Here is a 61690-nt window from a genome sequence, read left to right on the forward strand (position 1 = left end):
ATTAAAGAGGTAGCTAAGGCAGACAAGTAACATATAAAAATACCAACAGTTTGTGTAGTGCAGAAGTTCAATACCGTTAGATTGGGTGCAGCTTATATACCCAATCTTGGGGGACATTTTTTCACATTGCATTGCTTATTTATTTTAATGTGAACTTCTTTTTTTTTTTGCATGTTTATTATATTGATGATTTTCTTGTTCCAGTTTCTATTGTTCGTGACAAGGCATGCTACACGGGACATTTGTTTCACGGGGGTGCACTGTGGTACGACCCATCGGCAGCGGGTTGAGTTCTTACAGCCTGCACTGTATTTTCTTTATTTATTCTATAATAAACTCGGTGAATGTTTTCAAGGAAGTATTGCTCATTTTATATTACAGTTTTATTTGTATTTGTTTCTCATTTATGTTTTTTGATATATTCTACCTGCGTTGGATTATAACGGTTGCTGGGAAGACCTGTCCCAGTGTACCAAATATCCCCTATTTATGTACATTTCCATTGCTACCACTGTATTACCCTGAAGACGAACCCCGGACAGGGTTCGAAACGTCGGAATAAATTGACGAACGTCGAGTCCAGCGTATACTTTCTCCTACATATATATGTATGTATATATATATATACATATATATATGTATATATACATATATATATGTATATATACATATATATATATACTAGGGAGAAATATTACACGAAATATTCAGACATTATAATTTAATTTGAACAAAAGATATGGATTCCGTTTTCAGAAAATTAAAGTTATCCCTATCATACTTTAACCTTACTCTGAACAAAATGCCAATATTTCAATAAAACATACAAGTTTACAAAGATCATACAAAAAAAATTATGCAAAAAATAAACGTATAGCATAAGTAATTTTATCATGTGACAGAACGATTCATTCAAATATGTAATGCATATAAAAATATACCATTTTCTAATAATAAAAAATAGAAATAACAAAATTTCTTCTGTAACGTTATGGGTTGACAAAGAATTAACGTATACTGATCATTTTGGACTCACGCCTGTGAGACATCTAAAGTAACACTTGAAGAATTTCATTCCGATGTGCCTAAACGTACACTCTACACAATATAATAAGACATTAAAATTTTCTAGAGTTTCAAGAAAATTAGTCACCACCTTCTCATATTGCGCATTACTCTGAACAAAATGCCAGTATATCAATAAAGTAAGTTTACAGGGCAGGATAGATAAGATGGGGGTTTAGTGTAAGGAAAGAATAAAATGGAAGGAAATTAGAGTTATGATGGATGTGGGGGGTCTCGGGTGATTTCGGCCCAGGGTTTTTCTGGGCCGAAATCACCAGAACTCTGCAGGTTAGGACGTTTCGGCTAGTCTTCCAAATGTTGCTATTATTGTTTACTTATTACCCCGTCTGGGGTATTGGCTGCTTGTTATTGTGGCAAAGTAGCATGCAGTCGATACTTTAGGGTCTATATGGGGCGCCCCTACGGACCAGAGCCACACATCATTTTGTCTATGATAGAAGAAATTCTGTCATAGAGAAATGATGACACTTTTATACTACGACTGTCCCTCCGTTATGCTGTCCCCCAACCCCTTGTTGCTGTCCTGTACCATTTCTCTGAGTATTCTCTTTCTGTGATGGGGGAATTCCCTGTGGTGGGGGAAAAGAATACTGCCACCAAGTATCCCACTTGGATCGTAAGAGGCGAGAAGAAAGGGACGGGGAGAGGGACTAGGCATCCTTCTCCCTGTAGCCCCACGGGGCATATATCCTAGAAAGAAAAGTGAAGGCATAAGGGGTGCTGGAGGGCCTCGGGCCAGCACCCTAAGGTTTGGGTCTTTTAATGTGCGTGGATGTGGTACAGATGAGAGTAAAAGGGAAGAGATAGGTAGTATGTTTGTGAGAAGAAAGATGGATGTGTTGGCTTTGAGTGAAACTAAGTTGAAAGGGAAGGGTGAGTGTAAGTTTGGGAGTGTAAGTGGGAGGTTTTCAGGAGTGAAGAGAGGGCGAGGGAGGGAAGGGGTGGCTATTCTAATAAGTGAGGAGATAGGTAAACAGGTAGTGGAGTGGAAGGAGGTTTCCTCAAGGATAATGTGGATGAAGGTGAAACTGGGAAAGGAGATGTGGGTCTTTGTAAGTGCATATGGGCCTGGCAGTGAAAAGAGCGTGGAAGAAAGGGAGGCCTTTTGGATAGATTTAAATGAGTGCATAGAGGGTTTAGGAAGAAATGTCAATGTAATAGTACTGGGAGACCTTAATGCTAGGGTGGGAAATGGTCCAATCGATGGAGTGGTTGGGAAGTGTGGAGTTCCAGGAAAGAATCGTAGTGGAGAGTTGATGGTGGAAATGTGTCTAGAAAGAGAGTTGACGATAGCAAATACAGTGTTTCGGAAGAAAGTCAAGCATAAGTACACATGGGAGAGGGTGGTGGAGGGAAGGGTGGTAGATAGAGCGCTAATGGATTATGTAGTGGTAAATAGGATTATGATAGGAAGAGTTAAGGATGTACATGTGCTAAGGGGAGAGGGTGGGGGAATATCAGATCATTTTTTGGTGGAAGGTAAGCTGAGAGTGGAGGATAGATGGAGAAAGGGGAAAGGGACAAAAGGTAGGGAGGTTCTTAGAGTGAACTCCTTGAATGAAAAGGAAAAGGAGAAGGAGTACGAAAAGAAGCTGAAGGAGGAGTGGGAGGGAGTAAAGGATGGAGCAGAGATGGGGGTGGAGGAGGAATGGGGATGGTTCAAGGAGGGAGTCTTAAAGTGTGCAAGGATGGTGTGTGGAACAAGAAGGACAGGGGGAAATAGAAGAAAGGGTAGTGAATGGTGGGATGAGGAAACAAAGAAGGTTGTAGAAGAGAAGAAGCGAGCATTCACAGATTGGTTCCAAAAGAGGACAGGGGAGTCATATGAGACGTACAAAGAAAAGAAAAGAGAAGTAAAGAAAAAGGTAAAGGAGGCAAAGAGGAGAGCAGATGTGAAATGGGGTAGGAGTATAACAGAAAATTTTGAAAGTAATAAAAAGATGTTTTGGAAAGAAATTAAGAGAGGAAGAGGAGGCGAATCAAGTAGGGAAGAAAAGGTAAAAGGTACAGATGGAGAGATGATAATGGAAGAGATGGCAGTAAGGGGAAGATGGGCAGAATATTTTAGGGAGTTGCTAAATGTGAAGGAGGATAGGGAAGGAAAGATAGCTGCAGTGGGAAATGCTAAGAAAATGAGAGTGATGAGTGAGGAGAATGGAGGAGAAATAAGGAAGGATGAGGTGAAGGCAGTTGTAAAGATGATGAAAGCAGGTAAGGCACCTGGTCTGGATGGATGTCATGCAGAATGTCTGAAAAAGGGAGGTTCAGTGATGGTGGACTGGTTGGTGAGGTTATCTAATGTTTGCTGGAGAGAGGGTAGAGTACCGGAGGACTGGAGAAGTGCCTGTATAGTTCCTCTTTACAAGGGAAAAGGGGACAAGTGTGAATGTAGTAGTTTCAGAGGGATTAGCCTGTTAAGTGTAGTAGGGAAGGCTTATGGGAGGATCTTAATTGAGAGGATTAGGAGAGGAACAGAAGGAGTAACTGGTGAGGAACAGTGTGGATTTAGGACAGGTAGAGGTTGTGTAGATCAGATCTTTGTGGTAAGACAGATATGTGAGAAAGCTATAGGAAAGGGGAAGGATGTTTTTTGGGCTTTTATGGATCTGGAAAAGGCTTACGATAGGGTAGACAGAAAGGCACTGTGGGAGGTTATGCAGATTTATGGGATAGGAGGAAAGCTTTTGGGAGCTGTCAAGAGTTTTTATGAGAGTAGTAGAGCTTGTGTCAGGATTAGAAATGGAGAGAGTGAGTGGTTTGAAGTAAAGGTGGGAATTCGTCAAGGATGCGTTATGTCGCCCTGGCTGTTCAACTTATACATGGATGGGGTGGTGCGAGAGGTGAATGCTAGGGTAGTGGGTCAGGGATTGGAGATGGTTAAAGAAAATGGAGAAAAGTGGGAGGTGAGCCAGCTGTTGTTTGCGGACGACACTGCGCTTGTGGCAGGGTCAGAGGAGGGATTGAGGAAGCTGGTGGCAGAGTTTGGGAGAGTATGTGATAGAAGAAAGCTAAAGATAAATGTGGGTAAAAGTAAGGTGATGAGATGTACAAGGGGTGAAAGTGGCAGTAGACTGGAAGTGAACATTAAGGGAGAGCGACCGGAGGAAGTGGATAGTTTTAGATACTTGGGTGCAAGTGTAGCAGGAAAAGGTGGAGTGAAGGTGGAGGTAGAATGTAGATTGAGAGAAGCGAGTAAATGCCTTGGTGGATTAAAGAGTGTAATGAGGAATAGACATTTGGGAATGGATGCGAAGAGGAGACTGTATGAAGGAGTGATTGTGCCAACAGCACTGTATGAGGCAGAAACGTGGAACATAAGAGAAGAAGAGAGAAGGAGTTTGAATGTGTTTGAGATGAGGTGTCTGAGAAGTATGGTGGGGGTTACTAGGCTGGATAGAGTGAGAAATGAGGAGGTGAGGAGGAGAACAGGGGTGAAAAAGGATTTGGGAGATAGGGTTGATGAAAGAATATTAGGATGGTTTGGACACATGGAAAGAATGAGTGAAGAAAGACTAGTAAAAGAGGTATGGAAGGCAGATGTGGAGGGAGTGAACATGAGGGGACGTCCTAGGATGAGATGGATGGATGGGGTGAAGGGGGCTTTGGGGAAGAGGGGAATGTCTGTTGAGGAAGGAAGGGAGAGGACGGAAGACAGAGGTGAGTGGAGAATGGTTGTATATGGATGATGTTGTGATTGCATGAGGAGGAATGGGCGGGGTGGGGGGTGGGGGGGTAGTATGTGTGAGTAAATTTTGACGCAGCCCAAAGGGATTTCTCCCCGTCCTCTCCTTATATGCAAGGGGGGACGGAGAGGGGGGGGTCGCCGATTAAATGAAGCTGCCTTGCTGTGGATGTGCTGTGTCTTGCGACACTGCTTCTGACCCAGGGCGGTGGGCAGGGTGCAGGGATGACCCGTCATCCAGGAGGTGCTCAGATGAGAGGGAGGGTGGGAGGGGTGTGGAGTGTATTTAGGGATGAAATGGGTGGGAGTGTTTTTATGCCTTTCCCTTTTTGGCTACCTCCCTTGGAAGGGGGAAAAAGCCTTGGTATATGTATGTATTATTGAAAGAAAATATAATATATTATTAAAAGAATTATATATATATATATATATATATATATATATATATATCAAGTAACAATATTTTTTGCACATACTGTGTGAAAATGAAATGAAATCTATTAAACAAATGATCAAAATTGAAATTATACAACTTCCATGTGTGGACTAAAGTAAATGGTGTTATTGTTGCACACAAAAGTTGCCTAACATTGATAACATATAACAAGGAGTCAAGGGTTGGGCTATTCAAAAAACTAATTCTGGCGTTAGTTTATCTTGATGATAAATGTCATGATAACGCTCTGTGTTACCATGATGGTTAATGTCAAGATAGATTTAACGCCAAGATAGTGCAAAAATTTGTTTTGAACAACCCAGCCCAGAAGTTCAACATCATTAGTGAGCATGCAGGAGGGAAACGCATCGAATGTAGGATGTTTCGGACACAGGCGTTTAAACGGCCACTGACGTTTCGGCCAGAACTCTGCAGGGTAGGACGTTTCGGGCAGTCCTCCAAATGTTGCTATTATTATTTACTTATTATTGAAAGAAATATATTATTAAAAGAAATAAAAAAAATTACTTATCATTTCAAGTAACAATATTTTTAACACATACTGTGTGAGAACGAAGTGAAATTTATGAAACAAATGATCTAAATTGAAATTATAGTGCACAAAAAAAAAAGTCCACGAGACTATAAAAATAACCGAGCAAGCGGATCTGCCCCACACTTATCACATCTCTACCTTCCTTCCACTAAACCCCCCTCCCTCCCTCTCCCCCACTTGCTCGATTATGTTCATAGTCTCGTGGACTTTATATATATATATATATATATATATATATATATATATATATATATATATATATATATATATAATATAGGGGGTAATTTTGGCGATTTTTTTTTTTTTTTTTTCAAACAGACACCTCCCCCCCTCAGCCTCGAACGCCAGGATCCTTGATAGAAACTTTAGATACAAACATGATTGTCAACCCTCTGCTTCCGCCGATTTCAGGACTACTTATATGTAAAATAATTGGTTCCCAGAACTATTAATATACATACCACTGTCCAGTCGGTCGTTTCGTTTTGTTGAACAGGTGTCCCAATCACGTGAGTCCAAAACTTTATATATATGATGCATGCCTGAAAAGGCTAACCTGAGGTAGTAGTAGTACAGGGCAGGATAGATAAGATGGGGGAGAGGGAGGAAGGGTTAGTTTAGAGAAATAATGAAATGGAAGTTTGAGTTATGATAGGTGTGGGGCAGACCCACTCGCTAGGTTTACACTATTGTACAGGCCACCATGCGTACGATGGGGGATTTGAAGATTAATGTAAGGAAAAACCGATATTGAAGAATGAGGTAGGATTAGTGTGTAGTTTATCCACTTTCTTAGTTATGTGAATTAATACCATCAATCTTAGTTGGAATGCAGGACAGATAATATGGGTTATCAATCCTGAGGAAGATATAGCGTAATATGCTATATATATTTTCAATTTAAACAGAAATTGGGTTTATATACACTGCTTGTTTCAACTAATCACCTTTTGATATCGTAGAATTTTTATTGTTGTAAGTTCATTTTTTGCATAAAAACGTTTCTATGGTCTTTGTAAACTTGAATACGGTACTCTATTGAAATAATGGCATTTTGTTCAGAGTAGCGAGTAAAATATGATAGGGGGTTATTTTAATTTTCCGAAGACTGAATCCATATGTTTCGTTCAAACTAAATGAAATGGTAATGTCTGAATGTTTTGTGTAACGTTTCTCCTTTGTATTAGTATACAAAGACACATGGGAACGCCATTTGGAAAAAAAAAACTACACTAGTCAAATATGCTGTGTCGCGTCCACCATGGTGTGCGGAATTATCAATGAAATATTCACTGTGTATTAATCAAGACGAACTGCCTTGATTAATTACACCGCCTGGCCTGTCGACTCTTGCATTTATTATTGATTTACAATTTCAAATCGTGTAGTCTACTAGACTTATTATTGTAAAAACAACTAATGGCGTTACCATGTGCCTTTGTATATTATTACCAAGGAGAAATGTTACACAAAATATTCAGACATTACAATTTCATCTTGAACGAAAGGTATGGATCTTAAGAAAGTTAAAGTCACCCCCATCACATTTTACTCCTAACTCTGAATAAAATCCCAATATTTCAATAAAGCATTGAAGTTTGCCTAGAACATACAAAAATTTCTGTGCAAAAAATTAATTTATAGTATGAATAATTCTATAATGTCACAAAGTGATTCCTTCAAACAAGTAATGCATATAAACACATATCCTCTTCAAATAAAAATATGCATGTAATAAAATCTCTTCTGTACCTTGCTCAATTGACAAAGAAACTGAAAACTTTTTGAGCTCACGTACGTGAGATAATTGTGTAACATAATTAAAACTTGATTGGACGTCAATAATAAACGTAATTCATACTATATATAAGGATGAATAATACTTATACAAATATTAAACACTGGGATTCACATACACAATTGATTTACATAAAAACCATTCATGTTCAAATAAAAATATATTGGTGAAAACGTAGAAAACACCAGACTCGGGTGGGTAATTTATTCCCGACGTTTCGAAAAAAAAATTACCTACCCGAGTCTGGTGTTATCTACGTTTCCACCATTATGGTTCTCGGACTCCAGCTTTTTTCGTACATAAAAACATATACATACATATGATTAAATATCTTCTGTACAATCAATCAAATCATCCATCCTGAATCCACTACTGAACAAAGGACTCCATAGCATTCCATGGTTCGCACGACCGCGCCAATCCCTGCCACGTCACTCCTGCAAATTTCTCAATATCATCTCTCCACATGTCCGGTCGATTAAAAGCAGGAGAGACGAAATGGAAAGAGTAGAACTAAACAAGCCTATCAACAAAAGGCAGAGATAAGATAAACATAGGTGAAATAGAGGAAACTATTGGGAAAGGTAAAAGTATTAAAGGGACCGAACACAGACATGCTTTAGGCAGACAGCAAATGATATGTTTGAAAGATAGAAATGGAGAAACCATTAAATGCAGGGACAGAATGGAAAAAGAGTAGAATTTTAACCAAGAGCTTGACTAGTCGAAGACCGTAGTTGAGTCAGTAAATTCATCTGTAGACGTTAGTAGGGTATCAGAGATTACAAAGGAAGTAGAATTTGCTCTAAAATGTGAAACGAGGAAAAGCACATGGGGAAGATGGCTATCTATAGATCTCTTGAAAGACGCAGGGAAAGAAGTTCATATTAAAAGTTAGCTCAGTTGTACACCCGGTGTTTACGTTAGGAAAGCGTTCCTGAATCGTGGTACAACGCTATAGTGATTTTGATTCATAAAAGTATGTTTTCCCGCCAAAGAGAGCTTGGTCGCGTCGCTTAGCGTCAGTCTTGATTGTGCATTCGAAGCAACCGCACGCTCGTTTTTATAGTGCTTGTAACTGATACAATATTCATCATTATTGCAATACTAGACTGTTTCATTGGCCACCCCAATACACTGCCACCCACTTCTGGGCCTTTTCAAGGTCTTTCTCACTTTGACCTTTCCGTCTTTTCGTAGTTCTCCGGAACAACAAGCATGCTTTCACCTTCACAATAGAAAGAAATTTGTACCGAGAAAGCAACTTGTGGCATCTCCTTCTACGAAGCACGGAAGCGTGCGATGGAAAGACAAGTTAACGCAACTAGTCCCTCAGGAGCAACTTCCCATGCTTATGCAGTCAAGAAAACATACAAAACCATTGAAACACAGACTGTAAACTAGCACTCCGGTAAAAACAATGTTCTCTAACCACCTAGCAGACAAACCACGCACTCGAACCTTCCTTCCCCGACTATCCCAGAGCTTCCACTATGTGTGCCTACACATGTGGAAGAGGATGTTCCCATGGAGATCGCCGGCTCCTGCAAACGACTACTAGTCCGATATCCAGCCCAAACCGAGCATCGGGGGCAAAGCACACCTCTCCCACTAAGGCCAAGAAAAAGAAGAAATCGAAAAAAAAAAAAAAAAAAAAAAAAAAAAAAAAAAAAATATCACCCAGTGAAATTGCCGAGGTGTTAGAAATAAAGTAAATGACTTATCCATTTTCAATATTGCACACAAAAATAGCCATTATATTGTTAAAAGTATTTATATATAACATTTGCATACTCTGTACAATGCATTTATATATTCATTGTAAAATATTTAATTGATGGCGGACGGATTGCATCATTACTATTACGTCGAAACTGTACAAATTTAAAACAGGCTTAATGACCACCTCATGAGTCGATAGCCTTAATAAACATTCTTCCATTACCACGTCGAAACTGTACAATTCACACCAGGCTTAATGACCTCCTTCCACTAAACCCCCAAATTCCCCCTCTCTCCCCTCCCTCATCTCATCTACCCTGCCCTCTAACTAGTGTTAAAGAGATCAAAATATTCAATTTTCCTTCACTTAACAACGATGATGTGATAAGCAACCACTTCAATTGCAACAGATCTTGAAGCCTCCATCGGATCCTTCCTCCCCATCTTCGTGGGCGAGTGGATCCCTTGTAATAAAAAACGAATGTGTTTTACTACATGCGATGATGGCATGCGGAGTGAGGTAAAGTCTCTGCTGGACTTTCTTGGATTACTCAGATATGGGGCGCTCCAATCGACGCCCCCATTGCTTGGAGTATCTTTTCCGTGAGGATCTGTCCCTTCTCTCTACCGTCTTGATGTTGTTGTCCTCCATGATCCTTTTCAGCCGAACCTGGAATGTGATCGGTTCAACAGCACTTCATAAAACGGACGCGGAGGTACGCCATAAACATTATGTTCCTATTGTCTCCATCTGCCTGTGCTTCTGGTTTTGGGGTATTCAGCATCCCCCCCCCCCCCCCGAGTGTCTGGGTGCACCGTTGGAAAAGCACCCATCGCATCTTCTCTAGATTTTTGGAGCCCCTCTACTCCTTTCAGAAACTACTTCGCGCCTTTTGTCAAGAACTCTGTGTCTCCACAGTTGCAACATTTGCTTGACGGTGTTGCTGTCGTATCCTCGGAAAGTGTCCTCCCGCGACGCACTCTCTGGACACGTTGTATTTGTATGCTTCGTGTTTATAATACCCGTAACATCTCATGCACTGCATGATGGGTATCTCCCATTTTCTGATGCCCCGGTGTGTCCTCCCACGACGCACTCTCTGGACACGTTGCATTTGTATGTTTCGTGTTTATTATACCCGTAACATCTCATGCACTGCATGATTCTCCCATTTTCTGATGCCTTGGCGTTGATATTCCAAAGTCTAATAGACCCCGTTCTTGGAATTTGATGGCATCTGCCACGTCACGCTCCCTCACCTTTTCAAAATATCTTTTCTGTTGTCTTTGACTACGTCTTTGTCTAGTTTCTTGCAAAACCATGTTAGTTTTAGCACTCGGCGTCATCGATTCATCTCTCTCTCTCTCTTGTGTTGTATTTTAAGAAACGTGCTTTTGTCTTTTCCCTTTCTGTAAGGAAAATATGTCCTCTGTTTACAGCTATCATCCTTGTGTATCTCACTTTCGTTTCAATAAACATCACATTTATCCTCTGACGGGTTGCCAGAAGTCTTTATTCATATTTTATTCAGCCTCAGCCTCCAATCACACCACTCATTCTAAGGTTTATTTTTATTTATAATGGGTTACCTATCATCTTATTTGTTCATTTATTACTTATTATTTATCTGTTTGACTGTGCGTTACCGTTATTATCATTCATCTATTACTGTTTCTAATTCTGGTTTTTCTCCTCCCCTTTTATGCTTCTCTCAAAGTGATTTGTTTATTTATTTCATTTTATTTTACTTATTCATTTTATTTTATTTATCTTATTATTATTATCAATTATTATTATTGTTATTGTTGTTGTTATTATTAATTATTTATTATTATTATTTTGCGTCTGTTTCCGGTCGCTCCTTCTTGTCCCGTTTTCTTTTCCGGTGGTTGCGAGATGGTCTTTCCATCCTTTTCCTACCTACCTAGCATGCATGCAGCTGGGAGAAAGACATTCCCTTCCTGGGCCCTAACCCTATCAGTGACAATGAGAGCAAGCACTGTCTGTCTAACGTTTGAGTAGAGCCACCCTTACTGGTTAGGCTGAACGATCCTTACGAGGATCCATTGTGTGGCAATGCCTTTGAGGTTCACCAGCTACCTTCAGTAGAACCTCTTGGTGAAAGAAATGTTCGTGAAAGCGAATTTAAATAAGTCGAGTAAAATCGCTCCGAATGCTAGCTGTGGTTATGGACGCCCGTCGTTATTTTCATTGTGCGAGGCAGATGTCTTACTTGCCTGAGTCTATAATTTTAGAATAAAATAAGACAGCACAATACAACGGCAGGTCACCACGAGCAGTCACAACACTAACAATCCTGGGACAACACAATATTTTTTTCCCATGTACCTTATGGACAAAACTAGTGACTATATTGCTGGTTAACTGGGAGCCACGTCTCCTGCAAGAGATCTGGGGCAACGGGCTGATAGACTCCTTACGATACCTTGCACGAATATCTTAGTGATAGACATTTGATTCAGTATAATAGGATATATCTTTTCCTGGATTTATCTAGAAATTTAGTTCATCGATTAAGTATCCGTAGCTTTATTAGTATAAATATAATAATAATGAATAACGACAGGTGAGAGTTAATGGGGGAGTAAGAGGGGGGGAGGGGGTGATAGAGGAAGGTAATGTTGAGAAAGTGAAAGAAGAGTGAGTGTAATAGTGTGGGGCGGACCCACTTCCATAGTGTAATTATGTGTATGGTCACCCTATCCATCATAGAATGAACTATTTTTTAATAGTATAGGGGATGGAAGAGTAGTTGTATATTATTGGTACACATGAATAACGAAAAAATATATATTTCTTTATTCAAACAGCTTACGTGTTTATATGCATTACCTATTTAAATTGTTTAATTTGTCGTGTTATAGCATTACTAGTTATACATTTATTTTTTGCATTGTTATTTTTGTATATTTTGTGCAAACTTGAATGTTTCATTTAAATATTGGCATTGTGTTCAGATAAATTAGTAAAATATGAAGGGGTAACTTTAACTTTCTGAAGACGGAATTTCACACTTTTCGCCCAAGTCAAATGAAATGGTCATGTCTGAATATTTTATTTAATATTTCTCCTTCATAATAGTATGTTGCGGCATACAGGAACGCCATTTGTACCAAAAACACACCTGCACCAGTCAAACACGTTGTGCAGCGTCCACTGTAGTGTACGGAATTATCAATGAAAAAATTAAAATAAAATCAAATCAATCAAGACATCATCGCTATCTGTTTTCATCAATTAATTATACTGCCTCGTCAGTCAATTCTTAATTAAAAACAGAAGTCTCACGGGATTTAAATTTTAATTATAAAGGGTCACGATATTTTCCGCCAAGCATTAGCTTAACGGGAAGCCATATATGTATATATATATACATATATATATATAATGCAAATTTGAGTTATGTAAAAATAGCATCATATCTAAAGGGGTGGAATTTAGCAGGCTTGAATATATTCCTCTGAAACCTTTTATTGTTGTCAAGTTAAATGGTGACGTTAGTATCTTGTGTAACATTTCTCCAATTTGAGAGGCTCAACAATCATTCTTGATCATAGCACCAAGGGGGAAATGCACACTGGGGTTTTTCAAGTCTTATATTTAATATTCAGAAAACTGTGTGAACAAAATTAAGTCAAAGCATACCTGAGAACAGGAAATTAAGTCTAGATATAGTTTATTTATTAACGTAAACATAGACGTTTTGTTTCGAAACTCATCAAATTGACTGTTATATATCAGCATTATTATTTTCTTTTCTTTTGATGATTTTTTTTTCAGTATGCAGTATGGGTTCCAACCTTTCTCCAGTACTCGCTAATCTGCACATGGAATATTTTTAAAATGTCTTATTACCAGAAATAAAACCACCTGATATGTTTTGCCACAGGTATATAGGTTATATTCTTTAAGATTTGGAATGATAAATGGGGCTCTTTCGGCGATCTTCACGCCAAACTTAACAATCTACTGTTAGCATATAGCATGTAAATTAACGTAGAATGGGAAGCAGACACCAAAATACCTTTTCTGGGCACTCCGGTGATCAGATGTCAGGATCTAGCGACCTTGGTATATAGAAACTCCACCCACACAAGATACTTATACTTTTTTAATTGCCATCAAGAGAAAATAAAATACACCTTGATTTTTGTCTATAACCCTAAGTAAAGCAAAAACAAGTTTTTAAAAATCTACATCTATATTAACATAGTTGGGATGAAAAATGCATTAAATTACCATATAATGACTTGATCAACAATGTTTCCATGCTACTAATTAATGATCAGATCAAATTCACTTTTGCTTGTCCCAATTGCTCATTTAGAAAGGTAGTGAATGCCCTCCGAAGAACTACGGAAAAGAAAAACAAAAATGTTATAAATTACCTTGTCATGAATGTAAATGCGTACTGGGTTCAGACAGGACAAGATCTCAATATTAGGATTAAGGAAAACAAAAATTCAGTCAAATACGCACAAGAAAATTCCACAGTTTTCCCTATCTCTTACAAAAAATAAATAAATAAATAAACAAACAAATAAATAAAAAATAAATAAAATAAATAGAAAATAAAAATAAAATAAATAAAAACAAAATCTCATGGAACAAATGCCAATGCTTTTCCTTATATCTTCGATTTTTAGTTTATCTCTCCTCATCTCTTTCTCTGTATTCCTCTTGGCCTTCTTCCATCTAGCATCCACCTGCAATTCTTTCTTCATCCTTTCTTTCTAAACGTCCTAACCATCTTAACTGGGCAGCATCTATTTTGCATAGCATGGAAAAGACGTAATGCTTTTCCTTGTATCTTCATTTTTTAGTTGATCTCTCCTCGTCTTTCCAACTACGGCTCTTAATGGTCTCATTTCCGCTGCCTGAATCCTGCTTATGTCTACTTTTGTCATTACCCAACTTTCTGAGCCGTATGTTAGGGTAGGAGACAAGACAGTGTTGAAAATAATCCTTTTCACTTCTAAAGGTACATGTTTTTCTTTTATTATTGGCCAGAGAGCTCTAACATTTGCACTAAATTTATTCATTCTTTCTGAAATATCTCTCTTATTTCCACCTTCATTAGTGACTATTCTTCCAAGATATTTGAAGATGTTTGTATTTTTTACCATCTTATTTCCTATGGTGATGCTGACCTCATGTTCTTCTCTTCTGCTAACGGTTAGTATCTCTGTCTTTTCTACATTAATTTTCATGCCTTTCCTTATAAAGCACTCACTCCACCTTTTTTTGTCTTCTTCGATCTCTTCCCTATCTGTGCTCCATTCAGCTATATCATCTGCATAAGCCATTATTCTGTTCTTATAATTTTCTTCTTTACCTTCTTTAAAATCCTCTATTACAGTTTCCATATATGCTATAAAAAGCAGAGGGGATAACACACTTTCTTGTTTAACCCGTTTTCACAGGGAACCACTTTTCTGCCCCCTTTGATGTTCTAATACTGCATACACAGGGGTAATACAAACTTGTTATAGCTTTCTTTAGATGTCCCTTGATACCATACCTCTCCATACCTTTTCACGAGGTATTGAATCAAGAGCCTTCTGTAGATCAATAAAAGCAATATATAGGCTTTGGTTATACTCCCATGCCTTCTCTATCACCATCCTTAGTCCAAAAGTTAAGTCTGTTACTGATCTATTACTTCTATAACCATGCTGCTCCTCTCCTAATAATGGTTCTACTAGGTCTCTTACTCTTCTCTCAATTATTCTCTCATATAGCTTTGTGATGTGGGGTATGAGGTAAATCCCTCTATAGTTGTTACAATTTCCAGCATCACCCTTACTTTTGAAAATTGGGACTATTAGGGTTTTACCCCACTCCACTGGTATTGTTCCTTCTCTATAGATCTTATCTATGAGCTTCAATATATTTTGCTGTACTACATTTCCTCCTTCCTTTATTAGCTCTATTGATATTTCATCTACTGGTGTTTTGGAATTCTTCATTTCTCTCAAAGCCCATTCAATTTCTATTTCTGTGATTTCATCATGTTCTTCTCCATCTAAATCTTCCTCCGTCTCTTGCCATTGTGCCTCATTTCCTGCATTTAGGAGCTCTTGGAAGTATTCTGTCCATCTGTTGTCTATCTCATCCTGATCTGTAAGAACATTCCCCTCTAGGTCTTTAATGTTATATTGTTTTGCCTTCCTTTTTCTATATGACTTTGCTATACCATATAATAACTTTTTACCTTCCTGCAAATCCTCTGTCAATCTCTCTCCCAGATCTTTCTATGTCTCTGTCTTTGCTCAATCTTTTGCAAGGTTTGTTTCTTTCCTTACCAGTACATATTCAGCAAGCAATAATAAACAAACAGACAAATGATAACAAAACAAATAAACAATATAAAATAAATTATATGAATGTATGTTCATCAGGTTCCTCAATTTTCAAGGTTATTTTAGTAATAAATGTGGTAAGCTACAATTTATTAGCACAATATATCATGATATTATAGTAGTCTGGCGTTCAACATTTGCTTTTTTGTGTTATCCTCGGCAATTGGAATTATTATTTTGAACTATATATTCTTGTCATTATCTGCACTTCGTATATATTGATTCTTTGCCAAATAAACTTATTACTATTATTGTCAGATATCCATAGTATTAAATGACAGCAAATATATAAAAACAGCAACAGGACAGGGGGGGTGGGTATGAATGTGCTTATCACACATGTACTGCATACACGCACACATACATTCTGTGCCAATTTTAAGCCTATTTGACAGATTTGATCAAATTGGACCCGGCGAGTCCAGGCTTTGAGCAGAAAACATTGTGAAGTATTTCGTTTAACCAATTCAGTTCGAGTCCACTTCTCGTTCACAGCCATATGTACGATTCATCAAACTACTCGCATTATAGGATATAAAGTCACTACTGTATTACTCATTCTCTTTTACTTTGAGTAATACTAAACACAGAGAATGTGATCAAACCAGTTCACAGAATCAGGGGGGGAAGAGGGGTGTCTCTTCGTCTTCTCCTTCCTTTTATGCAATGGGGGGACGGAGTGGGGGCTGTGGATGTGCTGCGTCTTGCGACACTGCTTCTGACCCAGGGCAGTGGACAGGATGCAGGGATGACCCATCATCCAGGAGGTGCCAAGATAAGAGGGAGGGAGGAGGCTGGAGGGGAGTGTAATATATAGGAAATGGAATGGGTGGGAGTGGTTTCTATGCTATTTTCTTTTTGGCTACCCCCTGTGTAGGGGAGAAAAATCCTTTGGTATATGTATGTATATATATATATATATATATATATATAATATATATTAATAAGAACACGGGTATGTGTGTTCATTTATGCAAAGTAGACCACTTGGAAAATGAAACTAATGAAGCAAAGCGTTCGTATATTACATTTTCAGTGCAAAAAGTACATAGTTAATAGAAATACATAGATTATATTTACATGAAAAAGGAACAAGGACAGAGGACATTTTTGCATAAGTGAACACACATACCTGTGTTCTTATTAGCATATATATATATATATATATATATATATATACACATACATATAACAAAGGCTTTCCCCCCCTTACAAGGGAGGTAGCTAAAACACAAAGGTATAAAAACAACTCCCACACATTCCACTTCATTAAATCGGCTACTCCTCCTCTCTGTCCCCTCTTGCAGAAATGGAGAAGACGGGGAGAAATCCCTTCAGACTGCGGAAATTTATTTCTTACACATACTCATGCATCACAGCATCATCCATACACAACCATTCTCCATTCACCCCTACCTTCTGTCCTCTACTGTCCTTCCTCAACAGACATTCCCCTCTTTCCCAAAGCCCCTTCTACCCCATCCATTCATCTCATCCTTGGTCGACCCCTCATGTTCACTCCTTCCACCTCTGCCTTCCATATCTCTTTTACTAGTCTTTCTTCACTCACTCTTTCCATGTGTCCAAACCATCCCAATACTCTTTCATCAACCCTATCTCCCAACTCCTTTCCACCTCGTTTTCCTCACCTCATTTCTCACTCTATCCAGCCTAGCAACTCTTATCATACTTCTCAGGCACCTCATCTAGAGCACATTCAAACTCCTCTCTTTTGTTCCATGTTTCTGCCCTATACAGTGCTGTTGGCACAAGCACTCCTTCATACAATCTCCTCTTAGCATCAATTCCTAAATGTCTATTTCTCATTACACTTTTTATTCCACCAAGGCATCTACTCGCTTCTCTCAATCTACATTCTACCTCCACTTCTCCCTTTCCCAACACATTTGCACCCAAGTATCTAAAACTATCTACTTCCTCAAGTCTCTCTCCCTTAATAGTCACTTCAGGTCTGATACCACTTTCTTCCCTTGTACATCTCATCACCTTACTTTTACTCACATTTATCTTCAACTTCCTTGTTTCACACACCTTCTCAAACTCTGTCACTATCTTCCTCCATCCCTCCTCTGATCCTGCTACAAGCACAGTGTTATCAGCAAACAACAGCTGGTTTATCTCCCATTTTTCTCATTCTTTTTTAACCATCTCCAATCCCTGACTCATTACCCTTGCATTGAACTTTTGCACCACCCCATCCATGTATAAATTGAACAGCCAGGGCGACATAACACATCCCTGGCAAAGTCCCACCTTTACCTCAAACCACTCACTCTCTCCATTTTTAATCCTAACACACTCTACTACTCTCATAAAAACTCTTGACTGCTCTCAACAGCTTTCCTCCTATCCCATATATCTGCAATACCTCCCACAGTGCCTTCCTGTCTACCATGTCATAAGCCTTTTCTAGATCCATATAGGCCCCAAAAAATCCTTACCTTTTCCTATAGCTTTCTCATATAACCATGAGGACTTCCTAGGATTTGAAGCTACTGGTGGGCCTGGGAAAGCAATAGCAAACCTAATCATTTCCAAACTTAAGGAATATAGTTTGGATCTCAGCCTTCTGTGAGGTCAGGTGTACAATGGATGTGCAACAATGAAGGGAGATACAAATGGTGTGCAGGCACACATTAGGCAAATCTACAAAAAGGCAATTTTCACCCACAGCAGCATGTCTTCAGACTGGTAGTGTGTTGAGCTGCAAAGGTGTAAGATGTCAATAACTGTGTGGGAACAGTTAAGGAAACCATGAACTTCATGCACAATGAGAGAATTTGACAACAGAGTGAATGAACAGAAGCAAACTTATGCATGTGGGAAATCTCACAAGACGTTGTTGTCTCTCTGTGAAAGTATTATTCATTTCAAGGAATTCTATCAATTAATTGTGAACACTTTGGAAGAAATATGTGACTGGAAAGATCAGCATCATCAAAGGCTTCACAAATGCTAGCTGCCATGACAGCACATTGGTTTGTAATGGCTCTCTACGTACGTGAGGGCTCTGCTAAGATACTACTGCTAATATTGGTATGGCTTCAAAATGCCATGCTCAACATACTCAATGTGCCAAAGAAACCTCCTGGTGACACATCCATCCGAGCCTACTCAGCCAGTCTAAGGAACAACAACCCAATACCTAAAACATGATAAGATAATACTCCACCTGCTATTACCAAGTCAGTTCACAACTTCCATCAACTCACCCACTTGCAGATCAAGATCGTAATCATCCACTCCAACCAACATTTCACCCAGCTCAAGATTCAGGTCATGTTCTTCTACTTTGATTTCCTTCACTTCACTTTTTACTCGAGACTTTGTTGGGTCATACAAACTTCCAGTCACATTTATGAATTTCCCCGTCAGGTCCTTCACCTTTTCATGGGAACAAGGTATAATACTAGAAGTTACACAATGCAACTTGTCACTGCCAACACAAAGTACACCACTAGTCTCATTTTCACAGTTGTTAAGGTCAGAAACAGTTTTCAAATCATGACCCTCATAGCCATCACTCTTATCACTTTCATGGGTCTGCATGTGATAATTCAAAATACCTGGAGCAGAAAATGAGGCAGAACAGACAGCACATTTATGATGCTTCTCATGTATATGATGTCTCATGTGCGCTTTGAGGCGACTCTGATGAACATATGAAGCTTTACATATTGGACATCCATAAGATTTACTACTTTTGACAGTTATATGTGTCTTTCTATGTGCAATTAAATTACTTGAGCTGGAGAACGAATCCTCACACAGGTCACATTTGTACGGCCTTTCCCCTGAGTGAGACCTCATGTGAATGGTCAGGTGACTTGGCCTGCGGAAGGAAGACTCGCAGAGAGTGCACCTGTAGGACTTTTCCCCGGTGTGGCTCTTCATGTGAACTCTCAGGTGAGCCCTCTGGCGGAACGAAAATTGGCACTCGGGACACTTGAAGGGCCTCTCCCCCGTGTGTATCCTGACGTGGTCCCTCAGACTGCCGCTCAAAGTAAAGGTGGACGGACAAAAGGCACATCTAAAGGGCTTCTCACTTGTGTGAGTTCTCGTATGACCTTTAGAAAGACTAACTTGGTGAAATGAAGCCACACACACAGAGCGTTTACGAGGCTTTTTGCCACTGTGAGTCTTCATGTGATAATTATAATTATCAGAACGAGAAAATGAGGCTTTACAAATATTACAGATATATGGCCTCTCGCCTGTATGAGTTCTCAAATGATAATTGTAATAATCAGAACGACAAAACGAGGCTTCACACGTGTTACATCTATACGGCTTCTTGCCTGTGTGTGTCATCATGTGCACTTTCAACCTGGAAGGCTGACTATAGGAAGACTCGCATTGAGTACACTCATAACGTTTCTCTCCTGCACGTGTCTTTGTGTCCCTTCTTCTTTCGTGAGCCTTTATGTGTCTTTTCAGACTGCCAGGCTTGGGATATGAGGCCTCGCATAGGGTACATCTATATAGGTTTTCATCTTTGTGAGTCTTCATATGATCAGTTAAACTAGCATACTGTGAAAACGAAGCCTCACAAAGACAGCATTCATAAGGTTTCTCTAAGTGAGAATCCATATTAGATGATCTGAAAACAGAAATGTTAAAGTCTTTGCATTCTTCTGTTTCTCTCTTCTTTCTTGTCCTTAAATGATAAGACTTGGGGGAGGATGAAACACAGGTTCTTGCACCTTCTTCACACTTTTCCTCTGTGCTTTTTCTTCTTTGATGGGTATTCATCATTTTTCATACATCCATGTGTCTCCAAGATGATTCCAACAGTCTAATGGTATCTGCACCTCTGGGGATAAGAGTCTTTACTAGCAGGCTAATCAACAAAGGACAAACAGAAATCCTGAAAACCAAAACTTTTCATGATGAATTCTGAATTGCATAAAATCAAGGACCTCAATACCCTAGATAGTATAAAGAGGCACTAACTGTGAGGTCAGTAAAAGATGGAACTAATTCTTAATCTTATGAAGGAAAAATATCACACCCATCTTTCATTAATTACATATATAACTATAACAAAAGGTTGTCTATCTATTAACTTTTTAAATAATGATGGATATAGATTAAGCTGGAACTACAAGAATTTCAGGCTAGGTATGATAAAACTGGGGAGTAGGAAACAGTACCCAACAAAGACAGAGCATGCCGACAGGAGACCTTTTGGTCCATACCTAGGTTGGATGTGGAAAAAAATCATAATAATAATAATGAATAAAAACTATAATGTAAACAACAAATAAAATACACAAATAAATGCATAGGTATAGTTAAATAATAAACAAACAGGTAAATACCATATATACTCGTCTATAGGTCGAAATCTTAAGGAATTTTTTTAGGCCAAAACCTAGGGGTCGACCTATGCCCAAGTAATAATCTGGTTAGGTTGAAATCCAGACATGACAAGAAAGGCTAGGAAGAACTCTTACCTTTTCTTTAGGTTCAGAAATCAAAATATTTACCTACTAGTTACTACCAGTAAACAATGGGGACATAAAATACACGGTACATACCAAAACATGTGAAATTCCTTCTAGATACGGTAACCCCATACTGTGGTTTTACCTGTTTGTTAAAATTCTTAGCACAGGCGAGCTTATTATATCATGTATACTATTATAGTACCCATAGTTGTTTAAAAAATAATAAAATGCTGTGATATTCTCAAATTTAGCTTTCTCTATGTTATATATTATTGTTACCATTACCAAAACAATGCATGGATCTCACCATCACAAAAACAAACTGTTCAGTATTACCAATTTGTTACTGTTACAAGATATTTTACCACAGAGTAGCAGATAAAATGTCAGGCACATATTCTTTTTAATTTATTGACGGATACAAAAGTTTTTGTGCATTAAATGTAAACATAATTTTTTTGTAATAACTGTGATGCAAAAAAAAAGTACATATTCTCTAAGTGAAACAATATCATATCCATGAATATGGTACCCTACATACCATACCGCTATAGGGACCTGCGCGATTTCAAGTTTATTTATGGAGATGCATAAAATTTTTGTTGATAAATCTAAAATATTAACTTTGTCAATTAAAATTTAAGCAAAAGAAAAACATTCTCTGATTGAATTGACAGTGACACATGGTATAATCCTAAATATTTTAACTAAAATCCACCAAAGTAGTTTTCCTTGCTGTCGTCATCTTCACCACCAAACAGCTCCTCCCACTCACTTCTGTGTAGAGTATCGTCATATGGATCAACTTCATCAGCCATAGGAACATCAACATCATCTTCCTCCTCCACATTATCATTAGCCTGATCATCCCACAGCAAGTCATCTTCAGATCCATTGTTGGTTAAAATTGTTTCTAACGAAACACGCCTAGCCAGTTTATTCCGTATACTGTACATTACTTGGTAATCTGTTCAAGTTTTTCACTCCACTGAAATGGCAACTTCAGTGAAACTTATTAAACTTATTAAAATCAGTGAACTTGACAAAAAACATAAACCAAAATACATCTGAATTAATGAAGTGAAAAAAACAACAACATAATAATCAATTGCTATACCAGGCAAGTCATGCCACTTCAAAGCATTAAGACAGTGGAATGATCACAACACCAAAACAAAAACAAGCCACTCGACCTGTACATGAGGTATATGGAAAATTCAAGATTTTTTGGCCAAAAATGGGAGGTCGAACTTTACACGAGATTGACCTATAGACGAGTATATACGGTAGTAAATAATAATAGACATATAACTAATAATAAATGAGAATCAAACAGACAAATGATAACAAAACAAAAACAAATAATATAAAATAAATGATAATCATTACAGCATCTTGCTTAGGTGTTTATCTGAATGATTCTTAAAGTTTTAAATTGAACTACATTGCACTGCCTCTGCAGGAAGTTTATTGTATTCATCAACTACATGGTTGGCAGCAAAGTTATTTCTACCCACTTCCAAATTGAATCTATTTACGGAGTTTGAGACCATTGTTTCTTGTCTGATTCTCATTCAAGCATTGCTCCTTCCCTGTATACTACAATTAGGTAAACGCAATTAGGTCATAACTACTTCATTACAAATTGACCCCATACGGAGTATAACTGAACAATTTTTATGCATTCCCCTTCAACAGTAACCCTGTGATGCAGAAACTGACCCACAATAATACAAAAGTCCAAACTCTCTTTCTATTTACATATGGCCGAGGCCATTGCCAATCATTGTGGTGCTGCACATTTTCACTCTGTGAAACTAAAGGCAATCATCATTCAAACTCTATTCAAAACTACTCTCAGCTAAGGACATACATTAGAAACATTATTACCCTTAATCACTTTGGTACGAGTCAAATTCTCACCTGCAGTATCGGCTGCCATATGTACAATTCATCACACTATTCGCATTTTAAAATATATAGTCACTGCTGTATTACATGTTTGTTTTTCCCCCCGAGTAATAATAAACAATCAAATCAGGTCACAAGATCCAGGGATAATTCGTGTACGACTACAAAATGTATATAATCTCAAGACGACGCCGCCAGCATCTTTGTGTACCCACTCATTCCTCAAGATACCTACATAGGCGTCATCGTACTGAAGTACAGTACTACCTCTCATTAATGGACTAAAAGGGGGGTAACAGTGTCCGTTGATGTGAATAATCCGTTGATTTGGAGTGGTTTTTGGGTGGCATAATAGTGATTGCACGCACTAAACAACAGCACCAAAAACACCGAAAAGACAGCAAAAACACCGCAAACACAGCTAATTAACGTCTGTTAATGAGAGGTCTCACTGTAGTTAATATCTATGGGCAATGACAATTTCCTTTCTATATATTCATTTTTAGAAGTTTATCAATATACACATATATACCAAAGGCTTTTTCCCCTTTACAAGGGAGGTAGCCAAAAAACAAAGGCACAAAATCCACTCCTACCTATTCCATCCCCACATACTCCACTCCCATCCATCCACCTCCCTCCCTCTTATCTTGGCTTCTACTGGATGACAGGTCATCCCTGCATCTTGCCCACTGCTCTTGGTCAGATGCAGTGTCACAGGATACAGCACATCCACAGCAAGGCCACTTCATTAAATCGACGACCCCTCCTCTGTCCCCTCATGCAAAAATGGAGAAAATGAGAAGTCCCTTTAGGCTGAGTCAATTTTTTTTCACACATACTCCCTCACCCTACATCCCCACCTACTCCCCCTCATGCATCACAGCATCATCCATACCCAACCATTCTCCATTCACCCCTACCTTCTGTTCTCTCCCATCCTTCCTCAACAGACATTCCCCTCTTTCCCAATGCCCCTTTTACCCCATCCATCCATCTCATCCTTGGTTGGCCCCTCATGTTCACTCCTTCCACACCTCTTTTACTGATCTTTCTTCACTCATTCTTTCCATGTGTCCAAATCATCCCAATACTCTTTCATCAACCCTATCTCCCAACTCCCTTTCCATCCCCATTCTCCTCCTCACCTCCTCTTTTCTCACTCTATCCAGCATAGTAACCCCTATCATACTTCTCAGGCACCTCATCTCAAACACATTCAAACTCCTTCTCTCTTCCTCTCTCATGTTTCTGCCCCATACAGTTGTGTCAGCACAATCACTCCTTCATACAATCTCCTCTTAGTATCAATTCCTAAATGTCTATTTCTTATTACACTTTTTAATCCACCAAGGCAATTACATGCTTCTCTCGATCTACATTCTACCTCCACTTCCACTCCTCCCTTTCCCGCCACATTCGCACCAAAATATCTAAAACTATCCACTTCCAGTCTGCTGCCACTTTCTCCCCTTGTACATCTCATCACCTTCCTTTTACCTATATTTATCTTCAACTTCTTTGTTTTGCATACCTTCCCAAACTCTGCCACTAACTTCCTCAATCCCTTGTCTGATCCTGCTACAAGCGCAGTATCATCAGCAAACAACAACTGGCTTATTTCCCCACTTTCCTCCATATTCTTTTACCTCAAACCACTCATTCTCTCCATTTGTGATTCTAACACAAGCTCTACTACTCTCACAAAAACTCTTGACTGCTCTCAACAGCTTTCCTCCTATCCCATATATCTGCAATACCTCCCATAATGCCTTCCTGTCTACCCTATCATAAGCCTTTTCCAAATCCATAAAGGCCCCAAAAATCCTTACCTTTTCCTAAAGCTTTCTCACATATCTGTCTTACTACAAAAATCTGATCCACACAACCCCTACCTATCCTAAACCCACACTGTTCCTCACCAATTGCTCCCTCTGTTCCTCTCCTAATCCTCTCAATCAAGACCCTCCCATAAGCCTTCCCAACTACAATTAACAAGCTAATCCCTCTGAAAATACTACACTCACACTTGTCCTCCTTTCCCCTGTAAAGTGGAACTACACAGGCACTCCCCCAGTTCCCCAGCACTCTACCCTCTCTTAAACACACATTAAATAACTTCACCAGCCAGTCCATCACTGTGCCTCCTTTTTTTCAGACATTCTGCATGACACCCATCCAGACCAGGTGCCTTACCTGCTCTCACCATCTTAACAACTGCCTTCACTTCATCCTTCCTTATATTCCTCACTCATCACGGTTATTTTCTTAGCACTTCCCGCTGCAACTACCTTTCCTACCCTCTCCTCCCTCACATTTAGCAACTCCCTAAAATACCCTGCCCACCTTCCTCTTACTGCCTTCTCTTCCATTATCATCTCTCCATCTGCACCTTTTACCTTTTCTTCTCTACTTGATTCACTTCCTCTTCCTCTCTTAATTTCTTTCCAAAACATATTCTTATTACTTTCAAAATTTTCTGTCATACTCTTACCTCATTTCACATCTGCCCTCCTCTTTGCCTCCTTTATCTTATGCTTTTTTCTCTTCTCTTTTTTTTGTATCTCTCATATGATTCCCTCATCCTACTTTGTAACCAATCTGTGAAAGCTCCTTTCTTCTCTTCTACAACCTTCTTTGCTTCCTCATCCCACCACTCACTACCCTTCCTTCTATTTCCTCCCATCCTCCATATTCCACACACCATCTTTGCACACCTTGTGACTCCCTCCTTGAACCCTCCCCATACCTCCTCCACTCCTATTTCTACTCTATCCTTCATTCCCTCTCACTCCTCTCTCAGCTTCTTTTCTTTCTAATTTAAGCAGCTCACTTTAAGCACCTCCCTACCTTTTGTCCTTTTCCTCTTTCTCTATCTATCCTCCACTCTTAACTTACCTTCCACCAGAAAATGATCTGATATCAAAGGATTACAAAGGCGGAGCATGCCAACAGGAGACCTTTTGATCCATATCTAGGTCGGATGCAAAAAAAAAAAAAAAAAAAAAAAAAATCATATTAATAATAAATTAAAACTATAACAATGTAAATAACAATTAAAATACATAAATAAATGCATTGGTATAGTTGAATAACAAACAAACAGGTAAATAGTAAATGATAATAAATTGACATATAACTAATAATAAATGAAAATCAGACAGACAAATTATAACAAAACAAAAACAAATAATATAACATAAATTATAATAATTACAGCATCTTACTTAGGTATTTATCTAAATGATTCTTAAAGCTTCGAACTGAACTACATTGCACTACCTGTGCAGGAAGTTTATTCCATTCATTAACTACACGGTTGGCAAAGTTGTTTCTACCTACTTCCAAATTGAATCTATTTCCGGACAGTTTGAGACCATTGTTTCTTGTCTGATTCTCATTCAATGTGAAAATTTTGTCACTTTTGATGTTGTCAATTCCCTTTAAAATCTTAAAGACCTGTATCAAGTCACCTCTGAGTCTACGCTTTTTTAGGGAAAACAGATTCATGTGCTTAAGTCGATTTTCGTATGATTTATTTTTGATATTTGGAATCAGTTTTGTGGCTCGCCGTTGTACTTTTTCCAGTCTGTCAATGTCTTTAATGAGATTCGGTGACCATACAGAAACAGCATATTCCAAATGTGGACGAACTAACGATTTATATAGCTTGTTAATGAGTGATGGACTTTTGAAATCAAAAGATCGCGCAATCAATCCCAGAATCTTATTTGCTTTCTCAGAGGCTGAAATACACTGCTTAGATGATTTGAGGTCGTTACTGATAATTACGCCGAGATCTTTTTCACTATCCACTTTTGTTAACGAATTTCCAAATAACTTGTAATCGTACTTGCTGTTATTTTTACCTATGTGCATTACCTTGCATTTACTTGTGTTAAATTTCATTAGCCACTTTTCAGACCATTGCTGTAATTGATCTAAATCTTCTTGAATATCTAATTGGTTTGAGTGATCATTTGCCACTCCGCACAGTTTTGTATCATCAGCAAATTTGGAAATAGTAGATTTTAGTCCATGGTCTATATCATTTATATATACTATGAATAGAAGTGGCCCAAGAACGGAACCCTGAGGAACTCCACTTGCAACACTTTTCCATCCAGAAGTTTTTCCATTTAAAACAACTCTCTGTTTTCGACCTTTCAACCAATTACTAGTCCAACCTAATAGGCTACCACTTATTCCATGCAAAGCTAATTTAGTAAGTAGTCTATCTCCCCTTAGAACATGTACATCCTTAACTCTTCCTATTTTACTCCTACAAGTATCTACCACTACATAGTCCATTAACGCTCTACCATCCTTCCAGCCACCACCCTCTCCCATGTGTACTTATGCTTGACTCTTCCTAAACGCTGTATTTGCTATCATCAACTCTCTTTCTAGACACATTTCCACCATCAACTCTCCACTACGATTCTTTCCTGGAACTCCACATTTCACAACCAATCCATTTATTGGTTAATTTCCTACCCTTGCATTAAAGTCTCCCAATACAACTACATTGACATTTCTCCCTAATCCTTCTATGCAGTCACTTAAATCTATCAAAAAAGTCTCCCTTTCTTCTACACTCTTCTCACTACTAGGCCCATAGGCACTTACAAAAACCCACATCTCCTTTCCCAGTTTCACCTTTATCCAAATTAACTTTGAAGAAACCTCTTTCCACTCCACTACACATTTACTCATATCTTCACTTACTAGTATAGCCACCCCTTCCCTCCCTCGCCCTCTCTTCACTCCTGAGAACCTCACAACTACACTCCCAAACTCACACTCGCACCTCCTTTCAACTTGGTTTCACTTAGAGCCAACACATCCATCTTTCTTCTCATTACCATATTGCCTACCTCTTCCCTTTTACTCTCATTTGTACTACATTCACGTACATTAAAAGACCCAAACCTTAGGGTACTGGTTGGAAAACTCCTAGACCCTCTTATGCCTTTACTTTTTTGGGGGAATGTCCCCTGTGGGGCCGGAGGGAGAAAGATGTCTAGTCCTAATCCCCGTCCCATTTTTCTTGCCTCTTACAATTCAAGTGGGAAGACTTGGTGGCAGCATTCTATCCCCCACCACAGGTTAGGCAAAAAAAGGAAATGAATATTCAGAGAAATGGTACAGAACAGTAACAGAGGGTTGGGGTACAGTGTAACAGAGGGACAGCCACAGTATAAGTGTCATCATTTCTCTGTGAGCAGAGTCCTCCCCATATAGACCCTAAAGTATCAACTGCATGCTACTTTGCCACAATAACATGCAAGGACACAGTGGATAAAAAAAAAAGTGCATTGTAATCTATGGTATTAAAGAGAAACATGATGTTCCTAGATATCAGAGAGAAAAAGAGGAGAAAGAGATCACTACAGAAATTCTGAAAGAGATTCAAGAGCAGGGGCAGGATATGGATATAAGTAAAGAAATTGAGGAAACATACAGAATAGGAAAATACTCAAAAGAAAAACAATATAGGCCACTAAAAGTAAAACTTAGGTCTCAAATGATAGCACAGAAAGTACTATCTAGAACAACAAAACTAGCAAATAGTTAACATTACAAAAATGTATGGATGAAAAAAATAAACGTGATGAAGAAAAAGAGAAAGAAAAGGAACTTAGAAATGAAGCGAATGAAAATGTGAAAAGAGAAACGAGACTGAAAAAGAATTATATTTTTTGGAGAGTGCTGAGAAAACGATATATATATTAAAAAAAAAAAGTCAGAAAAGGACAAAAAAAGAAAGAGAAAAAAAACAGGATGACTTCAGGACTGAATGAATTAAATGACTATCTGGCATTAGAAAAACCAGACGTAATGGGAATTGTAGGAACGAAATTAACCCTTAACAGGTAAAGTGGGGTCAGACAGACCCCATACTTTTTTGTTTTTTAATTTTAATATACTAATATATTACATACAGATATGTACTCCCATATACCTTCTTGATCAGTGGAGTAGTTTAATGGGGTGATAGGGTCATTCCTGAATCTTGCTCTATATAAGCTTTATAGAGCTTTTGAGCCCGTCTGACCCCACTTTACCTGAGGTGTGAGTACCGTGGGGTCAGTCAGACCCCACTTTACCTGAGGTGTGAGTAGCGTGGGGTTTGTCAGACCCCACTTTACCTGAGGTTTGTTCATGTCATATAAATGTTTTATCATTTATACTTATGGGTAAATAATAATTTCTTCTTTTTTATCAACAGAAAAACATACATCCGAGTTTGATTTTATTTATTTATTTAATTTCTTTAATTTATTTATTTAATTTATTTAATTTATTTAATTTATTTTTTTAATTTATTCCATTTTCCCTCTTTTGATTACATTAATTTTTATCACAATGTTTAATTTCTGTTCTGGTAATGTGAGTTTCTTTTCATATCATGGTCACACTATACTCATATTATAAAGCATGACATTCCGCCACATTTTATTTGATTGATTTATCCTTCCCTCTTTTGTTCAAATTTAATTTGTATCACATATGAATGCTTAATATTTTCTGTTCTGTTGATATGTTTCTTCTCACAACAAAATCACACTATTCTCATATCATCATAAAATGTGACATCTCGCCACATTTTAGGGCACCTCAGTCACTCTATTCCCACACATACAGCTGTAATTTATTTCATCCTTCCCCTCTTTTAGTTCAAATTTAATTTGTATCACATATAAATGTTTGACATTTTCTGTTCTGTTGATAATATGTTTCTTCTCGCACTATTCTCATATCATCATAAGATGTGACATCTCGCCACATTTTAGGACACCTCAGCCACTCTATTCCCACACATGCATCTGGTTCTCATCTATCCCCCTTGTACAAGATCTTTTGAAAAATTATGGGCTCACATATGTAGGCACACTGAGGGACAAGAAGCCACAAGTACCAGCTCTGATGACATACAAGACGGTCATCAGAAAAGGGTGCACGGCTTTCCTCTTTGACACAACCATGGCACTTGTGTCACATTTACCAGACAAGAAGAAAAAAATTGTGCAGTTGATCTCCTCAATGCACCAACAACCTGTTATGGATGACTGTGGGAAGCCAGAAATCATCTTGTATTATAACAACACAAAAGGAGGGGTTGACGCGTTTGATCAAATGTGTGCCCGATATACGTGCAGCCGAATAACCAAACGGTGGCCTTTGTGCATAATGTACGGACCGGTCAACGCCGCCGGTGTCAACTCCTATATCACCTGCAATGAAATGAGGAAACGTGATGGACAGGCGGAACTTTCATCACGCCGGAAGTATCTGATTGAGCCGGCAGAAGAGATGATACGGCCATGGGCAGAGGAGAGGATGAACTTCAAGGGGATGCACAAAAGTACTTTGATGACCATCAGAACGGTCTTTGGCTTGAACATGCCCCATCAGCAAGCGGATACCTCTTCTATGAGAAAGCGATGTGCCTTGTGTGACCGGAAGTCTGACAGGAAGACCAAGAACTACTGCCTACACTGCAAAAGACCAGTGTGTCAGGACCATTCAACCCCCATCTGCGGTGACTGCAATTAGATTCTTCAGTATCACAAATTCCACTTTCAGTATATCCAATAGAATATGTTCTTTGTTATCACTAGCATTATGTATGAATTGCTCGACTCATGTCCTCTCAAGAAAACTCAAAACCCTCTGAGACCACAAACTTCCGTCAACGAAGGATGGGGTTTTGCTGAGTCAGGGTAGGAGTGCTTAGAGCCATAAAAACTTATAAATAATAAACTTAGATACCATTAAAAACTTATACATTGTTTGCTGGACCTAGTATCAACCTTCCCTGAAAATTTCATTAAAACCAGTCCATAATTTTTGCGTAAAATTGGTCAAAATCAAAATTATCACCTCGTTTTTTTCTTCAGATTTCATGGTTTATGAAACACATTTATTATTCATTTGTTGTAGCTCTGCTTTTCCTTAAAGATAGTTGGGACATTGGTCTCTTAAAAATGATGATGACCAACCGCTTCATGTTTCATGCTTTCAGTCAAGCACCCTCTGAAGTCAACAATATCAAAATTTTCATAATTTTTTTTGTAATTTTCATTAAAATATATGTCTAACAATTATAGTCACTTTAAGCATGTAAATGGAAGAATATAAGTTGAAGTACATACGTTTTGATTTCTATGTCAATAAATGCAGTAGAAGTATTTTATTTTTATTTTTTGTGTTTGGGGTCTGTCAGACCCCGCTTTACCTGAATCGTTTGTCAAAAAGACCTTTACCTGTTAAGGGTTAAGAAGTCCTCTACCACCAAATACTGTGGGAGAAGGTCTATACAACCATTGGATGAAAAATAGAAAGGAAAAACAAGGTGGGGGAGTATCATTTTTGACTAGGAAAGACTTAAATGTGACCAAGATAACAGAAGGAAAAAACAATGTGGAATCAATTATGATAAAAGTTGAAAACAGTGACATGAAAAGTAGAAAATTTGTAGTAATGTATGTGCCCCCCAAAACACAGTCTTGGACAGAAAGTGATCATTCCAAACTGTTGGAAGACACAAAATATGAACTAATTTACTGAAAAAGGAAATATAGTAATTATGGGTGATTTTAACTCAAAAGACATAAGTTGGGATGAAATGACAGTGAAGGGTAGAGAAAACCTATGGGGAAACATACTACTTGATATGACCACTGAATACACAATGACTCAGTGGGTAAAGGAAAATACCAGATACAGAAACAATGAGGAACCATAGATTTAATACTTATGTCAGAGCCTGAAATTGTGGACAGAATTGATTACAAAAATCCAATAGGGAAGAGTGACCATATACTAATAGAATTCAAACTTAAAGAGCAAATGGACTCGAGAAGAAATGAGAAACACAGAAGACGAATGTACAACAAAATGGATTTTGAGAAACTCAGAAAATTCTTTCCAAACACATATTGGGATAACTTCTTAAATGAAGAAACAAAGATGGAAGAGAAATGAAATATACTAAAAGAAATTTACAATGAGGGAGTGAACAAATATGGACCAAAACAGAAGCAAGAAAGGGTATGCATAAAAAGCTGGTGCAATAAAAAATGTTAAAAGAGACAAAGCTTGGAAAAGATGGGGAAAAAAAAAGAGTAAATAGCAAACATACATCAAACTAAGACATAATTATGTAAAAATATGCAGAGATGAAAAGAGAAACTATGAAAGAGATATAATAGAAAAATACAAGGAACAATCTAAACTATTTTACAGGTATGTAAATGGTAAACTAAAAAACAAACAAGAAATAGAAGGACTGTGACAAGGGAATTATGAGTATTAAGAAGTAGAAATGGGTGAAATTATGAACAAACATTTCAAATCAGTATTCACAATTGAAAGTTCACAGAACTGTGAGGAAATAGGGAGAGACATACCCACCAATGAAGGATATAACTGTGACACAGAAGGAAATCAGAGATCAAATAAAAAATCTTGATGTCAGAAAATCACACAGTCCAGATGGAATTACAAATTGGATATTGAAAGAATGCATAGAGTTGATGGACAAAATATACAAGATAATTACATACTCAAAGAAGGAATGGTACCACAGGACTGGAAAAATGCAAGTATTGTACCAATATATAAAGGAGGGAACAAGGAAAATCCAACCAACTACAGACTGGTCTCCCTCACATGCACAACAAAAAAACATGTGAAAAAGTTATCCAAAGTAGATGGGTTAAACATCTGGAAGAAAAAAATATACCGAATCCAAATCAATTTGGATTTAGACAAGGAAAATCATGTACAACAAACTTGATCTGCTTCTATTCGATACTAATAGAAAATATACAAGAAAGGGATGGATGGGCAGACTGTGCTTTTCTAGGAGGAAAGCTTCTAGGAGTGTTCTTACGAGAGTAGTAGAGCATGTGTCAGGATTAGAAATGGAGAGAGTGAGTGGTTTGAGGTAAAGGTGGGACTTCGTCAAGGATGCGTTATGTGACCCTGGCTGTTCAACTTATACATGGATGGGGTGGTGCAAGAGGTAAATGCAAGGGTTGGGTCAGGGATTGGAGATGGTTAAAGAAAATGGAGAAAAGTGGGAGGTGAGCCAGCTGTTGTTTGCGGACAACACTACGCTTGTGGCAGGATTGGAGGAGGGATTGAGGAAGTTGGTGACAGAGTTTGGGAGAGTGTGTGATAGAAGAAAGCTGAAGATAAATGTGGGTAAAAGTAAGGTGATGAGATGTTCAAGGGGTGAAAGTGGCAGTAGACTGGAAGTGAGCATTAAGGGAGAGCGACTGGAGGAAGTGGATAGTTTTAGATACTTGGGTGCAAATGTGGCAGGAAAAGGTGGAGTGAAGGTGGAGGTAGAATGTAGATTGAGAGAAGTGAGTAAATGCCTTGGTGGACTAAAAAGTGTAATGACAAATAGACATTTGGGGATGGATGCTAAGAGGAGACTGTTTGAAGGAGTGCTTGTGCCAACAGCACTGTATGGGGCAGAAACATGAAACATAAGAGAGGAAAAGAGAAGGAGTTTGAATGTGTTTGAGAAGTATAATAGGGGTTACTAGGCTGGATAGAGTGAGAAAAGAGGAGGTGAGGAGGAGAACAGGGGTGGAAAGGGAGTTGGGAGATAGGGTTGATGAAAGAGTATTGGGATGGTTTGGACACATGGAAAGAATGAGTGAAGAAAGACTGGTAAAAGAGGTAAGGAAGGCATATGTGGAGGGAGTGAACATGAGGGGACGTCCTAGGATGAGGTGGATGGATGGGGTGAAGGGGGCTTTGGGGAAGAGGGGAATGTCTGTTGAGGAAGGACGGGAGAGGACAGAAGACAGGGGTGAATGGAGAATGGTTGTATATGGATGATGTTGTGATGCATGAGGTGGAATGGGTGGGGGGATGGGGGGTGATGTAGTATGTGTGAGCAAAATTTGATGCAGTTCGAAGGGATTTCTCCCTGTCCTCTCCTTTTCTGCATGGAGGACGGAGAGAGGGGGGGGGGGTGTCGCCGATTTAATGAAGCGGCCTTGCTGTGGATGTGCTGTGCCTTGTGACACTGCCTCTGACCCAGGGCAGTGGACAGGGTGCAGGGATGACCCGTCATCCAGTAGGTGCTAAGATAAGAGGGAGGGTGGAGGGGAGTGGAGTGTATTTAGGGATGGAATGGGTGGGAGTGATTTTATGCCTTTTTCTTTTTGGCTACCTCCCTTGTAAGGGGGAAAAAGCCTTGGTATATGAATGTACAAAAAGTATTTGATAAAGTACCACACAAAAAACTAATAAGAAAAATAGAATCAATAGGTGGCATCAAAGGAAAATTATTGGAATGGATGGAAGACTTCTTGACTGTGAGGAAAATGAGGGTAGCAATTGGAGACAAACACTCGAAATGGGAAGAAATGATAAGTGGTGTCCCACAAGGTTCAGTATTGGCTCCAACCATCTTTTCCATTTATATAAATGACATGGATGAAGGCGTGGAATGTTATATGAACTTCTTCACAGATGACGTAAAAATACTAAAGAAAGTAAATACAGAGGGGGAGATTGTGAATCATTACAGATAGACCTAGACAAAATCTGGAAATGGAGTCAAAAGTGGGAAGTGAACTTTAATATCAAGAAGTGTAGTATAATGGAGTTCAGAAAAAGTAAAAATAGAATATGGAGAAATTATAAAATTGGTAAAGTCAAAAAAGTGAACTCGGAAAGAGACCCAGGAGTAATAATCAGCAAAGACATGACACCAGACAAACATATAATTAAATAGTCGGAGAAACCTTCAGCCTATTAAGGTCAATGAAAGTGGCATCTGACTATTAGGATGAGGAAATGATTAAAAAAATATTACTTACACTAATAAGAACAAAACTTGAGTGTGCTGCAACACTATGGATACCCAGTACTAATAAGAATATAAAGAAATTAGAATACAAAGAGCAATAACAAAGATGGCACCAACACTCCAAATTAACATATGAACAAAGACTGTCCAAATTGGAACTACCAACCCTGGAACAAAGAGAAAGAGGAGATCTACTGACTATTTATAGAATCATGAAAGGAATGGAAATCATAGATAGAGATGATTTATTAAGATGGGACAACGGAAAAACAAGAGAACATAAAAAGAAACTCAATAAGGATAATTATAGAAGAGATCTAAAAAAGAATAGCTTTCCACAAAGAGTCGTGGATACTACCTGGAATAAATTAGATAAGGAAACAGTGTGTGCAAACACTATTAAAAATTTTAAGAACAAATTTGATACTGAAAGATACAAAGACGGGTCATCACAAGAATAGCTCCCTTTCTGTATAATACAACTAGGTAATATATATATATATATATATATATATATATATATTTGAAGTTATGTAGTATTTTGTCTCTGGTATTTGGCTATTTTGGGTTAGTCTGCACTGTCTACCAGCTTAAAAGTTTATTGTTGTTTGTCTTGTGGTGAATGTCTTTAAATTTTATATATATATATATATATATATATATATATATATATATATATATACATATATATATGTATATAATTTGTGTGTGGAAATTTAGAGGCGAGTCTGGAGATTCTAAAAATGATCTGAATAAGTTATGTTTTTGTATCTAGCTTTAATTAAAAAATCAAATATAGGTCACATGACTTGTATGTATTTATGTTTGTGCATTTTAGGACTAATATTTTTTAGAAGCTCTGCCCTGGGATTTGAACCCTGACTTGTGCTGACACAATGGTAAAGACAAGGCAAGTGAGCCATGAACAATGTGACAAAAGGGATCATTGATCCCCTGAGCATACACTTCATAGTACAGTAGACATAATCTCATTTTTATTGAATCTTTATTCAGGCAAGTCCTCCAACAAAGTGTGTGTATTATGTCAGCACAAGTCAAGGTTCAAATCCCAGGGCAGAGCTTCTAAAAAATATTGGTCCTAAAATGCACAAACATACATACAAGTCATGTGACCTATATTTGATTGTTTAATTAAAGCTAGATACAAAAACATAACTTATTCAGATCAGTTTTAGAATCTCCAGACTCACTTCTAAATTTCCACACACAAATTATATATATATATAAAATGGAAATGGTCAAAACTAAAATTTTTGAACGAAAGTGCGTGACCCGAACAAAAGGTAACAGGGGGTCATGGACCGGGGTGAGTGTTTTAACAGTGATCTGGCGCGGGGACGGTCTGGAAGAAAACGATTTATACGGTTACTATACACAACAACATGAAGACTCCCTCGGGAGATTTTGAAGACTCTTTCGTAAATCCCGTGGAATTTCCATTTATTCAAAGCTTAACGTGTGACGTCATGTCGCGTTGCTTTCTGAGCTCCTAACAGAACTTCACGAAAATAAGGAGATAAATAAATAAATACACAAATAAATAAACAGTATTCAAACGTCTATAAATGTTTATTGTGACATGACATAAACGATTCAAAAATCTTTTTTGCCTTTATAATTGACCTAACGAAAAAGAGAAGGAGAGAGAGAGAGAAAGAGCGAGAGAATTTGACGACACCGTCGGGAGACTTTGACGACTCCTTTTGGAGACTGAAGGCTCCTTTAGGAGATTTTGAAGACTCCTTCGTAATACTTAAAAGTTGAATAACCGTGGAATTTCCGCGGGTCCTATGTGACATAACATAAACGATTAAAAAAATGTATTGCCTTTATGATTGACCTAACGAGAAAGAAAGAGAGAAAGAGAGAGAGAGACACACGACGGGAGAATTTGACGTCGGGAGACTTTGACGACTACTTCTGGAGACTAGAGACTCCTTCGGGAGATTTTGAAGACTCCTTTGTAATATGTTACGAAATAGCAAAAATTATATGTACTCTAATGAAGAGCGAGCGAAGCGAGCTACGCCATAGGCTAAGCACACCTAAGCACACAACAACATGGGTGTATCTTCTAATATAAATTTTTTTAATGGTTGCTTACGCCGTCCGGTGGTAATTCGGTCACACCTTCGCGTTTGGTGGTAAATCGGTTACACCGCCAACTACGGTGAAGAAGAAGAACTCGAAGAAGAAGAACTCGAAGAAATCGAAGAAGAAGAAGAGGAAGAACTCGAAGAAGAAGAAGAGGAAGAACTCGAAGAAGAAGAAGAAGAAGAAGAAGAAGAAGAAGAAGAAGAAGAACTCGAAGAAGAGGAAGAAGAACTCGAAGAACTCGAAGAAGAAGAAGTAGAACTCGAAGAAGAAATCGAAAAACTCGAAGAAGAAGAACTAGAAGAACTCGAAGAACTCGAAAAAGAAGAACTCGAAGAACTCGAAAAAGAAGAACTCGAAGAACTCGAAAAAGAAGAACTCGAAGAACTCGAAAGAGAAGAACTCGAAGAAGAACTCGAAGAAGAACTCGAAGAAGAACTCGAAGAACTCGAAGAAGAACTCGAAGAAGAACTCGAAGAAGAATTCAAAGAACTCGAAGAAGAACTCGAAGAAGAATTCGAAGAACTCGAAGAAGAACTCGAAGAACTCGAAAAAGAACTCGAAGAACTCGAAGAAGAACTCGAAGAACTCGAAGAAGAACTCGAAGAACTTTATTTTCCAAAAAAGGGGCGTAGCCCAAGGCGCGCAGCGCCCGCGCCTAAGGCGCAGCGCCGCAGGCCAAGTGTGAAGCACCAGCGGAGAAGGTACGAAGAAATCGGCATTTCTGGAAGTGGGTTACTGATGTGAAGAAGATTGAACCTTCCAACCTCCTACTCCGAAAATATTTACGAAATATTGCCAAGAGAATCTTTCCCAAATGTTAACAAGAGAATCTTTACGAAATATTACCAAAAGAATCTTTACGAAATAACGCTAAGAGAATCTTTACGAAATATTGTCAAGAGAATCTATATACATAAAAACGGAATTACGGAATTCTGACAAAAGAATCTTTACGAAATATTAATGAGAAAATATTTGCGAAATATTGCCAAGAGAATATTTACCAAATGTTAACAAGAGAATCTTTACGAAATCTCTTAATATAAAAAAAAATTAATGGTTGCTTACGCCGTCCGGTGGTAATTCGGTCACACCTTCGCGTTTGGTGGTAAATCGGTTACACCGCCAACTACGGTGAAGAAGAACTCGAAGAAGAAGAAGAACTCGAAGAAATCGAAGAAGAAGAAGAGGAAGAACTCGAAGAAGAAGAAGAAGAAGAACTCGAAGAAGAAGAACTCGAAGAACTCGAAGAAGAACTCGAAAAACTCGAAGAAGAGGAAGAAGAAGAACTCGAAGAACTCGAAGAAGAAGAAGAAGTAGAACTCGAAGAAGAAATCGAAAAACTCGAAGAAGAAGAAGAAGAACTCGAAGAACTCGAAAAAGAAGAACTCGAAGAACTCGAAAAAGAAGAACTCGAAGAACTCGAAAGAGAAGAACTCGAAGAAGAACTCGAAGAAGAAGAACTCGAAGAAGAAGGAGAATTCGAAGAAGAAGAACTCGAAGAACTCGAAGAAGAACTCGAAGAACTCGAAGAAGAACTCGAAGAACTCGAAGAAGAACTCGAAGAACTCGAAGAAGAACTCGAAGAACTCGAAAAAGAACTCGAAGAACTCGAAGAAGAACTCGAAGAAGAACTCTTTATTTTCCAAAAAAGGGGCGTAGCCCAGGGCGCGCAGCGCCCGCGCCTAAGGCGCAGCGCCGCAGGCCAAGGAGAGAGAGAGAGAGAGAGAGAGAGAGAGAGAGAGAGAGAGAGAGAGAGAGACACGACGGGAGAATTTGACGTCGGGAGACTTTGACGACTACTTCGTAGTAGGTCTAAATAAAATTATGGAATTTATTGTTACTCTTTTATTTTCCCATTTTGGTACATTAAAACTGCCCGTAGGGCAGGGCGCGTAGTCCAAGCACACCTGGCGAAGCCAGGTCCGGGTGCTTGTCTAATTAAATAAAAATGGAAATGGTCAAAACTAAAATTTCTGAACGAAAGTGCGTGACCCGAACAAAAGGTAACAGGGGGTCATGGACCGGGGTGAGTGTTTTAACAGTGATCTGGCGCGGGGACGATCTGGAAGAAAACGATTTATACGGTTACTATACACAACAACATGGGTGTATCTAATATAAAAAAAATTAATGGTTGCTTACGCCGTCCGGTGGTAATTCGGTCACACCTTCGCGTTTGGTGGTAAATCGGTTACACCGCCAACTACGGTGAAGAAGAAGAACTCGAAGAAGAAGAAGAACTCGAAGAAATCGAAGAAGAAGAAGAGGAAGAACTCGAAGAAGAAGAAGAAGAAGAAGAAGAAGAAGAAGAAGAAGAAGAAGAAGAACTCGAAGAAGAAGAACTCGAAGAACTCGAAGAAGAGGAAGAAGAAGAACTCGAAGAACTCGAAGAAGAAGAAGTAGAACTCGAAGAAGAAATCGAAAAACTCGAAGAAGAAGAACTCGAAGAACTCGAAAAAGAAGAACTCGAAGAACTCGAAAAAGAAGAACTCGAAGAACTCGAAAAAGAAGAACTCGAAGAACTCGAAAGAGAAGAACTCGAAGAAGAACTCGAAGAAGAAGAACTCGAAGAAGAACTCGAAGAAGAAGAACTCGAAGAAGAAGGAGAACTCGAAGAAGAAGAACTCGAAGAACTCGAAGAAGAACTCGAAGAACTCGAAGAAGAACTCGAAGAAGAACTCGAAGAAGAACTCGAAGAACTCGAAGAAGAATTCGAAGAACTCGAAGAAGAACTCGAAGAACTCGAAAAAGAACTCGAAGAACTCGAAGAAGAACTCGAAGAACTCGAAGAAGAACTCGAAGAAGAACTCGAAGAAGAACTTTATTTTCCAAAAAAGGGGCGTAGCCCAAGGCGCGCAGCGCCCGCGCCTAAGGCGCAGCGCCGCAGGCCAAGGGTGAGGCACCAGCGGAGAAGGTACGAAGAAATCGGCATTTCTGGAAGTGGGTTACTGATGTGAAGAAGATTAAACCTTCCAACCTCCTACTCCGGAAATGAGTCATCACCGGAAATACAAACTCCCGGGGACACATCTCACTCAGAATCTTTACGAAATATTACCAAGAGAATCTTTACGAAATAACGCTAAGAGAATCTTTACGAAATATTGCCAAGAGAATCTTTATACATAAAAACGGAATTACGGAATTCTGACAAAAGAATCTTTACGAAATATTAATGAGAAAATATTTACGAAATATTGCCAAGAGAATCTTTACCAAATGTTAACAAGAGAATCTTTACGAAATATTACCAAGAAAATCTTTACAAAATATTGCTAAGAGAATCTTTACGAAATATTGCCAAGAGAATCTATTATTTAAATAAAAATAAAAATGGAAATGGTCAAAACTAAAATTTTTGAACGAAAGTGCGTGACCCGAACAAAAGGTAACAGGGGGTCATGGACCGGGGTGAGTGTTTTAACAGTGATCTGGCGCGGGGACGGTCTGGAAGAAAACGATTTATACGGTTACTATACACAACAACATGGGTGTATACATAAAAAAAAATTCTCTCTAAACCTTCGAACCTCCTACTCCGGAAATGAGTCATAAAACGGAATTACGGAATTCTGACAAAAGAATCTTGACGAAATATTAATGAGAAAATATTTACGAAATATTGCCAAGAGAATCTTTCCCAAATGTTAACAAGAGAATCTTTACGAAATATTACCAAAAGAATCTTTACGAAATATTGCTAAGAGAATCTTTACGAAATATTGCCAAGAGAATCTATATACATAAAAACGGAATTACGGAATTCTGACAAAAGAATCTTTACGAAATATTAATGAGAAAATATTTACGAAATCTTTACCAAATGTTAACAAGAGAATCTTTACGAAATATTACCAAGAAAATCTTTACAAAATATTGCTAAGAGAATCTTTACGAAATATTGCCAAGAGAATCTATCTAATTAAATAAAAATGGAAATGGTCAAAACTAAAATTTCTGAACGAAAGTGCGTGACCCGAACAAAAGGTAACAGGGGGTCATGGACCGGGGTGAGTGTTTTAACAGTGATCTGGCGCGGGGACGGTCTGGAAGAAAACGATTTATACGGTTACTATACACAACAACATGGGTATATATCAATATACATAAAAAATATTTCTCTCTAAACCTTCCAACCTCCTACTCCGGAAATGAGTCATCACCGGAAACACTAACTCCCGGGTACACATCTGACTCAGACTCAGAGAATCTTTACGAAATATCACCAAGAGAATCTTTACGAAATCACGCTAAGAGAATATTTACGAAATATTGCCAAGAGAATAATAAAAACGGAATTACGGAATTCTGATAAAAGAATCTTTACGAAATATTAATGAGAAAATATTTACGAAATATTGCCAAGAGAATCTTTACCAAATGTTGCTAAGAGAATCTTTACGAAATATTGCCAAGAGAATCTCCACTTCACTAACATAAAAAAATATTTCTCTCTAAACCTTCCAACCTCCTACGGAAGGCCCAACCCGGAAATGAGTCATCACCGGAAACACTAATATTACCATGGAAAAAGAAAGTGGTGCTAACAAGAAAAAGAGAATCTTTACGGAATTCTGACAAAAGAATCTTTACGAAATATTAATGAGAAAATATTTACGAAATACTGCCAAGAGAATCTTTACCAAATGTTAACAAGAAAATCTTTACGAAATATTACCAAGGGAATCTTTACGAAATATTGCTAAGAGAATCTTTACGAAATATTGCCAAGAGAATCTATATACATAAAAAAAAATAAAGTTTTTCAGTTTTGAAAATTTCCTGGCGTTTTTATGACCACCTTCCGAAATTTTATTGCCTTTATGATTGACCTAACGAGAAAGAGAGACGAGGGGAGAATTTGACGACAACGTCAGTAGACTTTGACGACTCCTTTTGGAGACTGAAGACTCCCTCGGGAGATTTTGAAGACTCTTTCGTAAATCCCGTGGAATTTCCATTTATTCAAAGCTTAACGTGTGACGTCATGTCGCGTTGCTTTCTGAGCTCCTAACAGAACTTCACGAAAATAAGGAAATAAATAAATAAATACACAAATAAATAAACAGTATTCAAACGTCTATAAATGTTTATTGTGACATGACATAAACGATTCAAAAATCTTTTTTGCCTTTATAATTGACCTAACGAAAAAGAGAAGGAGAGAGAGAGAGAAAGAGCGAGAGAATTTGACGACACCGTCGGGAGACTTTGACGACTCCTTTTGGAGACTGAAGGTTCCTTTAGGAGATTTTGAAGACTCCTTCGTAATACTTAAAAGTTGAATAACCGTGGAATTTCCGCGGGTCCTATGTGACATAACATAAACGATTAAAAAAATGTATTGCCTTTATGATTGACCTAACGAGAAAGAAAGAGAGAAAGAGAGAGAGAGACACACGACGGGAGAATTTGACGTCGGGAGACTTTGACGACTACTTCTGGAGACTAGAGACTCCTTCGGGAGATTTTGAAGACTCCTTTGTAATATGTTACGAAATAGCAAAAATTATATGTACTCTAATGAAGAGCGAGCGAAGCGAGCTACGCCATAGGCTAAGCACACCTAAGCACACAACAACATGGGTGTATCTAATATAAAAAAATTTAATGGTTGCTTACGCCGTCCGGTGGTAATTCGGTCACACCTTCGCGTTTGGTGGTAAATCGGTTACACCGCCAACTACGGTGAAGAAGAAGAACTCGAAGAAGAAGAAGAACTCGAAGAAATCGAAGAAGAAGAAGAGGAAGAACTCGAAGAAGAAGAAGAAGAAGAAGAAGAAGAAGAAGAAGAAGAAGAAGAAGAAGAAGAAGAAGAAGAAGAAGAAGAAGAAGAAGAACTCGAAGTAGAAGAACTCGAAGAAGAAGAACTCGAAGAACTCGAAGAAGAGGAAGAAGAAGAACTCGAAGAACTCGAAGAAGAAGAAGAAGTAGAACTCGAAGAAGAAATCGAAAAACTCGAAGAAGAAGAACTCGAAGAACTCGAAGAACTCGAAAAAGAAGAACTCGAAGAACTCGAAAAAGAAGAACTCAAAGAACTCGAAAAAGAAGAACTCGAAGAACTCGAAAGAGAAGAACTCGAAGAAGAACTCGAAGAAGAAGAACTCGAAGAAGAAGGAGAACTCGAAGAAGAAGAACTCGAAGAACTCGAAGAAGAACTCGAAGAACTCGAAGAAGAACTCGAAGAAGAACTCGAAGAACTCGAAGAAGAATTCAAAGAACTCGAAGAAGAACTCGAAGAAGAATTCGAAGAACTCGAAGAAGAACTCGAAGAACTCGAAGAAGAACTCGAAGAACTCGAAGAAGAACTCGAAGAAGAACGCGAAGAAGAACTTTATTTTCCAAAAAAGGGGCGTAGCCCAAGGCGCGCAGCGCCCGCGCCTAAGGCGCAGCGCCGCAGGCCAAGTGTGAAGCACCAGCGGAGAAGGTACGAAGAAATCGGCATTTCTGGAAGTGGGTTACTGATGTGAAGAAGATTAAACCTTCCAACCTCCTACTCCGAAAATATTTACGAAATATTGCCAAGAGAATCTTTCCCAAATGTTAACAAGAGAATCTTTACGAAATATTACCAAAAGAATCTTTACGAAATAACGCTAAGAGAATCTTTACGAAATATTGTCAAGAGAATCTATATACATAAAAACGGAATTACGGAATTCTGACAAAAGAATCTTTACGAAATATTAATGAGAAAATATTTGCGAAATATTGCCAAGAGAATCTTTACCAAATGTTAACAAGAGAATCTTTACGAAATATTACCAAGAGAATCTTTACGAAATATTGCTAAGAGAATCTTTACGAAATATTGCCAAGAGAATCTCCACTCCACTAACATAAAAAGATATTTCTCTAATACGTAAATAATATTACCATGGAAAAAGAAAGTGGTGCTAACAAGAAAAAGAGAATCTTTACGGAATTTTGACAAAAGAATCTTTACGAAATATTAATGAGAAAATATTTACGAAATATTGCCGAGAATCTTTATTAAATGTTAACAAGAGAATCTTTACAAAATATTACCAAGAGAATCTTTACGAAATATTGCTAAGAGAATCTTTACGAAATATTGCCAAGCGAAGCGAAGCGAGCTACGCCGTAGGCCAAGCACACCTGGCGAAGCCAGGTTCGGGTGCTTGTTATATATATAAAAATGGAAATGGTCAAAACTAAAATTTTTGAACGAAAGTGCGTGACCCGAACAAAAGGTAACAGGGGGTCATGGACCGGGGTGAGTGTTTTAACAGTGATCTGGCGCGGGGACGGTCTGGAAGAAAACGATTTATACGGTTACTATACACAACAACATGGGTGTATCTAATATAAAAAAAATTAATGGTTGCTTACGCCGTCCGGTGGTAATTCGGTCACACCTTCGCGTTTGGTGGTAAATCGGTTACACCGCCAACTACGGTGAAGAAGAAGAACTCGAAGAAGAAGAACTCGAAGAAATCGAAGAAGAAGAAGAGGAAGAACTCGAAGAAGAAGAAGAAGAAGAAGAAGAAGAAGAAGAAGAAGAAGAAGAAGAAGAAGAAGAAGAAGAAGAAGAAGAAGAAGAAGAAGAAGAACTCGAAGAAGAAGAACTCGAAGAACTCGAAGAAGAGGAAGAAGAAGAACTCGAAGAACTCGAAGAAGAAGAAGTAGAACTCGAAGAAGAAATCGAAAAACTCGAAGAAGAAGAACTCGAAGAACTCGAAAAAGAAGAACTCGAAGAACTCGAAAAAGAAGAACTCGAAGAACTCGAAAAAGAAGAACTCGAAGAACTCGAAAGAGAAGAACTCGAAGAAGAACTCGAAGAAGAAGAACTCGAAGAAGAAGGAGAACTCGAAGAAGAAGAACTCGAAGAACTCGAAGAAGAACTCGAAGAACTCGAAGAAGAACTCGAAGAAGAACTCGAAGAAGAACTCGAAGAACTCGAAGAAGAATTCGAAGAACTCGAAGAAGAACTCGAAGAACTCGAAAAAGAACTCGAAGAACACGAAGAAGAACTCGAAGAACTCGAAGAAGAACTCGAAGAAGAACTCGAAGAAGAACTTTATTTTCCAAAAAAGGGGCGTAGCCCAAGGCGCGCAGCGCCCGCGCCTAAGGCGCAGCGCCGCAGGCCAAGGGTGAGGCACCAGCGGAGAAGGTACGAAGAAATCGGCATTTCTGGAAGTGGGTTACTGATGTGAAGAAGATTAAACCTTCCAACCTCCTACTCCGGAAATGAGTCATCACCGGAAATACAAACTCCCGGGGACACATCTCACTCAGACTCAGAGAATCTTTACGAAATATTACCAAGAGAATCTTTACGAAATAACGCTAAGAGAATCTTTACGAAATATTGCCAAGAGAATCTTTATACATAAAAACGGAATTACGGAATTCTGACAAAAGAATCTTTACGAAATATTAATGAGAAAATATTTACGAAATATTGCCAAGAGAATCTTTACCAAATGTTAACAAGAGAATCTTTACGAAATATTACCAAGAAAATCTTTACAAAATATTGCTAAGAGAATCTTTACGAAATATTGCCAAGAGAATCTATTAATTAAATAAAAATGGAAATGGTCAAAACTAAAATTTTTGAACGAAAGTGCGTGACCCGAACAAAAGGTAACAGGGGGTCATGGACCGGGGTGAGTGTTTTAACAGTGATCTGGCGCGGGGACGGTCTGGAAGAAAACGATTTATACGGTTACTATACACAACAACATGGGTGTATACATAAAAAATATTTCTCTCTAAACCTTCGAACCTCCTACTCCGGAAATGAGTCATAAAACGGAATTACGGAATTCTGACAAAAGAATCTTGACGAAATATTAATGAGAAAATATTTACGAAATATTGCCAAGAGAATCTTTCCCAAATGTTAACAAGAGAATCTTTACGAAATATTACCAAAAGAATCTTTACGAAATATTGCTAAGAGAATCTTTACGAAATATTGCCAAGAGAATCTATATACATAAAAACGGAATTACGGAATTCTGACAAAAGAATCTTTACGAAATATTAATGAGAAAATATTTACGAAATCTTTACCAAATGTTAACAAGAGAATCTTTACGAAATATTACCAAGAAAATCTTTACAAAATATTGCTAAGAGAATCTTTACGAAATATTGCCAAGAGAATCTATCTAATTAAATAAAAATGGAAATGGTCAAAACTAAAATTTCTGAACGAAAGTGCGTGACCCGAACAAAAGGTAACAGGGGGTCAGGGACCGGGGTGAGTGTTTTAACAGTGATCTGGCGCGGGGACGGTCTGGAAGAAAACGATTTATACGGTTACTATACACAACAACATGGGTATATATCAATATACATAAAAAATATTTCTCTCTAAACCTTCCAACCTCCTACTCCGGAAATGAGTCATCACCGGAAACACTAACTCCCGGGTACACATCTGACTCAGACTCAGAGAATCTTTACGAAATATCACCAAGAGAATCTTTACGAAATCACGCTAAGAGAATATTTACGAAATTTTGCCAAGAGAATAATAAAAACGGAATTACGGAATTCTGATAAAAGAATCTTTACGAAATATTAATGAGAAAATATTTACGAAATATTGCCAAGAGAATCTTTACCAAATGTTGCTAAGAGAATCTTTACGAAATATTGCCAAGAGAATCTCCACTTCACTAACATAAAAAAATATTTCTCTCTAAACCTTCCAACCTCCTACGGAAGGCCCAACCCGGAAATGAGTCATCACCGGAAACACTAATATTACCATGGAAAAAGAAAGTGGTGCTAACAAGAAAAAGAGAATCTTTACTGAATTCTGACAAAAGAATCTTTACGAAATATTAATGAGAAAATATTTACGAAATACTGCCAAGAGAATCTTTACCAAATGTTAACAAGAAAATCTTTACGAAATATTACCAAGGGAATCTTTACGAAATATTGCTAAGAGAATCTTTACGAAATATTGCCAAGAGAATCTATATACATAAAAAAAAATAAAGTTTTTCAGTTTTGAAAATTTCCTGGCGTTTTTATGACCACCTTCCGAAATTTTATTGCATTTATGATTGACCTAACGAGAAAGAGAGACGAGGGGAGAATTTGACGACAACGTCAGTAGACTTTGACGACTCCTTTTGGAGACTGAAGACTCCCTCGGGAGATTTTGAAGACTCTTTCGTAAATCCCGTGGAATTTCCATTTATTCAAAGCTTAACGTGTGACGTCATGTCGCGTTGCTTTCTGAGCTCCTAACAGAACTTCACGAAAATAAGGAAATAAATAAATAAATACACAAATAAATAAACAGTATTCAAACGTCTATAAATGTTTATTGTGACATGACATAAACGATTCAAAAATCTTTTTTGCCTTAATAATTGACCTAACGAAAAAGAGAAGGAGAGAGAGAGAGAAAGAGCGAGAGAATTTGACGACACCGTCGGGAGACTTTGACGACTCCTTTTGGAGACTGAAGGTTCCTTTAGGAGATTTTGAAGACTCCTTCGTAATACTTAAAAGTTGAATAACCGTGGAATTTCCGCGGGTCCTATGTGACATAACATAAACGATTAAAAAAATGTATTGCCTTTATGATTGACCTAACGAGAAAGAAAGAGAGAAAGAGAGAGAGAGACACACGACGGGAGAATTTGACGTCGGGAGACTTTGACGACTACTTCTGGAGACTAGAGACTCCTTCGGGAGATTTTGAAGACTCCTTTGTAATATGTTACGAAATAGCAAAAATTATATGTACTCTAATGAAGAACGAGCGAAGCGAGCTACGCCATAGGCTAAGCACACCTAAGCACACAACAACATGGGTGTATCTAATATAAAAAAATTTAATGGTTGCTTACGCCGTCCGGTGGTAATTCGGTCACACCTTCGCGTTTGGTGGTAAATCGGTTACACCGCCAACTACGGTGAAGAAGAAGAACTCGAAGAAGAAGAAGAACTCGAAGAAATCGAAGAAGAAGAAGAGGAAGAACTCGAAGAAGAAGAAGAAGAAGAAGAAGAAGAAGAAGAAGAAGAAGAAGAAGAAGAAGAAGAAGAAGAAGAAGAAGAAGAAGAAGAAGAAGAAGAACTCGAAGTAGAAGAACTCGAAGAAGAAGAACTCGAAGAACTCGAAGAAGAGGAAGAAGAAGAACTCGAAGAACTCGAAGAAGAAGAAGAAGTAGAACTCGAAGAAGAAATCGAAAAACTCGAAGAAGAAGAACTCGAAGAACTAGAAGAACTCGAAAAAGAAGAACTCGAAGAACTCGAAAAAGAAGAACTCAAAGAACTCGAAAAAGAAGAACTCGAAGAACTCGAAAGAGAAGAACTCGAAGAAGAACTCGAAGAAGAAGAACTCGAAGAAGAAGGAGAACTCGAAGAAGAAGAACTCGAAGAACTCGAAGAAGAACTCGAAGAACTCGAAGAAGAACTCGAAGAAGAACTCGAAGAAGAACTCGAAGAAGAATTCAAAGAACTCGAAGAAGAACTCGAAGAAGAATTCGAAGAACTCGAAGAAGAACTCGAAGAACTCGAAAAAGAACTCGAAGAACTCGAAAGAACTCGAAGAAGAACGCGAAGAAGAACTTTATTTTCCAAAAAAGGGGCGTAGCCCAAGGCGCGCAGCGCCCGCGCCTAAGGCGCAGCGCCGCAGGCCAAGTGTGAAGCACCAGCGGAGAAGGTACGAAGAAATCGGCATTTCTGGAAGTGGGTTACTGATGTGAAGAAGATTAAACCTTCCAACCTCCTACTCCGAAAATATTTACGAAAAAATGCCAAGAGAATCTTTCCCAAATGTTAACAAGAGAATCTTTACGAAATATTACCAAAAGAATCTTTACGAAATAACGCTAAGAGAATCTTTACGAAATATTGTCAAGAGAATCTATATACATAAAAACGGAATTACGGAATTCTGACAAAAGAATCTTTACGAAATATTAATGAGAAAATATTTGCGAAATATTGCCAAGAGAATCTTTACCAAATGTTAACAAGAGAATCTTTACGAAATATTACCAAGAGAATCTTTACGAAATATTGCTAAGAGAATCTTTACGAAATATTGCCAAGAGAATCTCCACTCCACTAACATAAAAAGATATTTCTCTAATACGTAAATAATATTACCATGGAAAAAGAAAGTGGTGCTAACAAGAAAAAGAGAATCTTTACGGAATTTTGACAAAAGAATCTTTACGAAATATTAATGAGAAAATATTTACGAAATATTGCCAAGAGAATCTTTATTAAATGTTAACAAGAGAATCTTTACAAAATATTACCAAGAGAATCTTTACGAAATATTGCTAAGAGAATCTTTACGAAATATTGCCAAGCGAAGCGAAGCGAGCTACGCCGTAGGCCAAGCACACCTGGCGAAGCCAGGTTCGGGTGCTTGTATATGACAAAAAAAAAAAAAAATTAAAAGACATTCACCGCAAGACAAACAACAATAAAATTTTAAGCTGGTAGACAGTGCAGACTAACCCAAAATAGCCAAATACCAGAGACAAAAATACTACACAATGGAATCCCCCCAACAAGCAATACTCTTACAGCCATTATTCAATCTCTTCACAAGTCCTGACACTGGATCCAGAGCAAAACACCAAAGAGCTCAACTTTGTGGATGACTTGATAGTAATGACACGGCAAGGAAACTGTAAAGTAACTGCTAAGAATTCCCAAGTTAATTTTGACAAATCAGAACAATAGCTCAGAGAAAACAGTTAACTGTCTAGTCTAATAACTGATTCTAAAGGGGATCCCTCCTGTAAATATTAATTCATCAAAATCGAATAATGATTTAGGTTTCATAAGCACAAATTGACACAAAAAAGGGATTATACAATATGGTCAACTGTTTTGTGAAAATAGTGACTATCATGCAGAGATACTGCAGCAGCAATTTGTATCAGTATTCACTAGCGAATCCATTGGGCCCATCCCACAGCCTCCCGGGCATGCCGATATTGCTGCTGTTCCACCCTACCTAGATAGTGCTAATGTTCTCAGAAAATTGAGCTCCATAAATACTAGCAAGAGTTGTTGCCCAGATGAAATACACCCAAGACTTGTCAAGGAGTTAGCGGACCTGATCGCACAGCCTATCACTGTCCTTTATCAGAAAAGCCTAGATCATGGGGAACTGCCTTTGGACTGGAAGGAGGCCCTGGTTGCACCTATTTACAAGAAGGGATCAAAGAAGATTGTATCAAATTACCACCCAATAAGCCTGACTTCAATCTTGTGCAAGAATCTGGAGTTCTTTATCTGGGAGGCAATTATGAACCACCTTACAGATATTAATGCCATTTCTCCAAAGCAATACGGATTTATACATGGACGCTCAACTGTACTACAATTGTTGTATTACTTTGACTACTGTTCTGAGATTATGACCGGGGGAGGAGTGTTGGATGCTATTTGGATTATGCTAAGGCATTTGACTCCGTTCCACATCGTTGCCTCCTGGCTAAACTGGAGAGCTATGGAATAAGGGACAAGCTATATTCGTGGTTGGAGAGCTTCCTTATTGGAAGCTACCAGACTGTTGTGGTCAATGGGGAGAGGTCCTCAAGAGCTCCGGTCCTCAGCGGAATCCCCCAGGGGAGTGTCCTTGGGCCCACACTTTTTATCATATACATCAATGACCTGCCAGAGACCATTGACTCCAGCATGTTTATGTTCGCTGACGACACAAAGATCACTCGACAAATCACTAGTCGGGAGGACTCCTACTTACTGCAACAAGATCTGAATAAGATACAGGATTGGTCAAGTGATTGGTTGCTAAGCTTTAATTCCAACAAATGTAAGGTTATCACTCTGGGAGCATTTGAAAATATTATGTATGCACACCACCGGTACACTATATATGGACAAGAACTTGAACATGTGGAAAGCAAAAAGGACCTTGGCGTTACAGTAGACACTAAAATTTGAAGAGTATATTCGTGGAAAGATAAAATTAGCTGACTCAATGATAGGCCTTATATGACGGGTCTTTTCCTATCTCAGCCCAAGTATGTTCAAGCCCCTGTATACAACATTCGTGATAACCCACCTGGAATGTGCACAATCTGCGTAGACCTAGGTATAGGAGTCTTGAAACAATGATAGAACAAGTCCAACAAAAAGCAACTGGTCTGGTAGATAGCTTTGGAGAGATGGAGTATCCTGATCGACTGAAGCATCTCGACCTACCAACACTCAAATACAGGCAATTATGTGGGGACATGATTGAGATGTGGAAGCACTTCAATGTATACCTGAGAGAGATCCTCCCAGCTTCCTTCAAGCCTACTGACAGACCAAGTCGACAACATAGCAAACAACTATTCCAACATCGTCCTAATGATGGTATGTATGGTGTTCATCACAATAGCTTCTACCATCGAGCAGTCAAGGTATGGAATGGTCTGTTGTCTGAGGTTGTTGAGGCAGGGTCTGCCAACTCCTTCAAGAACTGTTTGGATTGCCACTGGAGCGACACAATATTTAGTTTTGACCCATCAGCTACACTGCCAGAACCATAAGCCACAGTTTAGGTTTACCATGCAAGCGCAGTGAAGAGTCGTCATCTCGACTGGTCTGCGTAATATGCTAAGTATGCTTAAGTAAGTAGATAGATAGATAGACTTTATTTGGCAATGAATCAATGTACATGAAGTGCAAATAATGATAAGAACACATAGTTCGGAATAATAAATGCAAATTGCCGAGGATAACACAAAAAGCATGTACGCTTATTTCCATTGTGGTCCTCAATGTGCATCAAACTATGCGTGAAAACAAAGATTTAATTTCAAAGTTCCCGGCCAAGGACAGTATAGGTTGTGGAAGGATTTAAATTTGTCCATGATTACAATCTGTGACAATATCATATATTTTTCTATGGTATGGTTTGATAACATTTTACTGATCTGAAATATTTGCTCTTCTGCAAGTTTGCTGTTTAGGATCCAATTTTTTATTGCATCTTCCTAAATGACTCATTTGCAACAAAGAAAATACAAACCAATTAAGCAAAATTACATAAAAATCTATATCTTATATCACAACTAAGATCTAGCACTAAATAATTACCTCATTCATTAAGTACCACTCCTTTAACACCACAAGTGTTGAGCTGTCTGTATCTGGGGTAAGACATTTGCAGACCAGTTCAACCTTCATATCTATAAGAAAAAAAAAAAATTAGAAAAAATAAAATAAATTGTCCGAAGATACACTGTTGTCATAAATACAAAAATAATGGTAACATTCCACAAACATGCAAACACATATCTAACAGGAAATGTACATTGTCCAATAGCTCCTAACCTAACCCATAGAAAAATATAGATCTTTCAAAGAAAAAAAAAAAAAAAATTGCATTCATGTACTATTGGAACAAAATGAAAATAATGTAGTATATATTCTGAAAGTTATGGCAATTATCATTCATGCTCCAATAACTAATATATGATGAGAATGTGCCTTACAGTGCAGTAGCACTGCACCCATGGTCAGCCCTCCTTCCCCCCCCCCCAAATTGTATCCTCCCCTTAAATTCTGAAGTTCATACATTTGTATTTTGCATATAAACTATTGGGTTTCGAGAGTATTCTTTGCTGCAAACACAAGTACTTAATTTATTATGTTACAATTTGGTGTCATCTGCATGTGCTTGTACTGCATGACCTGTAACACGATCTCCAATGTACTGTTGGTCCTGACTGAATTCTGATGAACATAGTTAGTTAGTGTCTGATGGTTCAGCAGTGGTGTCACAACACTGCTGTGTTAGTTTCCAAAGTGCTGTACAAGATTAATCATTTTTATTACATTCAGCCCCACCCCACCATATTATATTCAGTCCCCCTAAATGTGCATGAAGCCCTTCCAAGTCATAGATTCTGGCTGTGGGCATGCCCATGACCCTTACTACTATTAATATATTCTCAATCACTCCAGGAATAAAGTTGTCTTGTCCAGCACCCTCACTCTTCTGGTGCTAAAACATAGTTTAAAAAAATGCCAACCATTCAAGTTAATTTCATTACATCTAGGAGTCTTAACAATTCATTTCACTATGTTCACTAGAGATATTAGAACTTATTTTGCCGTCGTGCGCCTGGCTAAGCATTAGTTATTATACGAGTTACGTTCTTTACACGCTATCTTCTATTCTTTATAAAACACAATACTTTCTTACCTTTACACAAGGGACGATGGGAAATCTCTGCTCAACTGTAGATTTGAATTTGGCATATATTCTTACCCATGGGCGAAACTCAAACATATAAGACCACGGAGCATAACAAGTTTTCACCATCACCAGACTATGTTCAACCTTGTCGATGTTGGTCCAAACAAATCACAACAGACTCTTTTTCTAACTACTCATGGCTGAATGCATGACTGAAGCAAACGACGCAGTGTATATATTTGATTCATGGCGATATTAATAACATTATATTTAATATTTCACAAGATGCGAACAATTTCATTGTTATGTCGCAAATGAGTTGTTTAAAATTTATAGATGATACGAAAAGATATTGAAATACTGTTGATATTTGATTTCCCCAAATAGTGAATCAACATTAACGGTGTAAATCCAAATGGAGGAGTGTTACAAATGGTGTTCCCCAGGGCTCAGTTTTGGGTCCCCTATATATTGTGTATATGACTTGGACAATGGGATTAGTTAATTTAATAGTGATGTTGGTAAGTTTGCGGACGACACTTAGGACGCCATATTAGGTCAGGACAAAGCACCGAGATTCTGCAGGAAGATCTTAACAAATTGTTCAACTGGTCAGTGAAATAACAAATGGACTTCAATATCTTAAAATGCAGTATGTTAAACGTAGGTTTAAACGACCCAGAAAGCAGATATAACTTAGATAACACATTGTTATAGAAAACTGAGAAAGTGGCAGCGAATCCTGACCTTAAATGCAGGAAACAGTACATTAGCGTCAGGAATAGAGTTAAATGAGCATTAGATTTCATTGCTAGGACGGTTACGAATAAAAGAGCAGAGGTAGGTATCAAAATTTATTTGGCGTTAGTTAGACCCGTCCTTGACTATACAGTACAGTTGTGGTCCGTCCTATCGAATGGACATCAATTCACTAGAATCAGTACAGAGGAGAATTACCAGAATGATACATAGGCTAAAAAATTACCTTGCGAGGACAGGTTTAGGCACCTAAATTTACACTATAGAAAGACGCAGAGGGCGGGGTGATCTAATAGAGGTGTTCAAGTGGATCAAAGGCTTCAACAAGGGTGACACAAACATGGCAGGACTCGCGGATATATATTATATATTTAAGGAGGAAATAAGCAAGAGCTGGTTTATCAATAGTGGTCAACGAATGGAATAGACTTCGTAACATTTAAGATACTTTTTACATCTATAGTGAGACCACATCTTGAGTATGCTAACCATGTGTGGTGTCCACACCTGGTGAAGGATATTGAGGCAGTGGAGAATGTTCAGCGCAGAGCCACAAAGCTGGTGCCTCGCCTAAAAGGGATGTCTTATCAAGAAAGATTGAGACCACTAGACTTACCAACTCTACTCTGGCATTTAGGTGATCCCGAGGTAGACCCCATCGAAACGTATAAGATACTGAGTGGGAAATACGACAGCGAATGCACCGAGGGATTGTTCAAGGTGAGGGAAGACACTATCACTCGAGGGAACTAAAATATATATATATATATATATATATATATATATATATATATATATATATATATATATATATATATATATATATATATATTCAAAACCAGAGCTCGGCTAAACACCAGGAAGTACTCTTTTTCCCAACGAGTGGTTGATGCTTGGAGTCTGCTAGAGTCAGTTGGTTCAATAGCACACTTTGAATCCAGATTAGACAAATATTGGGAAAGTCAAGAGCTAAGATATAACTATCAATCCCGAATAACCTGATCACACGCAGCCAAAGTGAATGTGCTGAGGCTGCAGCACTGGAGCCACAGGCCCATCAGGGCCTCTTCCAGAAATTCGTCTATGTAAGTCCATGTAAGTAACCATGTAGTGAGCGCTTAAACTATCGGTTGTTTTAAGAGGTTAGATAATTTCATGGTCTTTTGCATTCTCCTTTCTTATGTTCAAAACGAATGTTCATTGATGAATCACTACAAATTCCAGTCAGAAGCCTAAGAGTGAAAATATATTAAATTTGACATAGTGACAAAATATCTTTGGATTAATATGTATATGCCGACGACCTCTACCACGATCCACTTTCCACCTGAAAAAACCCACCCCTGTATTTCACTTCATATATATATATATATTATATATATACAGCCAGTCCTCGCTTAACAACGATCTCGTTTAGCGACGACTCGGAGTTACGACGGCTTCTTAAAAAAAAAAAAATCTTTTACTGCATTCGAATCTTCGCGCCTATCGAAACACGTTGCCATAGCAACACAGACGTTGCCATAGCAACCCAGTGCTGCCCGCACCTCTGGACACAGCGTTGCTAAAGTGACTCAGACGCGCAGCGAACGCATGGCGCACCGCACACGCACAATGTACCTAATTAGGTAGCGGCAACGTCGCTTCGTATGCTTAGGCCGCTTTCACACGAGCGTTTCTGTACACGCGTCGAACGGACGTACAGAAACGCATCAGCTATTTGTACACGCGTTTGCCACGCGTTCGCGTTTCACTGACCAGCAGGTCCCTGCCGCTGGCCTGCGGTGAGCACTCCCGCCCGAACCTTCTTTCGAAGGATCCCATAGCGCAGGCCTCTTTTCTACTTCGGAAATCAACTCCTCAGTGTTGTGGTATGCCATCCTGCTACTCGTCTGAAAATGTTCTTCATTAATTAATATTAGTAGGCTACGTGATGTATGGATGCATGTATATCAACTGTGCTCAAATATCTATGCATATTTCCTATAAATCATGACTGTTATATCATACTCGAATGAACTAGACACCAGAACGGGATGTGTAACTTACATCACCCAGCTGGAAGCGATGACTGATATGGCAGCGGGACCTGCGTGCGCGCGTTCTAGAACGTTCGGGTGAAAGCTCTCATTGCCACTAGTAGCCAGCAAGGACGCGTGCGTCAGGAAAAACGGATGCGTTCTTGCTGGCACTGCGTTTGTGCTGCGTTGCACGTCCGCAAACCGCGTCGTGTGAAAGGTCCCATTGAACTCCATTGAAAGTTAAAACGTGGCGCACCCGAACGCGCGTACGGAAACGCTCGTGTGAAAGCGGCCTTAGCTGTATAATCTTACTGCATAGAAGCGACGCCCAGTTAGTTCTTTCATTGCACTTGTAGGCACATGACATGCCCATGTATATTAGACATTAAACCTAATAAATGATTGATGTGGTCCCCTCGAGTATCCCTGCACCTACAACCACAGTAAGATGGACAGTAAGTAAACATACAAAATATATTAATATACATTCCCTGAATAAAATAACCTAGCATGTAGCACTTTGTCACTTTGCCTACTTCCGAATCTTTGTTTATATGCTCATACATATATGTCTCTCAATGGGTCCTCGTTTAGCGACGAAATCGCTTAACGACGGGGTCTTCTGAACGATACTCCGTCGTTAAACGAGGACTGGCTGTATATATCTATATATATATTCATATATATATTTATATATATATGAATATATATATATATTCATATATATACATATTTATAATCACTGGTCACCACCGTCATCTTCTGTCAACCCCGAACAACGACTATCTAAAGGCCTAAACGACCTATCAACCCCCCCCTCATCCAAGTCAACAACTTGCTACCATTTTCAATGGGTTGTTGGTTCGATCCTGTTTCAAGCCGGACTCGAAGCTGACGAGACCACGTCAAAGCTCCGCCCACTTCGACCCACTACTTGAGGGCGGTCACCCCATCAGAGCCCAGATTCGCTCCCCGAGACTCGCTCCGATATCCAAGAACCGTGGCATCTTCAAGCTCTCCATACGCTCAGTCCAGCCTGTTTCACCAGCTGTCCGACCACCGGCCTTCTCTCCCAGGATAAGTCTCGTTCCGTCTACAACTAGTATGTGCCACACTCTTGTACCTGGTAGAAGTGGACCCCCCCCCCACCCTTTTCTATTTGTCTTCCTTGTTATGTATTTGGAAACATTCCCATTCTGTTTATCTTATTTGTTTTGTATCTGTTTTGTTCCATTGTATCTATTTATATAATATGTCATCCCTCGGGATAATATCTAAATGTATCGGTGATGGTGAATATCAAATGTTTTTATGGTATTAGACTTTTCGAATAGCCTTTACGTGTGTAAAATTCAATCCGAGAGCCATCTACGAACGTACATTGTTACAGCTGTTTGTGCCTTCGTAAACCATAATTTTCCACCCCATATAGACCTGGCCACTACTCCCGAGTCCTGGAGTACTTCGGCACAATTTAAGCAAGCCCGTAGCAATATATATATATATATATGTATATATATATATATATATATATGGGTGTGTGTGTGTTTCACAATTCACTCTAATTCTAAGCCATCCACATCTAGAAACTCGAGGAGGCATACATGCAGAAATTGCTACGTGGTACAGCTAAGGACTCGAGCCTCCGCTAGCACGTAACAAGTGACAGTGATATTGACCGGGGCGTGATGCGTTTATTCCCGACGAAACGTCAGGAATAAACTCTTCACACCCAGTCCATGTTTCCTTTGCCGTGTTGAAGCAACTTGTTCATATGGATATTAATTTACATAACACACACACACACACTACCCGTCCCAACATCAATAGTAACGCTGACAGATTCACTTGGGCTAAATCCTCAGCGGGCATAGCGCCTCACGATTTGCTGTCTCGGCGGGCCAATCAGAACACAGCGTTCTACGCTCGTATACCCCCTTGAGCCACCAAGCGGGTATATAAACTCTGCACGTTCCAGTATGCTCATTCCTTTGAGAGTCGACATAACCAACGCTCGCAGAGGTGAGACGTAGATCTCCGCTCTAGCACACTCAACAAACGCCCAGCAATCTTCGCCGGCCGGTGGCGGCGAGAAGACTTTTCTACTTTGCTGCTGCCGGTCTGGCACAAGGCTGACCTCTTCGTTGGCGTCGGCAGGCGGGTTTACACCAAAGACAAATACACACATTTCCCAAGTCACATAATTCTCTACTCTCAGAGTTGTGCTCGGAAGAAAAGAGATACACGCACACTTGCTCGCTGGCTTAGCAGAGGCATTTAATCCAACTCTGATTCAGAACCCTTAACTCTTCGTCGGCTGGTCGTGGGAGAGGAATTGGGGAGCCTCTCTTGTCGACCGGCCCGCACCCATGCCCTGGCCTCTTTGCTGACGCTGGCGAGCGGGTTTACACTTCTGACATTTACACACAATTCCCAAGTCACGTAATTCTCTGCTTTCAGAGTTGTGCTTGGAAGGAGAAAGATAAAACAACACCCGCCCGCCTGCCCACCCACCCATCCACCCTCGCACCGCCATTGGATCCGCTCTCCTGACTACGCTTCAGATATCGTTCGCTCACCACTCAAGCCTAACCTGGGGCTAAACAGGAACCCTCATGCCCAACCTGGGGCTAATCAGGAACGTGCTACCTACCTGGGGTTAATCAGTATCTCTATACGCGGGAAGTGAACTCTATTCACTTCCCATAAGTTACATACACACACCTCTCACGAACATAGCCACGCCCCACGCACAAACATCTACACTTTTTCTTCGACTAAAATTCGCTTCCTTTCTAACTTTCTCTTATACTACATCTTCTCATTTCAGTTTACCTCCCACTGAAGATTTTTCCGTTTTTCCACCTTTCTCTACTACTACGCCTCCTACCATTTTCTCAACTTTTGGTGATTCTAATCCCAGGCGTCGGCGCCGCCGTCAAAGTTCCCTGTCCATTTCTCCCGAGCCACGACCACCAACCGCCCCTAATCGCTCACGTAAAAGCGCATTGGCAATAGCCCTCTTTTATACACTACTATCTTTTCATCTTACTGACATTCTTCCCCTCCAACAAAAACCTATCTCGCGCGAGCGGGTCGTCTCACCTAGCTAATCCATCCTTTGAGAAAGTCTATAAACGAAACGTCAGGAATAAACGCTTCACTTCCAGTCCATTTTTCCTTTGCCGTGTTTATACATTGACATTATATTTAGTATCTATAAATGAATGTGTGCAGATGTTCTTAACGTTGATAAGTGTAGAGCAGGAGGACGTTTCGTGTAAGTGAATGGATGCCTACATACAGAACATGGATAGATGTAAAGAAGGTAGAAGTTTCACACGTCTTGCGTGACTACAGACGTGGTTCTCTAAGGCCGCTTTCACAGAAAGGTACCATGTTGCACGTGGCATGGCAGGTAGCGCGCCACTTGAAAACGAACATTAGGAAATCTATGAAACTTTTCCCACCAAGGTGGTGTGACTCGTCGCATGACCCACGTGCGACTTGCATGCCACTCCGACATGAACATGTCGGAGCGATGCCAAATTTTAATGGAACTTTCACTTCCAAACTTATTGCTAGACGATGTAGTATTACATTTTCTATTTTAATAACAAAATATACAATAAAATTAAAACTTTTGGATGCATGGCACATGTTGATTATTTTTCAAGAGGCTAAACAGATTTGCGTAAGCACATGTAGGCCTGAAGAGAGGGACACGCAGCCATGTAGGAAAGTTTATTCTATTTTATTTATTTTTTTGTCAGTTGTCTATTGTGCCTGCACTCGTGCACAACTACGAGTGTGCCTCTCCCAGACAAAGAACTGTTTAACATAAATTTTGTAGAAGCTGTGGAGAAATACAACTATCTGTATGACAACGTCACCTAAGTACATCTTGAAGGATGAACAAGACAAAGCATGGAACTGCATAGCAGAGACGATTACGCTTGACGACGACGACGACGTACCACCACCTTGGTGTCAAAGAGGCCAAACAGTGGAGGTGTGAGGACGGAAGGAGTAGCGATACGTTTCAAACGACCAACAAGGAACCGAGTAAGTGGCCAGGGCTTGATAGTATAAAACGTCGAAAGACATGACAATAAATAAAATAATAATGATGATAATAATAATATGCAGTCTTTCTTTTCGTGACGTCATGCCTGCGCTAAACAGCACCAATATGCACGCTGAATGATTGGACAATTTGACACCAATCTGATGGAACATGCATTCCTGCCTGCCAGCCTCCATCTACCATAGCATCACCCCAAGCTGTGTGTAATTAAAGTACTCAGTCACCTTCGTATATTGGCTCCCTTAAGTCCTCATCTCCCCGGGCTGTGGCCTTCCCGTATGTGATTGAAATGCTCAGTCACCTCGTATGTATTTGGCCTACCTTCTCCATGCTCAGCTGAAGGGTTCTCTTCTCAAGAAAAAAAAAAAAGCCTTTGGATGCTCTCCACTTCTCATAGGTAACAGTGTAATTGTATTCTTCCCATATTGAATATGTTTTGTTATATAGCTATATGCACAAATTTTTGTGTATGAGTAAGATTTTGTAATAAAATAACGTTTGTAAAATGTTAAGAAATGTCCTCCTCCCACTGACTTAAGAACTAAAATTAATTATAAAGTCATTCCCATTGGTGTTAGATAACTAATTCTTATCTTGAACTAAGAAAGCAGTTAAGTACCAAGGGGAGTAAAGTGGAAAAGGAGATGACAGATGAATATTGGAATGGCTTAGACACATGGAAAGTAGAAATATTTATAAAAGAAGTGTGGAAGTGAACTTGAGGGGATGACAAAGGATGAGATGGATGGGTGGGATGAAAGGGGCATTGAGCATGAGGGGAATGTCTGTTGAGCAAGGAAGAGAGAAAGCAAGGGTGAAAGGAGAATGGCTGTGTATGGATGATACCGTGATACAAGGGCGTTGGGAGTGATTATGTATATTTTGATGCAGCCTGAGATGGCAAATAGTGAAGACGAAAGAGTATTGGGATGGTTTAGACAGATGGGAAGAATGAGTGTAGAAATATTGGTAAAAGAAGTGTGGAAGGCAGAAGTGGTAGTGAACTTGAGGGGATAACCATATATGGATGGGGTGTTGAGCAAGAGGTGAATGTCTTTTGAGGAAGAGAAAGGGCAGGAGATAGGGATGAGAGGAGAATGGTTGTGTACAGATGATACTGGGAATGATTATGTATGACATTTTGATGCAGTTCAAAAATATTTCTCCTCTTTTTTTTCTGCAAGAAAGGACAGAGAGGGGGTCACCAATTTACTAAAGCAGCCTTGCTTTGGATGCTTGTCTTCTTTCTGACCCACGGCGTGGGTGAGGTACTGGGATGGTCCATCATCCTTGAAGAGTTAAGAAGAGGTGGAGGAAAGGTGTGCCAAATAGGAATGGGTACTTTCCTTCTGACTTGGCTACCTTTCTTGTAAGGGTGAAAGCCTTTGGTTTATGAATAGATATCATGGATACCTCCCTCACAGGAAGACAAAGCCTCTGGTATATAGGTAAGGATAAAACATCACCACCTTTCTGCTCTGATTAAATATGACATCATTGCATCTTCCCAGATTCTATGAACAATCATAGCATCTTCCCAGTTTCTATGAACAATCATAGCATCTTCCCAGTTTCTATGAACAATCATAGAACTTAAATCACCACCCATCAGCTCTGATTAAATATGACATCATTGCATC

The 61690-nt window shown here is 38.9% G+C and overlaps 2 protein-coding genes across 2 annotated transcripts; one reads left to right on the top strand and one right to left on the bottom strand.

Moving 5' to 3' along the window:
- Positions 1-16717: 16717 nt before the first annotated feature.
- Positions 16718-53425, bottom strand: LOC143031269 (uncharacterized). Its single transcript, XM_076194890.1, has 3 exons — positions 53190-53425; positions 52079-52170; positions 16718-20498 (listed from the first exon to the last, which is right to left on the bottom strand). Exon 3 carries the CDS (start codon positions 20438-20440, stop codon positions 18872-18874), a length of 1569 nt encoding a protein of 522 aa, XP_076051005.1. The 5' UTR covers positions 20441-20498; positions 52079-52170; positions 53190-53425; the 3' UTR covers positions 16718-18871.
- Positions 51106-51528, top strand: LOC143030313 (uncharacterized). Its single transcript, XM_076193466.1, has one exon. The coding sequence runs from the start codon at positions 51106-51108 to the stop codon at positions 51526-51528; it is 423 nt and encodes a 140-aa protein (XP_076049581.1).
- Positions 53426-61690: the final 8265 nt, after the last annotated feature.

This window comes from Oratosquilla oratoria, chromosome 12 (assembly GCF_046742065.1).
Source record: "Oratosquilla oratoria isolate Oo_2021 chromosome 12, ASM4674206v1, whole genome shotgun sequence".
Taxonomy (NCBI): domain Eukaryota; kingdom Metazoa; phylum Arthropoda; class Malacostraca; order Stomatopoda; family Squillidae; genus Oratosquilla; species Oratosquilla oratoria.

Bases quoted from the DNA above. Each gene is read 5' to 3' on its own strand.
- LOC143031269 (XM_076194890.1), bottom strand. From the start codon at position 20,440: ATGATGAATACCCATCAAAGAAGAAAAAGCACAGAGGAAAAGTGTGAA.
- LOC143030313 (XM_076193466.1), top strand. From the start codon at position 51,106: ATGATAGAACAAGTCCAACAAAAAGCAACTGGTCTGGTAGATAGCTTT.